A 70722-nucleotide genomic window follows, 5' to 3' on the forward strand; every position below is an offset into this window, starting at 1 on the left:
AATAAAACAGGAGTGAAAAAAACAAAAAACTATTTAGTGTATTCAGTGTTAGGATCATTGTCTACCACACGAACAGGAACAACTGGAATGGAGTCCCACCATTCCTTCAACCTTCTATTCCCTGGTCCAGAAGACTTGCCCATTTTGAGTGACATGGTGAAGCTTTGCACAATCAGACCCATAATGAAGATTTTGAACGGAACCACGGCCAATAAGACCGCCAATACGCCCAGTGCCACCATCACTATATTTGCATGCTGCAGTATGAACAAGGAGTTGCGTTTATTAGAATCAAGTTGACCAAGAAGCATCTTCAACTAAAAGAAAGCAACCCACCACCAAAAGGATTGAAAAAAGAAGGAAGTGTATTAATTTTATTTCTTTGAAGATCTATATCTATGTCATCTCATAGATTATTGACCAAAAGTGCATTAATTCTAATCATTTAAATAGCTTTATCCAAAATGTTCTGTCCCCAAAGGAAAGAGCTAGAAAAGGCTTTTAATCCATAGAACACATTTAGGCCGCGTTTGGAGGAGCTTACCTGAGTTTATCAGGTATACGTTAAGCACTTATGTGATTGCTAGCATTAGCTTATAAATAAGAACTTATACCTACATATATAAGTTATTTTAAGCTTAATATTTCAATAAATTTCTCAAAGGAAGGGTGTGTATCCGAAAATCATACCAAGTACTACAAGATACAATGTCTAAACTCTAAACCTCTTTTAACTTTTGCTACATCATCATCCTAAAAAGGTGTTTCTATAAGCTAGAATAAATCGTCACCAATATCTTGATAACTGAGGGAAAAACATCTTAGAAGAAATTTACCTTATCAGCTTTTGAAATAAGGATTGACCATATCTTCAGCATTGCTATGTTTGCTATCTGCATCATCTCATGAACAGTGTACAGTCCTTGCTGCGCTGAGACGATGCTATCCACTGTAGACTGATCAGAAGCCATACTTGATCTGCTGATTACTATCTCGTTGCATTTCTCATTGATCTTTTGTTCTCTTGCCTTAAGCATCTTTACTATTACCCAAATCAAGAAAGCTGCAGCTGCTTTTCCAACCCACTCCCTGCATTATCTACCTGATGTTACATACTTTCATGTCTAGCAAAACTCACTCATGTCATTGACAAAATTTTAAGCATATAACACAATAGACAGGTATATAAGCTAAAAAAGAGAGCAATGAACTAAGAAATAAGAACTTACATGTAGGTGATTATCAAGGATGCAGCAAGAACAGCAAGAGTATCTATTGGCCTTTCCCATGTGAAGATTTTTTTAACCCAGGGAACCACATTTTTAAGTGGCTTTAGCAGTTCCTACACCCAAAAAAACAAACACAAAAATTAGCAAATGCTTTCTTTTCATTTTAGGATAACCCTGTTTTCTGATTCTCAACAGAAGACTGAATTAAAAACATCTTACGGCCCTTTTTCAGGAAAACCATAACCTACAGCATTAATTATTTTGTAATGTTGACCTCAATCTTCTCATTTTCCCAAATTAAATAGGAAATAGATAGAAATGTATAATAGTATACTCTCTGCTACAAGGAAACAACACCATTTTATATAATATGTATCAGTGTTCTATTGAGATCATCAATTGAGGATATTTGTAAGCCTTGTTTAGGTTATAATACTCACCGTTAGAACAAGAACACTGTCAGTGACTCCTTCCTCCTTTAACTCTTCAGTGGTAGCTTTAGCAATGAGAACTTGCTTTTCTTCCTCCCTTGATTGTTTGATAGCAGACACCAAGGAGGGACTCTCCTCTAAAACATTAAAATTGCTGTCTGCTTGACTTACATCTTCTACTACTAAATCAGAAATCGCGGGCCTAGATATGTTCATACTCTTGAGGATAGAACTTGCACTACATGTCTGTCCACTATCGACATTTTTTAGGCTTCGAGCAAGCTCTTCTAGAACATAGTCTCCTTTTGGTATCTCATTATATAAGGAAAATATTAAGAATTTAGTTGGGACAGGAGGTGATATTCTTAGCATTTCTCTTGCTGCATGCAGCCTTACGATTCCCAAAATTGTCCTTGCATGCATCTCCCATGATTGTACTGGGCATTTTATATTGTACCTTGATAAAAACTGGTGGAGAAACATTATTTCCCTTATCAATGCAAGCCAATGGTCACGTCTTGTGGAACTTGTAAGCTCTGGAAACTCCAGTACAATACCCTCTGATCTAGAAAATTCAGAAGAAAAATGTATACATATTAGTTATAAAATCTAAAATTGGATATTTAACATAGGGCAATTCTATGGTGAACCATGTTAAAAACTGGTCCACGCCTGAACCAAGTGTTTACATTTAGTACATGTTCTTTACAATATGTTTCTTATATGTTAAAATTAATTTGCAGAGAAACTCTTTTAAGTTTTAACTTGTGAACCAGACTTTTCTGGTAGACAAAGCCTTTATCATAACTCAAAAATAGATATCAATAATGGTAAAAATTGCTATCCTAGTGTCCTTACAAATCAGTTGAATCATAGACTATGGCCTTGTCAAACAGTTGAGCTCCCCATGGACCTGTAGCAACTGGTTTAACACTATGTTCAACGTCTTTGGAGAGGTCTATTTTGAGAGCATCATCATACTTTATTACTCCCGAAGCCTCAAAGTACAGAGCATAATTGGTCAGTGTAAGCCTACCTGGAAAATTTAGATGAAAGGAACATTTAAATTTTCATGTGAATAGATTAGTTTAATGGATTCTAATGCACTATAAAAAAATTAATCAGATAGACTGAAGTGCAGACCAGGCCAACTTGTTGTTCCAATATGGCGAACTACCCTCTGAGCACTGGCGATTCCATCTACATGTAATATAAATTCATCATCAGCCAGTTCCACACCATTTGGTGTTGCCTGTTTCTGCAAATGTCCTATGCACCTATGGAATCATGAAATTGAAAATAAAGCGTAATAAGAATTTGGACTTCTTTTACTGCATACATATTTTAATTTATATCTAGAGGCATGTTGTTTTTGTAGTATTGAAGTCAACCTCATGTGAAAGGATTCTAAGTAATAACTACCCTTTAATAGACTTAAAAATTTAGTTCAATCATCAGGAAGTTCTATATCAATTCATACTTAAATGAACATCTACATGAACATATATGGTTACAGTCAACATTTTCAGCATTTCAACATGTTCTTTATCACAGACAGCTTGGATAATTTATATCCTGCATAACTGACATGCTCAGGAACTAAATAAGCCAAGATAGCCATCATCTACTAAAGCATGTATATTTTTCAAACAGCCTTCCAAAAACATGACTAGCTATAAAACAGAAAAGAGGATTTCCTAGCTATTAGACATTTGAACTCCAGATGCATGCAAGTGTACCAGAAAATTATCTTTCATCAGTTCAATGAATTACTTGTCCATTTCTTTCAAGAACATGTCATATGCTGGAAAGTGTAGTCGGAGGCCGGTTGGTGCTGTTAGAGTTTCAAACGTAAACCTTCCATTTGCTACATCTGCTACCAATGGAACTAATGATCCCAACCATACAAAAGCATCTTCTCCAACATTGGGATCATTATTCACCTGGCCAAATAGTTTATGAAACTAGATTAGAAAACAAAATGTGCTATGCAAAGAGTATCCAGTGTCATCTATGCCTAAAATTATACATGTTGTGTGCACTCATATCAAATAGAGGGAGGAGGGCTAGCAACACTCATTTGAACCTTCTCTACTCAACACATTGATTGGTTGAAATTCATGTGTCTCATTAAATTGAAGCAGAACCCACATGAATTACAACAAATCAATGAGTGTTAAAGTTTTGCATTTTTTTATCAAATAAGCTTGGTTTCACTCTACTCCAAATTTCCAATGCAAGAAACATGTTTCAAACAACAAAGAAAGGAGTGAATTAGGGGAAAATCATAATCCATCATCTGCATTATGCAATAACAAGATAAATAAAAGGGGGGAAATGATGCTCTTACAAGGAGGGGCATGATGTCTGAATAAAACAGAGGTATATCATCCTGTTCTTGAGTGGCCTTAAGAGTTATCTTCCTTTCTTCTTTTTCCTTTGCTGCAGCCTCCTGCAAACCTCAAAAAGCCTCATCACATTAGACCATCTAATTAACTTGATTAAATCATTCACCATGATCAAGATATTCATCATATATCTCAAACATTTCCAATTCCCCCTAAAGTACATTAATCAATTCTACTCGTTAAAATCAATTCTAACCAGTTGAAATCATGTTTGGCTGTGCCAGTAAAGCAGAATCAATTCTATAGAATTAATTCTAATTGACACAACAAATAGTTGCTTCTGCGTTAAATATAATCAATCAATTATGAGATTTTACTAACGGAATTTCATTATATTACTCTAGAACCCGCGACTTTTTTCATAAAGTATATGAACTAAATGACATAATTTTAACTCATTCGCCATACGCAATTTTAGTAGAATCAATTCTGTCCAGAATCAATTCTGCTTATGCTAATTAACGTTGATCTAAACACACGCTTAATTACCCATGTTGCACCAAAATAGTAAATTAACATAATGAGAGTTTTTATGCGCACCGCTGGATCATCGTCATCATAGTAGCTAGGTTTCTCCCATGCAAGCATCATGTCATAGGTCAACCTGCTAAATTCACCATTGTTGATCTCTTCCTCTACGTTCTTGCAAATTTCACTCAGAGCATTCCCACTGCAAAATTCAACTAAATCCTTGCAGTAATTTCCTGTATCAGCAGCGTTCCAACCCCTTTCAAATTCTCCCACCAATGTCTCTTCCGAAATGTCCAGTTTCCTAAGCAATGTGACAAAAGCATTTGTTAGTATATTGTTTCAATGAAGAAAAAATTATGTTGGTTCGCCTCCAATCACCGCCACGGGTCAGGACATGCCTCTGAAACCACGAGTCGCACTTATTTTTTCAGGATTACTTACTGTGCACATCTCTTGACGACGTCCTCGGCAATGGAAGAGAGATACTTGAGCTTCATCGCCATTACTGAACCGTGCGATTGCGGTCTCTTCTTCTTCTTTTTCTTCTTCTATGCGGTTCACGCTCAGTGAGTAATGCAATGAGAGAATTGAGGAAACTTGAATCGAAAGGTTCATTTCATGATGATGGTGATGTAAGAGAAGAGGTTGGTTATACGTGGGGAAGTTAGCTAGTTGCCACGTGGTGATTGACATGAAATGCAAGCATGCAACACTTGGTTCACCACTCTGCTTCATCGTTATCTACATGCAATTGCATTCTCCATAGCGGTGCGTGCAACTTAGGACTATTTTTCGGTGACCTCTTGGATACCGTCTCATTTGAGACAATTTCAAAACAGTCCCAAATACAATCAATAAATTCATGACACGTGTTCAATATTTTTATTTGAGTAAAGTACACTCACCCCCCTTAAGGTTTGTTAGAATTACACTCCACCCCATTCTTATCTAAAATCTACATCCCACCCCATTTTATATAGAGGCAAATTTAGTGACGAAAAATATTTTTCATTAATAATTAATAATTATTTAAATTGTTAATCAATAATTTCAAAAAAAAAATCAATATAATCCAATAAATTTAAAAATGAAAACATCACAATCCTCCTCATTCTCTCAATCGCGTTTTTCCTCCGTAAATTCATAATGCAAATTATGCAATAGCACACCTGCCCGATTTACAAACCATATCTCGAACATAGTGAAACATGCTTGTGTTTTCATATTTGGTAATAATTCAATTTTAATCAAAATAATCTCTTTATACCTCCAATTTTCAAAATTGGGTTGTGGGCCAAAAAAACAACACAAATGGGTGAAGAAAATAGAGAAACAAAATTATGAAAATATGAAGTGGATCTGAGGTTATTAGAGCCCAACGAGGCGGTGGAGCATCGTTTTTAACAAAATCCAACAATATCTAAGACCAACAGAGCGTTCGCTCACAACTTAAAGGGGTGAAATTCACAAGAAGTAGTTGAACAAGTGGCTTTAGGGATGTGCGATTCACGTTCTGGGGTTCAGGTCGCAACAAAACTTTGAGGCATGAAGGTGCCATGGGGTTTCACATTGTGGGACAGTGGAGCCGTGTTAAAGGGAGTAAAGGCTTGGTGGTGGCCGTTTGTGGTGAGAAATATGATTTGGAGATAGATGGGACGTGGACTTAACAGACAGAGTGGATGGTTTTTTTAAATTTAATTCAGTAAAATTATTTTCATAAATTAATGTATGATAGTGTATATGCATTAAATTTATTTAAATTTTTACTAATTAGTAATTAGTTTTTAGTAGTGAGGAATTTGTTTTCGTCACTAAAATTTGCCTTTATAAAAAATGGGGTGGAGTGTAGATTTTTAAAAAGAATGGGGTGGAGTGTCATTCTTGCAAATCTTGAGGGGGGTGAGTGTATTTTACTCTTTTTATTTTTATTTTTATTTTTTTACAATCATTCAATCTCTTAACATCAATATTTTACTAAATTAAATTTTAGTCCCAATTAATCTATATTATTATACTTTCTTCTCAAAATATCAAATTATAATTTAACTCATAATATTTATCAAATTACATTTTTAATCTTCATCAATGATTTATGAAGATTAAAAATGTAATTTGATAAATGTTATGGGTTAAATTTATAATTTATTACATATTTTGAGAAAAAAATATAATAATTTAGATTAATTGAGACTAAAATTTAGTATAGTAAAATGTTGGGATTGAAAGATTGAATATCTGGTAACTATTAAAAATAAAAAATAAAAATATAATGAATACTTGTCATACATTTATTCGTTGAATTTGAGACTATTTTGAAACTGTTTCATTTGAGACAGTACCAAAAAATTCCCCCTATTTTTCTTACATAAATAGTTCATCCACATCTATTCCACCTACAATTCAATGAGATAGGAAGTGAGAAAAAACAAATATGATAGAAAAAGAAAGTGATAGATAAAAATAGAAAGTTTGTGAAAATAATTAAGAATAGAGACTTGAGCATGAATGAATCGTAAGAATTTTTCATTACTAAACATTTTCATTTTGTCTAACTCATTACAAAAAAAGTATGACTTAATATCAAAATTTAGCACGGAGGCTCCGACACCGAACTTAATTTTTGCTATTTAGTATTGGTCAAATGGGGTTGTTTAAGTAACTCTATCTAAAATTTGGGTTAAATCACTCTAATAATATTGTAACATGTGTTTTTATGAATTCCAACATTTTCATAATATTCATTTTATAAAATAATCTATTTGCACAATAAACCAATTACTTATGATATTCACACAACTCTTTTTCCAAATAAAAATTAAGAACCCTAATCCCCAATTTCTTCCAAGCTTTATGGGTCTGCTACTCTAATTTGTTCTCCCAAAAAGCAAAGTTGTATCACTCTCATTGGTAATCACCTTTCATGCATCTTCCTAGTTGCTTTTATTCTTGATACAAAAATTATGGCAAACATTTCTTGAAGGGGGTGATTAGGGATTTATTGATTTGATCACATCAAAAGCATATGGTATTTGAAGATAATTCGTGCAATGATAATGAAATATGGTGCAGAAATTAATTTTTTTTATCATTTGAATGGAAACGTAATTGACGAAGAAGAGTTTGTTTGTTTACTACAATCAATTGATAATACAGAAGTCTCATATTAAGAGATTTTACTAGTTATGCACGTCGTAGAGCATGGAAGAAATTGAGATTAGGGTTCTCACCTTTCTTTTTGAAAAAGGAGTTATGTGTTATTATTTCTAATTGAGTGGTTTATTATGCAAATAAATTATTTTATAAAAGGAATATTACGAAAATATAAATAAAAGAAATGCTGAAATAAGTTAGAACATATAAAAACACATATTACAATATTATTGGTACACCTCATCAAAGGGGTGATTTAACCCAATTTTTACCTTAGGTCATTTAAACAACCCCTGATCAAATTGATACAAAGCCAATGCAAATCGGCAAAACGATTTTGTTACTAAAAAGTCAGTCTCAACCCAATCGAAGCTAAATAGTGTTGGATAAGCCCAATTTACACAGTCCATAGAGACCGACACTATCTTTTGTGACCTAGCAATGGCTAGAGCCGAGGGATGAGTTGATGCTAAATTTGAATGTTAGGAACATTTTATTTGGTATTTAAAAATGTAAACGGTTAGAAATATATATATATATATATATATTATGTTGGAAATGATTTTCTTTATTAAAAATCCCCAATTTTATTCTCAGAACTATGATTGAATCAAATTAGTATATATTAAAAAAATCCTACGATTGATTGTTTTTTTAATAATTAAATTAGGGTTGATTGTTTTTTTTTTGGTTGAAGACTCATTGTTCTTCCTTTCAGTTTATTTGACTTATTAAAAAAATGTGAAAGCATATAAATAAAAATGAGTCGATTATCTCAATTATCTTGTTAAATAGTAAAAAAAAATTATGTATATTTTTATGTGTATTAATAAAAGTGAAAGCATATAAATAAATATTTTTATGCTTTTAAAAATTAAATTGAAAAAAAAATAAATCAAGTGAGGAAGTGCGAGAAGGATGAAAAATCAGAGAAGTTGAAGTTGAAAAAAGCCATCGAGATGGGCAACATTGGATGACGTTGAGAATGCTGTCCAAAAGTGCACCTAGCAGATGAACTACCTATGCCTCTCCTCGTGCGTCGACATTGTCGTGGGGGGAAAATGATACACTAGATCTAGAGGAAGCAATGAAAGAGGAAAAGTCGAAGGATGTGGTTGAGAGGCATAGCCTTTGGTGCGATGGTGAGGCTAGATAGTGGCGGTGACAACATGGCCTTTGGCGCGGCAACAACGGCACAATGCAATGGCTCTTGTGAGATCACAAAGGAGAATGAGAGGGATACTTTTTGTCTTTGAAGAAATTTTAGTACTTTAACTAAATTAACTAAATGGTCCATAGGTGGACTACTATTTTAGCTAGGCCACTCTAGATTGCGCCCACTTGAATTCAAATATATAATTTTATCAAATACATTTTTGAAAAAATAATTACAATTTTTATGAGATTTATATGATTAAAATTTCTTAAAGCAAAAAGCATTTATTATATTTATAATGACAAATTTTCATTATTTATTTATGTAACAAAAAAAACATAAATAAATTTTTGCTTTTAAAAAAAAGCTTAAAATAAAATTCTTATAGCTTAATTGCAACTTTGGTCCCCGACGTTTATCAATACCACGATTTTGGTCCCCCACCTAATTTAATTACATGGATGGTCCCCGACGTTGTAGGCCGTGTGCAACGTTAGTCCTACCGTTTATTTCTTAATAGAGGAGGCTTACGTGGACGTCCAATTGGAGAGAGAAAGAAGGTATGAGGAGAGAGGGAAGCACGTGAGTATCACGTGACCCTTATCTGAACCCATTATACCCAAACCCCTGACCTTCCTAGAACGAAGAAGGTAACACGATTTAAATCCCTAGGGTTTCAGATTTGGGTATAATGGGTTCATATAAGGTTCACGTGAATTCACGTGATACTCACGTGCTTCCCTCTCTTCTCATATCTCATTTTTCTCTCCAACTAGACGTCCACGTAAGTCTCCTTCATTAAGAAATAAATGGTAGGACTAACGTTGCACATGACCTACAACGTCGGGGACCATTCATGTAATTAAATTAGGTGAGGAACCAAAATCGTGGCATTGGTAAACGTTGGGGACCAAAGTTGCAATTAAGCCAATTCTTATTTCTACTGAGAGTCTCAGAGTCACTCGAAGCTAAATCTGGGTTTAAGGTTTATAGGCGAAGGAGTGAGTGTCTCCGTCCCTGAACACGCAAATCTCAGTCTCGCTCGATCGAAGCTAAGGTATCGTTTCTTCTTTCTTCCTTATAGCGTTTCGCTTCTTTGGTTTTCTCTGCAACTCCTTGTTTTCATTTTCTTCATTTCCTTTGAAATTAGGTTACGAATTTCTGCTTTGTGTGTAAACCCTTTTGCTTTTTCTGCTTGCGAAACCATTTTCACTTTCCCCCGTGTACCAAACCAAGTAAACCCTAATTACTTTCCACCCAAAATCCCTTGCATTCATAGATTCATTTCATGTTTGGACTAAACTCAGTTGAATCACGAAGAAACAAAACCATTTAGAACTGGTTGCTTTTCATCCAGTTTTGTAGTGCCCCAAATGGATATGTTTTGTTTATTTCTTGTGTAGTTCGATGATCCCCTAATAAACGATTTGATTTGAATTTTTTTTAAGAATTCAGTACTTTTACCTTCATCTATTGTGCTAGGACCCCAACCATAGTAGCACAACCTTCAAATGTGATAGGGAGAGACCTTCAATTGAGAAGGATAGCAGAGGATTATGACTCCCTCACTGGTGTTTGTTAGCTGTTTCCTATATAGGGAAGAGTTAGGGAGGGAAAGTCTGTTAGGAAATTACTTGGCTCATTTTGGGGGAGTGAACCTGGACACTCGAAGTTCCAGTTATCATTGTAACTTTTTTCTCCCTGATTCTTTCAGACTGTGAGAGCAGAGTTCATCAATTCCAGTTCTTCTTCAGAAACATTTTTCCTTTTCTATCTACGTTCTATCAATTTGGTTAACCAAGAATCCTCTATTAACTTTGGTTTTCATACTTTAATGGACGTTCGTAATTTATGAATCGTCTTCTGGTTATGTCTTATTTAAAACTCATAGCGTAAATAAATGAAATCATGCAAAACACCGAAGTAGTTTTGACTTCGCTTCCAATTTAAACTAGTTCTGTGTGTAAGTGTAACCACAATCAATGGTGAATTGGTGAGTCCTGGTAGGATGCATGGTGGACTTGCAAATTTGTCTCTTTCCAAAGAAGGTAGTAGAGACCAAAGAATTGTATAAACAAAAAGAAGCTTCAACCCAATATTTGGATGATATTCTTTCAATTAGTTCTGCTAAAAAACTTTTGTTGTTCATGACGCGATCAAGAAAGTAGAAAGTAGGAAGAGGAAATATTTACAGGAGAGGGAACTAGAGTATCAGTCATAGAGCGGTGGTATATTCGCTCTGGTGCAAGTTTCAGTATACCTGTTAACTAATCTGGAAAAATCCATCTGTTCACGTGATTTTGTCGTTTCCTTGCAAGACAATAACAATTATAGTTCAGTCCAGCTCAATTTATTTTTCTCTGCAACTGAATGGTGCCGAACCCTGTCATCCATTACCTGTTCAGCTCAATTACCTGTTTTTTAAGATGAACATCTTATATCCTCTAGATCAGCTAAAAGCTAGGTTTCCTCTTCTCTGTAGCTTGGGTGAATTGACATCAGATTATGAGAATTTAATGCATGTCACTAATATACAATGAATTTCTCTTTCTGTGGACTGCTTTGAGGGGCAAGTGTCCTTGAAATGAAAAACTGATGAGTGATTCAGAACTGACCCTTATTTATACTTGTTGCTTCCTTTTTCTTCATTACATAGGTTGGTCTACATCCAGGATCGGTTTTGGTTATAATTTTGTTGAGTAGTTAATGGACAGTTCCTTCATTTTTATGATATTTTATCTTGTTTGCTTGATCAGATGGTAATTTATAATTTTATCCTTTTCGTTGTTTTCATTTTGGAGGATTTTTTTTGGGTGGGGTTTAGAGGTCATCATTTTCTAGTCCTATTATTAGTGGCAAAGGTAGATGCAAACCTATGGAATTATGTTAAATGACCAGGACTATCAAGGCGACTGCTGTTATTTAGTTTCTGTAGTCTTTTTTAGATCTTGCTGCTAATTTTTCTGATTCTATTTCAGTGTTGGAGTCTTGAGCTTATAGAAACTCAAGTAATCAAGTTTGTCTAATTTCAATTCTCTAAAAGGTCAACATGCAAGCTTTTCCTGGTGAAGGTGGAAGTGCTTTGTCAGTTGTCGGTCCAAGGCCTATGGAATGGTCTACTGTTCCATATAGTGGTCCTCAGGGTCCTGGGTCAAATGGAAAGCAGCGGACCTCAAGTTTGGAATCGCCAATCATGTTGCTGACAGGTCACCAGAGCGTTATATATACCATGAAGTTCAACCCAGCAGGAACAGTCATTGCATCTGGTTCGCATGACAGAGAAATTTTCCTCTGGAATGTGCATGGGGAATGCAAGAACTTCATGGTTCTAAAAGGTCACAAGAATGCAGTTTTAGATCTTCACTGGACTACAGATGGGACACAGATAGTCTCTGCCAGCCCTGATAAAACAGTGAGGGTATGGGATGTGGAAACAGGAAAACAAGTCAAGAAGATGGTAGAGCATCTCTCATACGTGAATTCTTGTTGTCCTTCCAGGAGGGGGCCACCTCTTGTTGTCAGCGGCTCTGATGATGGAACTGCAAAATTGTGGGACATGCGTCAAAGGGGTTCCATCCAAACATTCCCAGATAAATACCAGATCACGGCTGTCGGCTTCGCTGATGCTTCAGATAAGATCTTCACCGGTGGTATTGATAATGATGTCAAGGTATGGGATTTGCGCAAAGGTGAGGTTATCATGACACTTCAAGGTCACCAAGACATGATTACTGGAATGCAACTGAGTCCTGATGGTTCCTATCTTCTAACAAATGCCATGGACTGCAAGCTTTGCATTTGGGATATGCGCCCATACGCTCCCCAGAACCGCTGTGTGAAGGTGTTTGAAGGGCACCAACACAATTTTGAGAAGAACTTGTTGAAATGTAGCTGGTCACCTGATGGAAGCAAGGTCACAGCTGGTAGTTCTGATAGAATGGTTTACATCTGGGACACCACTTCTAGGCGCATCTTGTATAAGCTCCCTGGGCATAACGGATCTGTTAATGAGTGTGCTTTTCATCCCAATGAACCTATTGTTGGATCTTGCAGTAGTGACAAGCAGATTTATCTGGGGGAGATATGAAGCTTGATGTTTAGAACCTTGCCTAATGATATGAGCATGCTGATGCTTTTCACAATTATGAGGAAGTGGTAAGGCTTAGAGATACCTCATTCCTTCTATTTTCTGGTCTACCAATTCAGTGACTGTATAATGTGGCAGAATCGTTGTGTCCTCCATTTGTTACTAATTGATATTTTCTGGGATTTGACATTGTCCACTGTTTCATACTGAATTTCTGGGCCTTTTGTTTTATCTTTCAATGGTAGTTGACAATTAATCCTCTTTGGTGGAAAGTTACTTTTATCAAAAGTAAAAAATGACTTGTTCCTCTTATGTAGTTTACATTTGAGTTGGATTTGACTCGTTTTTTTGGTCTTTGATGGATTTAACTCATTTAAAGTAATGAGAAACATGTTTTCAGAGAAAAAAAAGTTTATTGATTGTATAAAAAAATTTAAAGTTGGTGTTGCAAATTTTAGTTTATTAAGTGTGTAATTGTGTATAGATGTATCATAATTTTACCGGAAATTATTCAATCAATAAGTAATAGTTATAATTTTTCTCCTTTTTTTGAAATTATAATCCTTTCAAAAAAAAAAAAGAATTATGACACTCCCTCTGTTCTAAAGCCTATTTCATGGGTATGACATGTTACTATTACGGTTGGTAAGACATTCAATATTTGATAATTTTGTGGTTCCCATTAAATATTAGATAATATAGATTTATTTTCTCTTTAGTGTTTATTTGCAAAATGTTTTCATATTGTGAATATATATATATATGTATAATTATAAATATTTACTATTTTTTTTACTTTATTTTTTTTTCACAAAGAAAAAAACATTCGCAAAAAACAAACTAGATTTGAAAATTTCATCTTTTATATGATTTTATTCTAGAAAATGACTTTGTTTATTGTTATGTAGGATTAAAATTATTTTGTCTTCTCTGGGAGAGGGATGAAGAGTCTTGGTTGTGACTAAATCCTAAATATGACAGCATCCAAAGGGTGACTGGGTACGAGATGTATATACCAAATGTTGTTTTGTCTTTACTCTTTTCCAAAAAAACACAAAATCTTTTGTCAGCCCTACAAATTAGATACAAGAGTATTGACTCATTTACACTTTCACTTCTATCTAATTTTCACTAGTTTTCTCTTCTTATGTGTAAATTTCTCTTATATCAAATACACGGATACACATTTCCTCTTGTAAAAAAAAAACACGAATACACAATATAACATCTACATTTTGCATAACCTTAGTGGAGCAAAGTGATGCAACAATTGAATCTCAATTAGTTTCAGGAATAGATTCGTACCCTATAATTGAAGGCCCATTGGAGCATTTGTTTCAACTTTCAAATAAGCCTTAGTCAAAACTCATTTCATCCGTTAAAACCTAATTATTAAGGGGTAAGTTATGTATAAATAAGAGTTATGATACAATAATGATATATACACACCTATTTTTTAAAACTCAATTTTCACCCATTTTTATTTCTATCTCTCTCATCTTATCATTTATCACATCTCATACTTTCTCTATCTTAACTTTTATTTTATTTTTATATCTCTCTTCATTCCACCTCTTTCCCCTTAACATTGTGTTTGGTATTGAAGAGATTGAGGGAAGAGAGAGATAGGGTGGAGAAACCCAAAGCACCCTTGTTTGGTTGGTGAAGAGATGAGAGAAGATAAAGTTTAAATGGTGGGCCCCATACTTTTATTTGGTCTCCCCAAATTGGAGAGAAAAGGAACAGGGAACGGGGGAGGCCAATTTTTATATTTTTTTTTCAAGTCTGTCATACTTAGTGGCGGTTATAAACCGCCAATATTTGCTTTCTTTGACTTTTTTGTTTTTAAAAATGCTTTTTTAATTAATAGTTAATATTTTCTCTCTCTTCCACTTCATTATTTCTTATCTCTCCCTTCTTTATCTCTACCATACCAAACAATTTCTAAATCTACTATATTTCTCACATATTCCTCTTTACTCAACTTCTCTCTTCTATACTCTCTCTTCTATATCTCTCTCTTCCCTACCAAACAAAGCATTAAAAGAGAGGTGTGGAGGAAACATTATTCGTTATAATATATACACATCTCTTCACTTCTTTTCCACTTTCATTTCTATTTATTTCTCTTTTCTCTATCAATCAAATCACATATCACATCTTTACTTTCTCTCTCCTTTCTTTCTATCTCTTTCTTCATCCACATCTCTACCCCTCATTTTTAAGGTGTGAAGATATAATTTTCATATAAATAATAATAATAATAGGCTTAATATTGTTTAAGATAAATAAGTTAGTGACTTAAAAAGCTTGTTTTTCAATCTAAAAATTAACTTAAAATTAATGAGTAATGGCAAACACTGTACTCTTATGAGTCATGACATAACTCAACTTTATTTTGACTAGTTTCATTCAAGTGTCAGTAACTTTGCTACCATCATCATCACCCTCGTCACGTGACATAAACGTATGTATATGTCACTCCACTCCCTCCCACATTTCCTCTCACCAAATTCTCAGAAACCAAAACACTGATTAACGAGCGAAAGAGAGTTCCCAATTTCCCCATCAACCACCACCACCAATGTTGCAAAAACCCTAACCCTAACAACCGTTCCACCACCATGAGCCACGACGGCAGCGTCGATCATCACCTGGCGGAGCTTTCCACCTCCTCACACCGCATTCCCTCCAACGACGACTTCCACTTCTACTACAAATTCAACGAATTCAAACGCCCGCTTGAAGAAATCGCGATGCGGACGCAGTCGATGCTGACCAGAATCGGCTCCTCCGAGCACATATGGGGCAGAGGCTCTGCGTTTCCCGGCGACATTGACGACGCTTACGAGTGGGTTGTCAACGCCAACGACGACGTTTTGGAGCTTGTTGAGGAGATTCTGGATGAGTTTCGGAGGATTAAGAAGGAGGAGGCGGAGGCTGAGATTTGGGAAAATGGGGTTGGGAGGAAGAAGAAGAGTAAAGGGGCGAGTTGTTTGGAATTGGAGGGTCTTGACCTGGAAAATGGAACTGGGTTGGAGTTGAAGGATAAGGCGTCGAAGGTGTCGTTTCACGAACCGACGATAAGTAAGCCCCAGTATAGATACAACCTTGAAGTTGATAATGCAAACAAGCCTTTTCAGCATGTTTTGTTGGAGAAGAGTGATGATGGCCAGAGGTTTATTCATCCACTGGTTTGTTCTATGCTCTGAATTTGTTCATACATGCATGCAAATGCCAAATATATTCCAGTAATATTTGCTATTCATGATGTTTTTGAAAAGAATGATGTGGTTTATGTGTTCTGTCTGTATGCTGTTCATCCTTGAATATATTGTCCAATTTTGCTTCTGTGTTGCACTATACTATAGTCTTTGTAACGTTACCAAATCCGCCCACTCCCCTTGCGAATTGTGAACTGGGATGCACATTCCATTCAAAGTGCATCCAAGTCTCAGTTCAGTTGGGAAAGCATATTGGGACACTCTACTAAGAAATGGTTAAGATAATGGAGAAATAGAAGTATTGAAGGGGAGAATGGAGACTTTTTCTGAGTAAATAATGAATTTGAAAATGTTTTATTATGCATTGTTCATAAATCATAATATTGTGAATGACTACTTGAAAGGTGCAGTATAAAAACTCTAGGGGGGGGGGGGGGAATACCACATTTATATTCTATTCTATTAAGTACTTTTTTTTCTTGGGGGCGACTGCTCTCCTCTGAAGTGAAGGAGTTGATAAAGTATGTCATCACAACTGTTGGTTAAAAAATCAACCGTTGAGATTTAAAGCATACTGCATACCATAATTTCTTATACATATGCAAGTATAAGATTACAATCTTAACCGTTGATTTCAACTGTTGTGACGGCTTACTTCACTCTCTAAAGTGATTCTCTCACTTTAGAAAAGCTAAATCCATACATACATAATATTGGTTGAACGGAATCCCTGAACATTAGGGATTGAAAAGATCAAAACTATACCTGATAACTATATAAGGTAAGTCTTTCAAGAATACAAGGAAAGAATCAGATCTAAAATCATAATCAACATTCTGCTCTGCTGAGAAAAGGTGAAGAGTGATAACGAAGGGAAGAGGTAGAGACACGGGAAGATATGGAAGGTTAAGGGAGATGGGACAATGCACTTGATAATGGGAAGGAAAAACAATTTAAAATGTTCAATAGCAAATTTAGTGTGGGGAAGAGGGCTTTTTGGAGGTCAATCTGATTCCAGTTTTGTTAATCACGAAAAATAGTCTATGTCGTATAGCGGAAGATGCATAATGGTAGAAATAAGAAAAAAATTATATAACCTTAGCGGGTACAATCTCGCCGATAGTTATTTCCGCTACTCGACAACACTGCCTTATTGGGAAGGGAAAAAATGTTAAACTAACAATAAAGGAGAGTACGTAAAAAAAGAGTAAGAGATAAGTTGTACTATTTCAGTTATTCATAAATTTTAAAGTATATTATTAATTTAAAATGAACATATTTGCGTGTATTACATAACTTTTTCAATTTTTAAGAAAATGTATATTAATAGTACATTAAATAGTATTATAAAATATATTACGAACCAAAATAATGTATCAACTATGCATAGCCCCATGTATTATATTTACCAAGAATGTTCTGCATACCCATATCCATATGGCCATACCTGTACCGAAGATTACTACTTACTAGGTAACGGTTGAAATTATAGGATTTACTCTTTTAGTTTATGAAGAGAGGAATTGGAAGTATTCTAGATATCTGTTGACAATTTGGGTGGCAAGAACTTCGCACCATAACATGATTCTTAATTCTATTGTTATGTTAGTTTATTGTTTAATGATTAATTGATAATATTTCAGGAGAAACTCTCGGTTTTGGATTTTGTAGACAAAGATCTTGAGAATCTTGTACCAGTAAAGCCTCCCCCACTTGAATGCACCCCTTTCAAGCTTGTGGAGGATGTCAAAGGGTTGAAGGAGTTGGCTACTAAGCTGTATTCAGTTAATGAATTTGCGGTATAACATGAAAGCTATCTGTTATCTATTGTATTTTACAAAAAAAAACTCTTCCATTAATTCTTATACCACCAGGTTCTAGTTTCTGTGGCCTGATTTGCACTTCCCATTTAGAGCTTGTTTTCCCTTCCATAAACAGGACCATGTTAATACCTAATTCTTGTATCTGATGTGTGCAATTGCAATAGTTCATACTACAAAATCCAATTTCCTCATCCACTTAACTCTCATTCTTAAGCAATATGAGTCCTGGTGCATTTCTTGGTATTGAGATAGCCGCTTTGGTTATGTTTCTGTTCATATTAAAGAAAACAAATACAATTAATAGAATCTCAATCCTTTTGCCTATTGCAACAAACCTTTCACTTTGAAACTTCAATGAGATCAAATGTAAATTGGAAGTTAAGCTACGCCCTCATTCCTTATATGTTAATATACAGTAACACTTAATGTTGTATTTGATTATTTACTGTGTGCATCTTCCCTTTGTTTTTACGGTTATATTCTTCTATATAATGTAGGAAGCTGATGGATTATTTTAAAAATAAGTGTTGCATCCTTTAGCAGTTAATGAAATATATGATATTTTATTTTGTAGTAGACATTGTTCAGGCTGTGCTCAATAAATCAGAGACATCATTTATGTTAGTTGACTAATTTCATTTGAGAATGTCTACTGATCTTTATTCTATACTGAAAACCTTAAGCTCGGGTATTTCATGTTTATTGGAATGTGTCATACATGAACATATATGTTACTTTCTGATGTTTTGCTTTTTGCAGATGAGTTATTGAAGTCAAGACAGCAATATGCTCAACTTGTATCACAAATATGATTGCTTCATTTTTTCGTTTAAATATGTTATCTTCTGATTATATTTATAACCTGTGCAGGTTAAATTGTTTTTTGTCTGATTGTTAGGATTTAGTTTTCTTGATATATCATTTTTTGATCTTGTTTTGTACTATGGAGTCCTTTTCTTTTTTTATTTTTCTCTTAATAATGCTTGTTTTCAAAACACTTAATTTTATTATTGGACCACTGTTCTCCTTTTCCAGAAGTAAGCTCTTTCTTTCACTGTATTCTTTTTGACATTTTTATCTCGGCCTGGAAAATATTTAGGTGGATTTGGAACATAATCAATATCGGTCTTTCCAAGGATTGACCTGCTTGATGCAAATCTCAACCAGAACTGAAGATTTTATCGTAGATACTCTGAAGCTCCGCAATCATGTTGGGCCGTATCTGAGGGAAGTCTTCAAGGACCCCAAGAAGAAAAAGGTCAGATGTAAAAGATTAATGTTTCTTTAATTCAATAGACTTGCTTCTTTCTGATGACAAGATATATGGTTAATTAGGTCCTGCATGGAGCAAATCGAGACATTGTGTGGCTGCAACGGGACTTTGGCATCTATGTTTGTAATATGTTTGATACTGGCCAGGTTTGTTTGAAAAGCTCAGGATATTCAATATTGAAATTACTTCCATTATTGATTATCATGGGAAAAAATGTATAGTGAGTTATATATCTGTTCTTGTATTGTATCTTATGTAACATAGTTTCTTTGATCAGTTGATACTGGTTCTTCTTGTAGAGGGTGTGCAAGAAATATTTTCCAAAATAGTTTTTGGATTACACCGTACCGTAGTTCCTCAGCATTTTATTTAAGATGGGTGATTTTGGCTTCCTTAGGGTAATGTGTTATGGAGTGTGTTTGGGTAGCCATTTAAGCTAGCGTATAGTTTTACTGGCTTATAAACTTGTATTACCATAATAAAGGTATTTGTTGTTAATTTTTTTTTTCATTTTTACCCTTGATACTTAAATAAAATTCCACTTTTACTGCTAATTTATTGTGGTATGCTAGATGATAGGCTTGTTTTATTATTATTTTGGGGATACCATAATAAAATGTAATTAAAAGAACCCTAAATATTTATCTTAATTATTGTACTACTTTTACTTTGTGCTACTTTTTAGTATTGATTCATTTTTTAAATTTTTACACTAATTTTTAACAAAAAATATTTGATCAAAAATAAAATAAAATTATAAGAATTCGAAATTAACTAAAAATCCTAAAACTATTATTATAAAAGAATACACTTTTGTTTGCAAAGCAAAAATACACACACACACACACACATATAAATAAAGATGTTCTTTTAAGTTTTAGTTCAGTGTGCACTTATCAGCTAATTCAAAACCTTATTTTACTGAATACTTTAAATTTGCTAAGCTTGCATACTAGCTATTTTTGTCAAACAGAGCCATGATTATTGTGATTGTTCCTTTCACTTGGTTGTTGGATCTAATTACTATGAGTTTCTGCATCTAGATTATACAAGTCAAAATGACAGTTTTTTTCTTTATAATATTTTGAGACATTTTTTCAGGATTTTGTATTCCTCATATATTTACGAGATCTAATATTGAGACATTGTTCCTGATATATTTACAAGATCTAATAACCTGGAAAATATTTCAGTTTTCAGCTTTTCATGCATTTATAATATATTCATCTGTCCTGCAAGTCTGCAACATTAAGAAATGGCGAAACAAGCTTTGTTGCTTCTGATTATCCTCGGCATAATCCATGTTTCCTTGATTGCGTGTTAGGAATTCATACCATACTCTTCTCTTTTTATCAAACAGGACTAATATATACTTTGATTGAATTGCTCAGGCTTCTCGAGTGTTAAAATTGGAGAGATATAGTCTGCAACATCTTTTACAGCACTATTGTGGGGTTACTGCAAACAAAGAGTATGCCGTCTTTACTTTTTGATATTACCCCTTTCTTGTCCTTCCATTGCGTTAACATAAAAGTTTTATCATTTTCTATGGCATGACTGTTCCTTTTATTCTTCACCTACATTATGAAAGGTTGACCAGTCAACTCCTTGCAGATACCAGAATGCAGATTGGAGAGTGCGCCCTCTTCCTGATGTTATGCTTAGGTGAAACTGTGTTTTGAACTTGTTTGATCAGTTCTTTCTTCCTGTGGTTGTTTTCCATTTTTGCTTGTCTTCTAGTCTATCCATATTGTTCGCTTTTGGATGTGCATCTTTGCATTGAAAAGTAAACACTAGCTGTAGCAATCCAGGTTTCTGAGGATGGGTTTGATCAAAACCATTTTCCTCACTTCCTTGTACTAAGGTGGGACTTATCTACAGTTTACTTGAAGACCAAGATTTATGTATTTTAAGCAGAATTTTTCTTGATCATACATGCTTAAGTTCCATAATGAAGCTTCTACTTTATAGTTCGAATCCCTACCACTCTAGGATTAGCAGAGGATGAGTTTCATCAGTTCGATATTCCTTGTACTAAGCTGGTACTTATCTACAATTTACTTAAGGCTAGGAATCTACCATATATTTTAAGCAGTTTTTTTTTTTGACGTTATAAGCTGAATTGTCATTCAGGCTTAAGTTTCATAATGAAGCTTTTTTTTAGTTACAACCCCTGCCACTCTAGGACCACTCTAGGATTCAGTGAGCTAGTAACTTAGACTTGAGCATCATTACTGGAGGTGTCATTCATTTGAGGTTCGGCTTCTGAAAAGTCGTGATTAGAAGTGTTATACTTATGAGATTCATTTTCTAGAAAGTTACTCTATATATTTTCCTTATAGCTACTTGGGGTTTGCTAACAATGAAGGCATCATGGTAAAGTAAAGACATTTACATGAAAGGAAATTAGTTGTAAGTAGAGTATTCTTGGTAGCTTGGTGACTCTTTAGGGGTTTCTAGTGATCTAGGATTCTCATTGAATGAGAGTATCTATTTGACATTGTGATTACTTGGATATCAAGTTTGGTATTTGTTAGTGATAGTAGGGTTTCACTGTTATAAGTTGCTATGTTTTGGAACTGAGATTACTAATTAGTTGTATTACTTGTATCCACAGCTTACAATGGATTATTTACAGTTTACCTGCAGTTTGAGCAAAATTAGCTTGTCAGTGTCACAAGCATTGTGAGTCTGTTTGATTCTGCTTAAAAAAAAGTGATTTTAGAGTTTAATAAAAAAAAGGCTTAAATGCACTTTTGGACCCCCAAGTTTATATTTTTTGCGATTGTTGACCCTGATCTTATTTTTCTACGAATGGAGACCCTAATCTTTCAAAATGTTGCACCGTTTACCCTTCCGTCCAAATCCGTCAAAAACTTGACGGAACCCACTTACCTGGCCTTCCGACGGAAAGGTAAACGGTGCAACGTTTTGAAAGATTAAGGTCTCAATTCAAACTAAAAATAAGATCAGGGTCAACAATCGCAAAAAAATGTAAACTTGTGGGTCCAAAAGTGCATTTAAGTCATTTTTTTTAAATCCCCCTTTTATCATGTGGAAGGCCATATCAGCGTGTTCCGTCAAGTTTTTGACGGATTTGGACGGAAGGGTAAACGGTGCAGCGTTTTGAAAGAATAGGGTTCCCATTCGTAGAAAAAAAAATAAGGGTTGACAATCGCAAATAGTTAAAACATGAGGGTCCAAAAGTGCATTTAAGCCTAAACAAAATGATTTTATTTTAATTGGTGTTTTGAAACAGCAGAAATTAACTTTTGTTTGCTAACAATTATGAAAATTTCTTTTCACTTCAAAAAGTTACTAGAACTAATTGATTATTCCAAAAGCTACTACAAATAGCTTAAAGAAATAATCAGATTTTTTTTAATTCTGCTTTTTATCAAAAGCGTATACAAACAGTACAGAAATACGTAAGTGATTAATTTTTTGAAAATAAGTGATTGTTTCACAAAATAAGCAGAGACAAACGGGCCCTTTTTATTGTTCTTCCTTCTCCCTCATCTTCTTCCCGAAGAAAATAAATAGAAAGGAAAATGAAGTAAGTGTTGAGCTTGAATTTGATTTATTACTCACTTCTGATTATAAAGTCTTGGGTTTCAACTTTCATGTGATAAAGACTTGCTTACTGTGCCAGCGATTTTAATTACTACAATCTAATAAACTGTTTTTCTTATGATAGATATGGAAGAGAAGATACACACTATCTGCTTTATATATATGATTTAATGAGGATTGAGCTATATGCATTGCCTAAGGATTCTGAAAGTTCTGATAATCCTCTGTTGGAGGTAAGTTGAGATCAAACTAGCTAAATGAGCTAGTGCTGTATCAGTCATTTACTCAGGTCACCTGATGCTCCTTTGTTCCCTTAGACTGTTTTGTCCCACCTGTTTTAACTTCTAAGCATACTGCAATTAGACCTTGGTTGATCAAGCCTGTTTCACATTTCCTTGCTAATTTGTGTTTGATTTATGAATATTTAATCAAATATAAGAACAGTATAAGTGCATAACTGAATTACTGGTTTAATGAATATTTTTTTAGCCTTTTTCAACTAGATTTCCTATTACTGACAGGTATACAAGCGCAGTTATGATATCAGCATGCAGCTATATGAGAAAGAGCTTTTGACAGAAGACTCGTACCTTCGTATAAAAGGGTTTGTTGTCACCTTATTATTGTCAATCAATCATTACTTCAGGACTCTGTATAAGTAGCAAGTTTCCCAAACTACATTTTTTAAAAACTTTTCTGCCTCTTCTGTGCAGAGTTGTTTGTGTTTTGAAGTTTCTCCTTTGCATTTAATACCACAAATAATCAATTAGCATTTTATATACAGGTTGCTAGGGGCTGGTTTTAATGCTCAGCAGCTTGCCATTGTTTCAGTAAGTTAATTCATGTCTCATTTCTATCACCTCTCTTTGATTGCTTAAGCTAGGAATGAAAGTGTGTCAGATTTTTTCTGTTGAACAATATTTCTGCTGTGCATATGGGTAGTCCTCAGAGATAAGTTTTGGTATTAGATTTTGAATTGTTTTGAATTGGTGCACAAGTATTGGTATTATATTGGTACGCCCAACATTTTATATGTTTCCCTGCTCAGCTCTATATTACTTAAAGTACCTGCTACATCCCAGCCAAAATTTACATTGGGGCCGTCATTTTTGTCATTGCTCAATATTGTTACCTTCGCATCAAAATCTTCTATGACACTACGTCATTTTTCATTACTCTGCTATTATCTCTATTACTCAATCGTCACTAGAACTCTTGCTGAATTTATTAGTTTTTATCATGATACACAGTTTTGGTTGGACACTCAGAAACTAGCCTTCCAGGCATGATGATGCAAATTATCTTAGAAACAGAATCCTTTGTAGCATTAAATATTAGAAAAACTAGTCATACTGTCAGTACTTTAGTAAAAAGGAATGTCCAACTTGTAAGCTGATAAAATAATGGCATGCTTTGCTTCCACTTTGGATTTCTGTACTTAACATCTTTTAATGTTTCATACTCTATGTAATTACTGGCAGGGCCTTTGTGAATGGCGCGACACTGTTGCTCGTGCAGATGATGAGAGTACTGGGTATATATTGCCAAACAAAATTATTCTTGAAATTGGTAAATGAAATGCAGACTTCTGTATTATCTTTTGTATTAAAGGTAGCAGTTTTAATGGCAGATGTCAACTTAATTTGCGTTTACCATTTAAAAGCTAAGCAGATGCCTGTCATTACAAGCAATCTAAGGCGATTGGTAGGAAAGTCAAGGCTCCCATATGCTGAGCGCAATCTTGATATAATTGTCAACATTGTCAGACATTCTATGCAAAATGCTACTGCCTTTGAAGAAGCTGCGCAACGTTTAAAAGAAGAACATGCAGCGAATGTAAGTAATGTGTTTAACAGTTGTCACTTACTAGATTTTTTTTAGGCATATTCGATTGGTACTTTTGGGGGACTTGCATTGTTTTGAATTACTCTAAACAATCTATGTGATTTTATCCTTGGTGCTTACTCTAAATTATTGAGTGATCTTGATTAACTGTGCTAATGTGATTTACCACGTCTAGATGTGAGCTGCAGTTTATTTTGTTCAGTATGCAACTAGGACTGAGGTGGAAATTGCAAATATTTGACCATTATCCTTAATGCTCATATCTTTATGAGACTGATCAAATCAATGAATGCTGAGTTTTGTTATAATTTTAAAATGGTTGAATTTAAAATTTAGTCCTCAAGAGTCAAGACCTCTAACTGTAAGCTTTGTTTTGTGTCCAGCATAATGAAAATCTTACGGAGAGCTTTTTGGGGAAAAAATTTCCTTTAAGTTGAGCAAATCTAAAACTCAAACTATGATTAGCTGGTTTTAAAATATTCTAAAATTGTCTACTCCTAATTGATTGATTAGGAATTAATCTGTTGATGTCTAACCAGCTCTTTCGTAGGTAGATATTTTATGATTTTTATTCGCTTTTAATTTCTGGTTTTCGTTTAATGATAAATAGTATACAATTATAATATAGGTGGCAAAAGCAGCAGCAGCAGCAGCAGCAGAAGCAGCTGTTAAGGATGGAACTGAAGCTCCTGGATCTCATACGCCAAACTTGGAGGTTGAATGTGCAGAAAAAGGATGCAGTGGAAATGAAAATGCCATCAGTGTTGATATCTCAGAGATGTCTCTGATTTCTTCTGACTTGGAAGAATATTTTGAGGATGAAGATCTACAGGGACAAGAATTAATTAAATCTGATTTTCTCACTTCAGAGCTCCCATGCAGTAGTCTCACTGTTCTAAAGAAGAATGGGAAGGATGCAAATGTTGGTGCACCCTCTACAGCAAAGGTTGTAAAATTAAAAAAATTCACTTCTTTCAATGCTATTCCAACATGGCCAAAACAAAAAGAAAATTAAAAAGAAAAGAAAAGACGATATTTCAATGCTTTGGCCTTGAAGTGAGAAGTATCAATCTAATCGTAGGTAATTTGTTGATAGGGTAATGGAGCAAATGGTCAGGTGCTAAAAAAGCCTATGGGTGCTTTTGATGCAACACTAATGGGAAATTCAGCTTCAGAAAGGAAGCTTGATAAAAAGGTGAGCCTTTGTTATTAATATTTCCAAGGATGTCTGTTACATTCGAGATGTAAACTGATTGCTTTTCCTTTTGGGTCTCATTCATTTTTAGCATGTTTTGTAACCGCTTATTTTCGAGGGTTATTATTTTTACAAAAGCTCTCATGGAAAGCTACTAAAAGTCAATTTTGACCCAAAATAAGCTAATTTGAAGTTTGAACACGCTTCACCTTTTGGTTGGACCATAGCGCATATTAGTTTGGTGTTCTGAATTATCTATTATGACATGCATGGAACTAGCTTCTGAATTTATATGTTTGAACCACTATTTCTTTGTCTACTTATTTCAAAACTGGGATTGGTTCTTCAGGGCAAGAAAATCAAGCTAGAACAGATTAGATCATCAGCCAATCTTCCTTCCGGTTCATTTTTGGGCAACAGTGATAAGTCCACCTCCACCCGGAATGGGACTGTAACCGTAGACTCCGATTCAGACTTGGAGGATATGATGCAGAATAACCTATAAAGCTCCGATGATCATCACTCGGGTAAAATTTTGGTATGTCCACTTCAGTAAATGTGGATGAAGATGTGCTAATGTCGGTGTCAGAACCGCCATTAAGCTTTTGAAAATGCTGAGTCATACAGTCACAATAACAAAACTAGACAGAACAAGACAACTGAAGAGCACGACTTATTGCAGCTGTCATGTGATTTTGAAGTGTCAAGGAAGGAACCAATGTTAGCGTTGGAGAAGATACAGAAAATGCATCTTCCCAGGTTGATGGTCTTCCTAAGCCACATGACTCATTTGCAAGAAGAAAAGTTCATCTGTAAAGCGTGAGGGACAGAGAACTGCCTTCACTGAAAAATTGCAGCATGGTAGCAGGATATGTCAGGCATTTCCAGCTTGTGGAAAATGATGTGCAACTATCCGGTAAAAATGAAAATAGATTAGATTTTGTGCTTTGTAAAATATTGTTAGAACACCTGATGTAGCCTTTATTAGTGTCTTTGAATCCAAGTTAAGTGAAATGAAGATCTTCTATGCTCCTTTTCTGCTCAAATCTTTTGATTGAAATTTTGCCTGAGCAGGATTTTTTCCTGATCACCTGACATCCAACTTATGGGTTGGAATAAACTCTAGAAATTACCTTTAAATGGAGAAAAAGTAACAAGAGCCTTACTTTGTAGAATAATATTGATATGAGACTTTAGTTTTGAGATGCGCTAAGTGCAGAGTATAAGCAAAGTTATGGGCTATGTGCAAAGTCGTTATCTTGTCTTGAGGTTGCAAAATGCGTTAACTTTTCAAAAAAAAAAACAAATCAATCACAATGGTGAGTTGGAATTTATCCAAGATAGATTATGCGGTTGCTTTATACTGGATAGGATTCAAATCCAATAAGAAATTTTACACTCAATGAAAAAGTAAAGTATAGTAGATTTTTAATGTTTAAATTTACAGCAATTTTTTTATGAAAATCATTTTTATTTTTCAATTAGAGAATGGCATTAACTTAATTTTAACATGTTTATACAAATATTCAAATCGAACCTCAAAATAAAATAAGTCTTCTGAATTAATTTTTATTTTATATAAGCCTGGTTTAAAATCTCTAGTGCTTGTTTCAGGCAAAGAATTCTAGAAAACAAAATAGGAAAAGAATGAGAAAGTTAATTTGTTTACAACTATAAAATAATCAGGAGAAATGAGTGTTTCACACTCAATTGTTTTAGCACGCATATTTTTATTGTTTATGTTAACAATTTTTTTTTTTAAGAATACTGCTATTGTATATCATCCTACATTTTGTTTGGTTTAGAAAAAAGAATGAAAAGAGAGAATATGAGCAGATTAATTATGAGTATAAGGAAAAATATGAGAAAAAGAATAGATTTTATTTTAACACCTATAGGTTGGCTATGCCCACATTTTTATACTGTTTTGCAGGTTCGTGATGTTCGGGAGATGACTCGTGGTCCTTGGAGACCTTAGCGACTCCCATCCCTACTGGTTTGTAGCCGCAACTCTTCATTCTCCCCGGTCCTCGCTCATGGATGTGGAGGATGGCTGGTCATGAAAGTGCATTGTTACTAGTTTATATATTTCTCGCTCAACTTGTGATTGGACTCTCCATGAGAGAAGTGGTACCACTACGGACCCGACGTTTATGCAAATTTCATATCTTAAAATACCACAGAAAATGAAGTTCTTCATCTAGGTTCTTCTACATGATTTCCTCCACACGAATCCTCTTCGTCTTGCAAGGGGATTGGCTCTTTCTGATAATCGTCCTCGCTGCTCTAACATTGCACAATCTACTACACACTGCTTGCTTTATTGCGTTCAAGCACGAGACATTTGGACAAGACATGGTGAGCCGTCAGGTCCAGCTTTCTTCCAACCCTACTCGCGGACTTAGGTTGGGTTTCTTATCCATCGTAGGGACCAACACAGGTTTTTCATTATTATATGGTGGCTTCAGCGTTGGCGTGCTACAATGTCGTGTTTCAGGATTCTCCTTAGACTGTGGAGTATGTCCTGCAGCATATCATGATTTCAATTACGAAGTGTGATGAGTTTCCGAGTCCTCCTTCCATCTCGGTTTCTTCCCCTTTTAGCAAACTTCTTTGGTCTTTGCATTAGTGGTTCTGCAGTTACGCTTAACGCTGGTGGCAACTGTGATTTGCAAAAGCAGCTGATTGGTTTTGGTGGTCTTGTTCTTAATGCTTCTGCTTCTTGGCTAGGTGATTTTTCAGACTCCTCTAATGGGTCTCGTGTGCTTTTGGTTGAGTTGGTGACCATCAAGCATGACCTTCTCTTAGAATGATAGTTAGGTTTTTGACATATCATTTGTGAGAGTAACTCACTTGATGATATTCAAATGTTGAATTCTCCCCCTTTGATGTTGCACTTGGGACCTTTGCTTGTGGAGATTGTTGATATTTCTACCGTCTGTGGCGTGTTAGTTTTCGACATGTCTCGCATGAGGCTAATGTGTGTCATGTCAGGCTTGCTTCCTTGGGTTTGAACATTCAGTTTGGTCTCCGAAATTAGTCCTTGTCCCCCAGGCTAAGTTGAGTCTGTTTCTTGCTTCATACCAGCACTCGTGTTTAGTTTGTTACTCTTTGTCTTTAGTTTCATTTATTAAAAACAATGACTCAACCTAATGATTCTCCAATCTTAATGTTATTATTTTTATTGTCCATGTTAACAATGTTTTTTAAGAAATGTGCTAATATATACCAATTTACACTTTGTTTTTGTTTGGTTTAAGGAAGAAAGGGAAAAGAGATGATATCAGTAGAGAAATTATGTGTACATGATAAGGAGTGAGAAAAGAGTAGATTTTGTTGGTTGTTCATGATGATAGAAATGAATTGTCTAACTTGCCCAATGAAGTTATTTAACCTCATCCTAGTGCATCAATAAGCTTATTCATAATAAATTAAGTAAATGTGAAAATTTTAACCTATTTATATGAAATATCATCGATCCCTAATAGTTCCATGAGGTAAGATAGGAATGATGTGATCTCTCCCTTTCTTTGGTTAAATAGATAAAGAAAATAAAAAATAAAATACTTTTGTATGAAATGACATCTTTATTGTATATATAAAATATTAATTTCTTTTTGTTGTAAATAAGCTATTGCATATTGAAAGGGTTAAATTAAAGTGAGATAAAGAAAAAAACTCTCTTATAGATGAGAAGACCAAAAATAATTGTGAGAATCAAGTGTCTCATTCATCTTCTATACACTATAATACTAAATAAGATTACCTCTTTTCTATTTTCATCTTTATCTTTATCTTTACGAGAAGTTATCGCAACTAAATGAACTCAAAGTTAATTTACGTTTGCGTCAACTTGACAAAATTTGATGTTAGAATATGTGTTTTTCTATGTGTGTTCATGATTATGTCATCACCAAAACAAACTGACATTTAGTCTAGCTACGAAGTCCAAATCAATGTGCCTTAAAAGCTTGTTTGGTGCTTAATAACATTTGATTTCCTTGAAGTCTTAATAGTGTCAGTAATTACATCTTAATACAAGTTCACATATGATAATCAAATTTAATAGTAATTAACAGCATTGTCAGTTTATTATGGGAAATTATCTATAATATATTTGTCTTGATCAAATTTAATTTGTCAATTTTTAACAGCCAGTGATTAACAACACTTGATATTATAATATTTCTTATATATGCATCCTGCAGTAGAAACGAGAGGAATTAATGTGTCTGTGTACCGTGTACGGATTTTATTACAATTACAGTATCATGAACAGATATTTACTTGCAAAGTCTATATCCATAAAATAGTGGTTTTAAGATAAGATGTGTCAGTGTCCATATCCAGAAAGCTTCCTGTTGTGTAAAAATTGGACAATTAAAAACTGTGAAAGAAAGTGAAATAGTTTGCCAAAACCAGAGTCTTCAAAGCAAAAGACCTTGCTCTCCTTCTGAGAATCCAAGGTTCAACGTGAATTTCAAGTTGAGATAAGAGGAAAAAAATATATATAAGAAAAAGAGAGAAAAAATTACGTATATTTTAGTTTTTATTGAATTAATTAAACATGAATCCATGTTAAACTCAACGTAGTAAAATCATATTTTTCCAATTCACGTTAAATTAAACATTGCAAATTTTAACTTATCTATTATATTGAGATGCGTGAAATCACATCCACATTTGCGTTAATATCAAACCAAAAATATATACACCAAATTCATGTCAATGTTTTATCCAAATAAATTATAAATAAGGAGAAATAAAGAGAGGGTAAACTATGTTGAGTTTAATTTTGATAAACAAATTTAATTTTGATACACAAAAGTAATTTTGTTTATCATCAAACCAATCATAAATGTATATCATGCGCGGCAATAGATTAACTTAAATAATTTTTTCTAGTAGTGTAAATAATTTTTGCACTCTCAATGCGTTACCTTGATAAAAAAACTTGATACATTTTATTTTTGAATAAATAAACAACTAAATAATTTTTTCTAATAGTGTAAATAATTTTTACACTCTCAATGCGTTACCTTGATAAAAAAAAAACTTGATACATTTTATTTTTTGAATAAATAAACAACAAACTATATTTATTCACACTCGACTTTTAATTATTTCATCTATTTTTACTTTTTTTTCTATCTTTTCCTAGATCATATTTTTGATTTAACTTTCTTTCCTTCTCTTCCTTATTTATTCACACTCGACTTTTGATTTCATCTATTTTTACTCTCTTTTTTCTATCTTTTCCCTAGATCATATTTTTTATTTAACTTTATTTTCTTCTCTTCCTTATAACAAAACGCAACAAAGAGAGATAAGAGAGAGAAACGTGTTTGTTAGAAGATTTGAACATGCATAATTTCATTAATCTCATCACATATTTATAAAGTTTACGAGGAAAAATAAATATTCTCCAAATTTCAATCAACTACAATTACTAATATTATATCTATACTAAGGAAGAAATCTCCTACATATTTTTTTAGGGAAAGGTCGTTATTTCATTTAAGTAAGAGAACTGTCTACAAAGAGAACATGAGGTAGATTTTCTGGGGGAGAGTCCCACCATTCATGTGAAGGAAAATCATTTGCAAAACTTAATAAATGAGAAAGAAAACAAGGAGACACTTGAGGGCATAACCAATTCAGCATGTGTAGATGACAGCTCAGAGTCCACCTCAGCATACAGCTAGCAAGTTGTTAGACAGTTACAACAATCTAACTGATTGAGGAGTAGAGTATACCCTGTAGTTTAGATACACAGTAGTTATAGTGCTCCTACAGCAAGTAGTATAAATAGCAAAGAATAAACACACAGTGTATTGTATTGAATCATTTTGTTCATTCAATAGAATTTTCTCAGTTTTCTTCTTCTTCTATCTGGTTTCTGTTATGGTATCAGAGCTCTCTTGTAGAGCTCTGCTGCGTTTACTCTGATTCAATGGCAAGGAAGAACAACAATGGACAACCAGAAGCTTCTGGATCCAACAATGGCGTACTCGATCCTTCTCTTGATCCTCTCAGTCCCTATTTCGTTCATCCAGGTGATGGACCTTCCACAGTTACCGTTTCGCCGAAGCTGACAAGTGCGAATTTCCAGACATGGACGCGTTCGATGTGAAGAGCTCTGAGCGCGAAGAACAAATTCCGATTCGTTGATGGAAGCATTCCAGTTCCAGAATCAGATCATCCACTCTATTTCGCATGGGAAAGGTGCAATAATCTCATTCATACTTGGATCATGAACTATGTTTCTGCTTCAATTGCACAAAACCTAGTTTACATTGAAAATGTTATTGACATTTGGAATGAATTGAGGGAGCGATTTTCACAAGTAGATTTAATTCGAATTTCTGAATTGCAAAGTGAGATCTCAAATTTGAAGCAAGGATCATCTTCTGTGACTGATTTTTTTACTGAATTGAAAACTCTATGGGAGGAGATTGATGGTTTTAGGCCACTACCTATATGCATTTGTAATGCTAGATGTCCATGCCAGGGTAATGCTAAGATCTATAAGGATCAAGACTATATAATTCGTTTCTTGACTGGACTCAATGAGGAGTTTGCTACTGTTAGATCACAAATCTTGCTTATGAAGCCTTTACCATCACTGAATGAAGTGTTTTCTATGGTGATTCAACAAGAAAGACAATCTAGTTCAATTTCTAGTAATTTTGGTCAGAATTTAGGTGATACAAGGTCTATGTTGAATGCAGTTGATAATAGGCAAGGATTTGGTAGAGGTAGAGGTTATCCTCAAGGAAATCAGTATAATGGTGGAAGAAATTCCACATCAAGCAGCAATGGAAGAGGATTCTACTCAGGATCTGGTAGAGGAAATAGAATTTGCACACATTGTGGAAAAATAGGGCACACGATTGATACATGTTACAAGATCTATGGTTTGCCACCTTCTTTTAGGTCTAACAACACAGGAACTGTGAACAATCTACAGTCAGAAGATAGTTATATCAGTGATAATTCTTATAATGAAGAAGGACAGAATCTGGATGTTCCACAATCTTCTCATGCTTTGAATGGTTCCAGCATTAATTCTACAACTTCATTGCCAGTTTCAGTTCCAAGTTTCACAGTAGAACAATATCAGAAGTTGCTTACATTGATACAAGGAAATTCAGAAGCACAAGCTGCTAGTGCATCTCATATCAATCAATTAAGGATCCATGAAGGATCACATCAAGTCAATCAGATACATACTCAGCAACACAAGTCTCTTGATGGTAATAATTCCAAAGGAAAAGGTACAGCTATTGTATTGTCTTATTATCCTCCTTCATCCAAAGCTAGTAGTTCTTGGATATTGGATTCAGGAGCTACTATCCATGTGTGTTCTAGTCTTAATCTTTTTCATTCCTTTTCTAAAATAAAACCTATGAGTGTTCAGTTGCCAAATGGTAACACAGTGAGAGCTCAATTGGCTGGTACTGTGATTTTCACATCCTCACTTTCTTTGAAAGATGTTTTATATGTCCCTGAATTTAGTTTCAACATTATTTCCACTTCCAAGCTTTGTGAACATTTGTTCTGTGTAGTACATTCCTATTCCTCACATTCTTTGATACAGGACATCATTACTCAGAAGATGATTGGTTTGGCTAAACAAGAGGAAGGACTCTATTACTTGGTGGTTGATGGTCTAGTGGAGCAATCAGCAATGGAAACCGCACAAGCAGGAGCGAAGATTAGCACAGTGAGCACAACTGGTTCTCTAGTCATACCTAGTTTTGTAATTTGGCATTTTAGATTAGGACATTTGTCTAAAGACAAATTACTAGCCATGTCTAAGGAATACCCTTATATTCATGTAAATAAGGCTCTTGTTAGTGATTTGGTTTGTGATGTATGCCATATGGCTAGACAAAAACGATTGTCCTATTCTTTAAGTTCTAATAAAGCTGTGCAACCTTTTGAATTGCTACATTTTGACATCTGGGGTCCTTTCTCAACTGCAACAGTCCATGGTCATAAATATTTTTTGACTGTAGTAGATGATAATACTAGATACTTGTGGATTGTCATGTTAAAACAGAAGTCAGAAGTCCCAAGTAAGGTCCAAAATTTTATAGCTTATGCTAAAACACAGTTTGGAGCTATAGTAAAAACTGTTAGAACTGATAATGGACCAGAATTTACCCTTCAAGCTTTTTATGCAACTCATGGCATTGTGCATGAAACTTCTTGTGTTGAGTGTCCTCAGCAAAATGGAAGGGTAGAGAGGAAACATCAGGACATTTTGAATGTAGGAAGAGCATTGTTGTTTCAGTCCAAATTGCCAAAACAGTATTGGAATTATGCTGTTCAACATGCAGTGTACTTGATCAATCGAGTTCCAACTATAGTTTTACAGAACAAATCACCTTATGAACTCTTGCATCATAAACCTCCAGATTTGACAGACCTGAAAGTTTTTGGTTCTCTATGCTATGTGTCCACATTGCAGAATAATAGACACAAGTTAGACCCTAGAGCTAAGAAGTGTGTGTTCATGGGTTATCCAAATGGGACTAAGGGATACATAGTTTTGGATATGACAAGCAGGTCTTTGAGTGTTTCTAGGAATGTGGTCTTCTATGATCATGTTTTGCCCTATCAACACACAGGGGCTCTACCTTGGGAGGTTCTGACATCTGGTGCTCCTAATCTTGACAATGCCACTACACATGAAGAAGGTGTGTTTTCTCCACAAGATGTTCTGACTTCTCAGCTTGAAGAGAGTTTGCTTCCTGCACAAGCTATCTCTCCAGGTGTCTTGTCATCACAGCCTATGACAGATTCTCCTGCAGCACCAGCACAGCCCAGAAGCTCCAAGAGAACTAGACATCAACCATCACATCTCAAGGACTACATTTGTCCTTCTTCCTCTTGTGTAGTCACTTCCACATCTTCAGGTAGTAAATATCCTATATCTAGTTATATGTCTTTTTCCCATTTATCTCCTCCTCATCATAAATATGTGCTGTCTTTATCTCTTGACTTTGAGCCTACATGCTACACTGAAGCTGCCCAACATAAATGCTGGATTGATGCTATGAATTTAGAAATTGCAGCCTTAGAAGCTAATGGAACTTGGAGTTTGGTTCATTTACCTCCTAACACTGTTCCTATTGGAAATAAATGGGTGTATAAAATCAAGAGGAAGGCTGATGGAACAGTAGAAAGGTATAAAGCACGATTGGTAGCCAAGGGATACAATCAAATTGAAGGCTTGGATTATTTTGATACTTTTTCTCCGGTGGCTAAATTAACCACAATGAGAATGGTATTGGCTCTTGCTTCTATACATGGTTGGCATTTACATCAGTTAGATGTAAACAATGCTTTTCTCCATGGAGATTTGTTTGAAGATGTGTATATGCAAGTGCCAGAAGGGGTAATTTGTACAGATTCTAGCAAAGTTTGCAAATTACACAAGTCCTTGTATGGTCTTAAACAAGCCAGTCGACAATGGTATGCCAAGCTGACTAGTTTGCTAGTGTCTTGTGGTTATCAACAAGCACATTCAGACCATTCCCTCTTTACTAAATATCAAGGAGACAAGTTCACAGTCCTTCTCATTTATGTAGATGATATCATATTGGCTGGAAATTCACTCCTAGAGTTTGACGAGATAAAGAGAGTCTTAGATAATGCCTTCAAAATCAAAGATCTGGGAATTCTCAAGTTTTTCCTAGGCCTTGAGGTTGCTCATTCTGCACAAGGGATTTCTTTATGTCAAAGAAAGTACTGCCTAGATTTGCTTACTGATTCAGGAGTTTTAGGCAGTAAACCAGTTAGTACTCCTCTTGATCCATCTGTTCGATTGTCACAAGATGAGGGGGAGTTATATGATGATGTGTTTTCATATAGAAGGCTTGTGGGGAGATTGTTATATTTAACTACAACAAGGCCTGACATCACATATGCAGTTCAGCAACTCAGTCAATATTTGTCCAAGCCAACAATGGCACACTATACAGCAGCACAAAGGGTCCTTAAATATCTTAAAAGAAATCCTGGTAAAGGGTTATTTTTCCCTAGAGATTCTGTAATTCAGTTGCTTGGTTTTAGTGATGCAGATTGGGGAGGATGCATAGACACAAGAAGATCAGTGACAGGATATTGTTTCTTTGTTGGAAAATCTCTTGTTAGTTGGAAATCAAAGAAACAACAAACTGTGTCTAAATCTTCTTCTGAAGCAGAGTATAGAGCTTTAGCCTCAGCTACTTGTGAACTGCAATGGCTTTCTTACTTGCTAAAGGATCTAAGGATAGAGCCAACTAAACCTTCAGTTATCTACTGTGATAATCAGAGTGCTCTCCACATTGTAGCTAATCCAGTATTCCATGAGAGGACTAAGCACTTGGAGATTGACTGCCATATAGTAAGAGAAAAGTCAGAGGCTGGTCTTATGAAATTACTACCTATCTCTTCAAAGCTTCAAGTGGCAGACTTCTTCACCAAAGCACTGTCAGTTGGTCCTTTCTCTTTCTTATTAAGCAAGCTGAACATGTTAGATATTTACCATGGTCCAGCTTGTGGGAGGCTAATAAATGAGAAAGAAAACAAGGAGACACTTGAGGGCATAACCAATTCAGCATGTGTAGATGACAGCTCAAAGTCCACCTCAGCATACAGCTAGCAAGTTGTTAGACAGTTACAACAATCTAACTGATTGAGGAGTAGAGTATACCCTGTAGTTTAGATACACAGTAGTTATAGTGCTCCTACAGCAAGTAGTATAAATAGCAAAGAATAAACACACAATGTATTGTATTGAATCATTTTGTTCATTCAATAGAATTTTCTCAGTTTTCTTCTTCTTCTATCTGGTTTCTGTTAAAACTAAATAAAATAAATGAATGAAGAGGAAATATCGTAAATAAGGACCTAAAATATGAAAAACTAAATAAGGAGACATGTACAATTATTAATTACCATCGGCAATACCTTTTGTATAAATGTGGGGTGGGGTGGTGTGAGTGAATATTAGTGACATTACCTAACTGTAAACTGACGAATGTGTTATCAAGATGTCTAAAAATATCTCATATACACTGCATAGAATAGAGCCACTTGGCAATGGCATGATTACTTTTTGTAGCTTGAAATAAATTCTGTGACACATGTTACATTTTATTATTTCCAATTGTGGAATTTTATAAACCCCAGTCAGCATATGGTTTTATGGCCATACATAGACATTATACTCACACCACCTTTGATTTTTATAAACCACAAGCACCATTATCTTTGTGGCCAAACGCATCATACGCCAAATTGATTAATTCACATAATGCAATATAACATGGATCTAATTAGCAATTTTATTATGAAACCAGCAGCATAAGATCAAGGAAAGAAAGTGAACAGATGACACATTTGACTCAATCAGTAAATTCAGATCATTTTTCTTCAGAAAATTATGTGTTTGATTCTCACTGCCAATATAAAAAATTTATTAGTGGGAAATGAGTGTCTCTATAAGCAACTTTAATCTCGAACGCCAGACTAATTCTTAATATAGTGACCAGAGTCAAAATCATCGCACTTTTTCCTGGGAAAGAAAAAATGAAAGAAAGTGAGCAAGTGATCCCACTCACACTCCACCAGTGGATTTTTATGTAAATTCTCCGTTGCCTCTCACCGCCTCAACCCACAAAACAGGGGTCGCATTAACCGCCAGTTTACCAACAATCTATGGGGGCGGGAACTACACAAAAAATACTGCTTTTGCATTTTCCTTTTTCTTTGGTCTAACTTCACCACACCACTGTTTCAGACAATGCAATAGAATAGAACAACTACTATACCATCTTTTTTGGCCCCTAGTTTTCAACCTTTAATATTATCTCTTTCTCTGTCTTCATCTTTATATACAAAACAAGTATCATCTCCAACATTCATCATATATAGCTAGCTATATAGCCTTCATATATTGTCCTTTATAACTCTCATCCTCTAATGTACTTTTGCACTATATGGCTGTAAATATCAATCATCTTCTTACCTACCCTTTGACTCAACCATAGCTATTTCATTTCAAGACTACAGAAAGTTCATTTTTTGACAGTTTTTGGATTCTGGGGTGTTGAGTTTTCTTTGTCAATTCAAAAGTTGAAAGCAAAACTGTACTTGGGAATCCTAGCACACTTTTGTGTTTGTGTTTTTGGTGTGGAAGAGTTTTTGTGAAAGGACTGAGTCCTATTTGAGTATTCAGTTAAGGAGATTTGGTTTTTGGTGTGTGTTGATGGGAATGGAAGCAAGTTTGGTTGATCCGGGTAGAGACAGAGTTGGACATGTTAACAAGGTTGGTTATGTGAGAAGGATCATTGCCAAGAGGAGGAAACCTTGTCGCAGCAGGGTTAAGAGGCCAGTGCTGGCAGTACCAAAGGCTCTTAAGGATCTGTTTGATTCATGCAGAGAAACATTCAAAGGCCCTGACACTGTTCCTTCACCACAAGATGTTCAGAAAATGTGCCACATCCTTGGTATGATTTCTTTGCATTAACTTGATGTGATGAGTTTGGATAAGAAAATTGAGTTTCTCTTGATCTGTCTTGTTACATAATTTCCACGTTTTGGGGTCAGGAATCTTAGTTTTGGATGGAATTTTAGGTGATTTCAATTACTTAGAACTACAAACTAGAAATCCCCCCCACTAATTGTCTTTTGGAGATGATGACTTAGTTTTGCATCATGTTACTAGATCAATTCTTTTCCCAATTGAAGGAATTGATAATGTAACTTCACTTTTAATTAATGAATGCATATATTATGTTGTCATGTAGAGATATAGAAATTAAGTCAATGTAGGATCATCTCTTAGGATTAATGGTTGATTTGAAGGTATAGGTTTCATTTTTTCATACCAGTTTGAATGAAAAACAATAGACTAATTTTTGCTTCCTTCTACAAGTTGATTGATTTATTTTTTCTTACAATTTAGATGTTTATTTTTATCTCCTAGTTTCCTTTTTTCATGTGTTCTAATTAATTCTTCAATCATCAGATGACATTAGGCCAGGCGATTTTGGGCTAAGTAGAGATCTGCAGTTCTTCAAGCCTGGAAATATCATCAAAGAGAACCAAAGGGTCACCTATACAACCGTGTACAAGTGTGCCAATTTCTCAGTAAGTGTTGCAAATTCTAGTTTTTTTGTTTTCATCACTCATTAGTCCCTACTAGCATGTTTGGATCAACTTCTCTATCCTCATGAACAATTATGGTACACAGAAAGCTTCTACTACCCAGAATTGATTTTGTTTCAGACTGAATTGTAGAAGAATTTTCAAATATACATATTCAAACCACTGCAATTACTAGTGTGTACTTAATTTATGGGTACTTTCTTCTTGTGTTCTTGCAGCTTTGCATATTTTTCATACCTGAAAAAGGAGTCATTCCACTCCATAACCATCCGGGTATGACCGTTTTCAGCAAACTTCTATTAGGACAAATGCACATTAAATCTTATGACTGGGTTGTTCCTGAGGCCTCTGACAACTTGTTAGAGCAAACAACTAAATGTAGGTTCTCCATTCTCTCACTTTTATTATTTCTTGTGCTTTGACCATAAGCTAAAGGGGTGTGTTAGGATTGGAAAATTGACCCCCACAGTTTCTGATTTTTTGCAGTGAGATTAGCAAAGTTAAAAGCTGATAATGTCTTCACAGCACCCTGTGATACTTCAGTGTTGTATCCAACAACAGGAGGGAATATCCATGAATTCACAGCCATAACTCCATGTGCTGTGCTTGATGTCATTGGTCCTCCTTATTCCAAAGAAGATGGAAGGGACTGTTCTTATTACAGAGATCACCCTTATGCTGCTTTTCCCAGTGAGTACCAACACTTTGAGCATGTTTGGATCATGTTTGATCAATTTCTCTTCATCAGAATTGAATTTGATCGACTTCAGAACCAATTGTAAAAGAGTTTCCAAACATATTTACCAAAAGTCCAATTCACATCTATATTAGTATTTATGATACTTCTTTTTCCTATTTCCATAACAGGAAATTTTGCATTGAAAATTTGAACATAGGGTCAAATGTTTCTATAAATTTTCCTTGGTCAAGTTTTAATATATGGACTGTGTTAACATCATCTTAAAAGCTGCCATCTGATGTAGCTCAATATTGAATTTGAAAAAGAAAAAAAAAAGAGCCAGGTTATGTGCATAAAAGGTATAACAGATAATAGTATGTACTATTGTGTTTGTACATCATTAATTAGTCCTATTTGCATAAGATGGCACCTTCACCTGCCCCCATTATTGTAGTGTCTGACTATGTATGTATAATTGTACATTCTTGCTTTGTCTTTGACCATTAATGATTCTATCTTGCAGATGAAGAGATTTCTGAGGTGAAAGACAAAAATGATAGCTACGCGTGGTTGGAAGAAATTGAGATGCCAGAGAATTCTCAAATGGATGGGATTGAGTATCTGGGTCCTCCCATCACTGAGACAGCATTTTAGTTATAACACGTAGCATGTTTCGATCAGCTTCTCTTTTTTCTGAATCGGTTCCTGCGGGCAGAAGTTTACAAAAGTTTCTCTTCATAATTGATTTTGAATTTGAAATCAATTATAGAAAGATTACTATGTATGTACTTAGCATGTCACCTTGTGTTTCCACTACAGGCATACACACATAGGACCCCTTCCTTTTCCTTTTCTGTCCATACTTGAGAATCAATGCAAGTGTGTTGGTATTTTGTTCTTCAGTGCTTAAATTTTACTTTGAAAAGTATTAACTACAGTTCATTCATTTTAGCTAGTTGGTGACTGACTTGGTGTACATACATAATTACATATGAATATGATAACATTATGAAACTAGCTGCCAATTAAGTAAAGAAAAACCATGGGCTTGAGTTTGTTCATCTGTCAATATTTTCACTTGAGTTTTGATATGACATTTGGGTTGGTTCCAGAGTGTAAAGGGTAGATTCGTGTCAACTTCATCGTGCAACAAGTGGTGAATATGACCGAGAGTTATGTAAAGTCTTCCACATGGGCAACCATTTCCAAAGAACAGTCAAATTTGTGCTTTTCTTTCGATATTTATGGGACGCTAATATTATCATTATTATTCTTCTTAATTAAATTAAATAAGAAAGGAAATTTCTTCTGCTTATTAATAAGGTAAGCAAGACGAAAATACAAGAACACGGCGGTTATTTGTTGACTCTTTCATGCCGAATAATGTTATCTTGAATCTCATTTCTACCTTCACTCTTCGCTTTAGGTAAATGAGAAGATAAAAAAAGAGAAATAACTCAAATAAGTGAAATGATTTGTTTTGTGACAAGAAATACAAATAAAGATAGGAAGAAAAATGTGTTGAAATGAGATGAGAGAAAAAGTGAAGTATATATGAATCATCATTCCTTTCATGTCCAAGTGTTTTTTATCAAAGTGATGTGATTGGTTGGGGGAAGTTTTCGAAGGTTTGTTTATCGTACCAAATAGCCATGCTCGTCGACATATGTTTTGTTCGAACGTAGCCAAATCTTAATAAAATGACTGTCGTTAAGGTGATAGACATAAACGTAAGAGCGTATGATACATTTAGAATTTCAATTTAAATAATATAAGTTGTGTACCTATTGAAGACATAATGATAATAGGGTAGTCTCATAAATCTACGTAGAATGAGATGTCATACATAATATGCACTATCAGATCAATATCGTCATATCCTTCTTCTTTTCTATGATTGAGCGCTTGATAGAAAGACTATGCTGCTAGAGTTTAAGATATTAAAAGGATTATGTTCATCTATATAATATAAAAGTAACTCTAGTTTCCATCTATTATGGTTTTTGAGTTACTTGAGTTTTCTCGGATTTGAGAATCACTATATACATATTTATAGTGTGAGAAGAGTTGTGACTTGTTAAAGAATGTTCGTTTGGTAGGCTGGCAGTTACATGTGTCTCTTCAACTAATGAAGATTGATTCGGTGTGGTAACTTAAAGTTCAGTAATGATAAATGTAGAGTGCGAAATGTCGCCATTACCCACACTTTGGAGTTGAAAAGTCGCATTTGCCCCAATCCATGTCTTTAAATTTGGAAAAAAAAGTGATATCCCTGTAATTGCACAGTTCTTTCGTAGTAACAAAATATGGATTTCCCACAGGAACTAACTAACTACTAATTGTTTCACGTTATTTATCATTTACACTTCGCTTCAATTGAGTTTACTATGTGAATTATTAGGAAGAGTAAGTTGCTTTATAAAGTAAATAAAACACCGAGTAAGACAATGGTAATGTGAAATATGAAGCGAGTACGAAATAAACAAAGATAAAAAAAGAGGTATGGTAATTTTTCAGGTATCTACAATCCTCGGTTGTTACTTGCAAAATCGAATGGAGCTCGATACATCCGTCATCGCTTATTCAAAAACTGGCAAATGTCATGTTGTCATTCCCTTCAATTAATATTCTATGTAGCCATCTTGTTTGAATCTCAATGAACAATGAACATGAACATGTTTAATGAAAATTAATGTTTCACCTCATATGAACCAAAAAAGATAATTTGCATTAGTCAATGATAGAAAGACTTGATTTGCAACAATTAAAAAAGGGAAAAAGATGTTATTAGTCCCTGAACTATGGGCGAATATTGGTATGTATCCCTAAACAGTTTTTGATTTGTGATGAAAAAAGTCCCTTAACTTGATAAATTTGGGTAAATAGCCAAGTTGGTCCCTGAATGTGTCAACCGCCTTCAAGTTGATTCCTAAATTTCTAAAATGTCTCCCGCAGTCCCTGAATGTGGCAAAAGTCATTCACGTTAGTCCCTCCGTCAATTTTGGTCAACTAACGGAGATGATGTGACTGTAAAATGCTGACATGGAAGGTTAAATGTTAACGTGGATAATGTTAAGCAATTTAGTCCCTGAATATGGCAAATATAGACAATTTAGTCCCCGAGTTAAATTCACCATTTTTCAAAAAAGGGTGTGGGTGGGATTCGAAACTGTGACTTGGGAGTGGCAAAACAACTCCTTTGCCAGCTGACCTATACAACATAATGTTAGTAATCTGCACTCTGTTATATTTATTTAACTTCTTAATTCTTATAATGGTTTCAATCTGATTAAATTACAGTACAAGAAGCGATAGACGAGAGACATGATTTTTATCCACCACCTTGACAACCTTGAAGGAGGACCCATAGGATTTTATCTGTGATATGGTGAATATGTTTTCAGTCTTCTATTGAAGTCATTAACCAAAACAAGACAAACCATAATGCTAATTTGCATAACCTTACAAAAGAACCACGAGCAAAATGACAAAACCTAACAAATACAAGTGTTCAAATCAAAACACAGGCATATTCAAGGAAAATTCTAATAAGGTTCATACTGGGTGAGTATTCTAATTCCCAACAAGTGCGATTTTCAAAATACAAGCTTTTATCTCCATAAATCATAATTACCCCCAAATGGTCAAAATGAAGTCACAAAATCAGAGGGGTAGGAAGAACAGTTGGGGTTTATCCACCAAAGCAAAAGGTTCCAACTTTGATCTCTTCAAAGGAGCCCAGATCGAGAAAAAACACTGAAGGAAGATGAATGAAGTAACAAAATCAGACAATGTTAACAACATAGAAGAACAACAAAGGGTCTAGTAACATGCATGTTCGAACAAGATGATAAATTCAAAGAAGTGGGTATTCACTATTCAATACATTGGGAACCAAAGAAAAGAAGACTTTGTATTTTCTTCATCTAATATGGTGATTGCAACCAGTTTGGATAGCAAAATAGTTCCCAACTAGATTTCTGGGTTAATTTTCTAGGCTTAGTTGTTAAATTTCTAGGATAATTAGGAGAGTGAAGGAGAAGAAGAAGAATGGTGAAGATTAAGACGAAGAATAGTTTAGATTTTAATTGAAGATTATGTTTTGGAAATTAGGGGTGAATTGAATGTTTCAATTTAATAGCTAACTAGAAGTTAAATAAATAAAACATAGTGCTAATTATAAGCATTACATTGTATAGCTCTGCTGGTAAAGGACTTGTTTTGCCGCTCTTATGTCTCTGTTTCGAATCTCACCCACACCCTTTTTTGAAAAATGGTGAATTTAACACGGGGACTAAATTGTCTACATTTTCCATATTCAGGGACTAAATTGTTTAATGTTATCCACGTCAACATTTAACCGTCCATGTCAGCATTTAACAACCACATCATCTCCGTTAGTTGACTAAAATTGATGGAGGGACTAACGTGAATGACTTATGCCACATTCAAGGAGTGCGGGAGGCATTTTAGAAGTTTAGGGACCAACTTGAAGTCGGTTGACACATTCAGGGACCAATTTGGCTATTTACCCAAACTTAGAGCTTTTCATCCCTCCAGCCAGTCAAAAGTCTAGGTGGCACGCTGACCTGTCGGTTTGAGCTTAAATGTAATTTTTATTTTCAATTTCCTTTTTTTATTTTTTACTTCTCCTGAATAGTAAAGTCTGAAATCCCCAAATTGATTTCACTTGTTCAACCTTCCTATCACCTTACGCTCACAGCGCCGCCGTTCGCCGCCGTTCGTGAATCGGGGGAGACCATCAAAGGATTTGCAAAACCTGAAGTGGAGACCCTTCTCTGGAAGCAGGATTCGTGACCTAATTCTCTCCAATTATCAGCTGCTGCTGCTGCCACCAACGATGAAGGTGGTTGCACTCGTTAGCGGCGGCAAAGACAGTTGCTATGCCATGATGAAAGCTATTCACTATGGCCACCAAGTTTGTTCTCTTCTTTTCCTTTTCCCATTTCTCTATATCAAAATTGATTATCGTTTTCACCTTCAAATCCCTTTTTCTAATTATAGATTGTTGCATTGGCCAATTTGCTTCCGCTTGATGATTCTGTGGATGAGCTCGACAGCTACATGTACCAAACTGTATGCCCCCATTTCTCTTTTCCTCTTTCCAATCTCCATTTTGTTCTTGCTGGCTCAATTTTGAAAAAAAAATTTGCATTTTTGTATCTGGTAAAAAAAAGTATTTTTTAGATAAATGATGATATTAGAATGGTGACAGGCCTGATAATACAGCAGGGTTTATGAATAAAGTCAGAAAGTTTAATCTTTTGCTGGTATATTTAGGCATTGCAAGATGTCTATAAGAGCTAGTGCAATTATACTCATTGATGGTTTTAGGCTTTTATTAGCTTCAGAGAATGATGGGGAGTTAGGGACACTGTTATCTCTACTTAAAATTTGTGTGGCTTCTACTTTTTTGTTGCTGAAGTTTGATTATGAGATATTTTCTGTTGCTTTTTTCATTGCACTTTAAACATCCCTAATCAAAGGTGGGGGGTGGGGGGTTTTCCTGAAATGTTGGTGTGCTGTGTCTTCTGATTTGATGATTGCAGGGTACACTAAGAGTGTAGTTTTAGTGTGTTTAGGGATATTGGGGGAGGTAGAATGGCTAATTCTTTGGATTAAACTGAAACTTTGGGAGGAAAGCTTTTGTTTGGTGTAAAATGAAATTTGGATGAGATGAATATGTAAAGGTAGAGGGAGAGATGGCAGGTTCTATCCTTTGTGTTTTAGTTGCCAATTTGACTATCTCGCTCTTAGCTGAAACTTTGCCAATTTGACTATCTTGCTTTTGGTTATTTCATTCTTTGCCATAATAATATTAAAAACATTGAACTAAACTGTTATATGGGTCACCTTTACTTCTGCTTGTATTTATTGTACATCTGTATTTTTCGTTCATGTTTGGAAATGAAAATGGTCTACTCTATGCTTTCCTCAGGTTGGGCATCAAATTGTCGTCAGTTATGCTGAATGTATGGGATTGCCATTGTTCAGGAGGCGAATACAAGGATCAACAAGGTAAGCCCTCTAAACATAATCTTTGGATAAACCAAATACTTTGTTTTAAAGATATCACTGGGTTAGGTTAGCATAGTTAGTTTAAGGGAAATTATTGCAATTGAAGTCACGTTGACAGGCGATATAGATTATGAAAGTTCAGAAGACGTTGGTAATTGGCATATTTAAAAATAGATGTTGGAAATCATGTATTATTGCTTATAAAAAGGCTTGTTATATCATGAGATCGAGATAAATCATATATTTTTGTCGTCAATATTATTTCACTTGTATCAAATAATATTTCTGCCTAGTGGGTGATTCATCCTGTGATGAATGTATGACTGGGTTGTTGGGTAACTTTTGAAGTGATGGCCTGTAACTAAATTTAAAGCATCTTAATTTTTCAAATATACTATGCTCTTCACATTGTATTCTCCAAGTCTCCACAATATATGAAGTTATTTAATATTTTGTTTTAACCTTGAAATGATATTTTTCTTGACAGGCATCAGGAGCTTGGTTACAAAACAACTCAAGGTGATGAAGTCGAGGATATGTATATCTTGTTACGGGAAGTGAAAAGGCAGATACCCTCAGTTACCGCAGTATCTTCTGGAGCCATTGCATCTGACTATCAGAGACTGCGGGTGGAAAGTATTTGTTCAAGGTTAGGACTTGTTTCTTTGGCATACTTATGGAAACAAGATCAGTCCTTGCTTCTCCAGGAAATGGTAATTTGTCTTTTCAATGCAGTATAATTGATAGTAATGGATGTCTGCATTTACCTGTTAGGATTTTAATCTTTCCCCATTGTTTATATTCTAACTCTATTTTGGTCCTGTCCAGATTGCAAATGGAATTCTAGCTGTAACTGTGAAGGTATAACTTGTTTAACTTTGCTTTTAATGTTCACCGCTCTTTCTAGTTTTTGTTATTCATTTGTAAATGAGAGGTAATCTTTATCTTCTTATCTCATGATTCATCTTACTTATCATCTGTGTAGAGATCTTACTGTTGCTTTGATCATATTGAGTTTGTTGTCTGATATCAGTTAACAACATTCAAAGGTTCCATGATGCTAATGCTTCCATGTAATCTTAAAAAATACTTGAGGGTTGCTTTGAATGTATGGTAGTGAGTATATGAGTGATATGCAGCCCAAGCAAAATGAAAGAGCTAAACAAGTGAAACCATTTCCTTCTACCTAGGAGTTATGTTCAACTTGTTTTGTATGTACCTGGATAACTATTAGTTTGAATTTAATGTTTTATCCATGTTACAAGGTAGCTGCCATGGGTTTGGATCCTGCAAAGCACTTGGGTAAAGAATTAGCCTTCTTAAATTCTTATTTGCACAAATTGAAAGAGTATGTTTTTCACCCTTCCTTTTTCTTGTGTAATAGCTTTATAAATTCTTCCAAGTCTATAGAGTAACACAATAATATATACATATATTTTATATTTGCTTTACTCTATACTTTCTTGTAACTCTTTTTTGCAGGCTATATGGAATCAATGTCTGTGGTGAAGGAGGGGAGTATGAAACATTAACACTTGATTGCCCACTGTTCACTGTAAGTTCATAACATCGTTGGTGTGGCTAACTGAAAATTCTTTCCTTTTGTTTTTGGATCTACTGTTGCTTTATTCAGTTTACAGTTTAGTGGTCCACTGCACATTGTTAATTAGCTATTGTTCATCTGATCTTTAGTTATTGTCCATAAAATTGGTCTCAGTTTACATTATTCATTTTTTATTTCAGTTTTCTGATCCTACTGTTCTTGACAATTCAATCTTGTAAACTATTACTTGTATTGTTTAAAATTATAATCAATATTTTTCTTTAATTTTCTCCTGTTATATATATGTTCCTTAAATATTTCAGAATGCTCGCATTGTGCTTGATGACTATCAAGTTGTGATGCACTCTTCAGATTCCATAGCTCCTGTTGGTATCCTTCATCCCTTGGCGTTTCATTTGGAAAGTAAGACAGATGTCCCGTCTTTAAAGTCACAAGACACAATACATGATATTTGTATGCCGAAACTGGGATCTGTGTTTGAAGTGCACAGCAGTCTAGAAATATGTGAAGCTACGTGCAAGCCTGTAGATTATAGTGCTGATCCAATTGATGGTGTAAAACATAAATTTAACATCTCAAAAACGAATAACAAGAGCACATTCTCCATATGTTGCTGGTTGCAAGATTCAGGCAATGGTCATAATTCTTCTTTAGTGGTTTTATTTTTTTAACGATTTATGTTTCCTCTTACTCTTCCACATTATTTTGTTCTTTGACACAGATTTTTACTTATTTCTTTACAGCAGGTTTGCAGGAAGATTTGACGATTGTTTTAGGGAAAATTGAATCACAATTAGCTGGCTTTGGTTTTGGTTGGGAGAATGTCCTCTATATTCACCTTTACATTGATGATATGAATAAGTTCTCTGAGGCAAATGAGACATATGTGAAGTTTATAACACAGGAGAAGTGCTCATTTGGTGTCCCATCCCGTAGTACAGTTGAAATGCCTTTAGCAGAAATGGGTTTAAGCAAAGCCTACATTGAAGTTTTGGTAGCAAATAATAAAGATAAAAGAGTTTTGCATGTGCAAAGTATTTCCAGTTGGGCACCTAGTTGCATTGGGCCATACAGCCAGGTAAACTCCATGGCTTTCAGCAGTTAATTATTTATCAATGGAACATCAAGATTGCATGTGGTATCTGTATCCTGTTTCATTATATCTTTGTGAAAATTTACTTGGGACTAGTTTATCAATGATGATTTATAAATATCTCCTTATGTTGTATATTGATCGAAGAAATTTACATATTGATTGAAGAAATAAGGTAAATGGAAACCCCTTTAACATAAATTAAATAGGAAATTAACATTGATTTGATTTGATTCAATATAGTAAGATATGTCAGACTGTGAGGTAGACATGTGACTTCAAGAGAATGAGATTATGTAATATGGTGATTATCCAATTTCAAATGCTTTTACTTTCAGGCTACCTTGCATGACTGTATACTTCACATGGCTGGCCAATTGGGGCTCGACCCTCCTACAATGAATCTTTGCAGTGGAGGCCCTGGTGTTGAACTGGAACAAGCACTCAAAAACAGTGAAGCAGTGGCAAAATGTTTTAATTGTTCAATATCAACATCTGCAATCTCTTTTGTGACATACTGTTCAAAACATGTCTCATCATCAGAGAGACTTGATATACAGACGAAACAAGAAACAAACCTTAGGAAGATGAAGATCTCTGAGTTACAGGAGGGAAAAACACGCAAAACATTAGAACCCATGTTTCTTTATATCCTCGTTCCTGATCTACCTAAAAGGTAATATGTTGTAATCTAATTTTTAACTCTGCATTTTGTTTGATCAACGATATTCTCACTTTCATAGGTCCATTTATATATTTTTAGAAATTATCATCTGCAATCTGTTTATTAATTTTGAAAATGTCTTTCCTTTGGTATCTATTTACATTTGGTTTCACTGTTTTAAGATTCTGGACCTTAAGTTCAGTTTTCTCAACATAACTACAAATTAAGCTTCTCTGAAGGGGAAAGAAAATCAACAAAATACAAACAAATATCTATTTGGTTCCATTGATATGTGATATTACAAGACCTGTTATCTGGATTCTTATTTTTGTTTTCCATTCTTTGTGTTGGGGTAAGGGGGTTTTATTGAGTCCTTGCATCTTTTTTTGGTTTTTGTTCTGTATAAATGCTCACAGTATTAATGTCGTTGATGTTCTAACATTTGTTGTTTTTCCAGAGCTTGTGTAGAAGTGAAGCCTGTTCTTTATGTTGAGGATGGAACAGATGTTAAGATTGAGACCATAACAGAAAAGTCTTGCGCCAAGACATCATCTTGTTGGGGTTTCAAGCAGGAAAGTTGGCATGATTCTTGCATTCAGAAATGTGTGATTTCTGGAAAGATATGTTCTGTTATATTGTCTATTTCAAGTGAGCTGGCTGCAAAGATATGTTCCGATTCTCTTCCTGCTGATTATGTCAATAATGGTCAACATCCTCTACCCAAGGCATCAATGGAGAAGCTATTGAAGTTCTGCGTTTATCTTCTTGACACAGTTATAACAGATAATGACTTTGCCTGGGATGATATAATGGTTCGTATACTTCTATAATATCATTACCGGATTTATTTCATTCCTTCATTTCATTCTTTATGGGTGTAGTGATCATAATCTTTCTGACGGTAAAACTTTTTCAAATTATCTTATCATCCCATGCAGTGTTTGAGGTTCTACATCCCAGTGAGTCTTCAAATGTCAGTGGAGCTATTACAACCAATGTTCAACAATGCACTTTCTGAACTTTCTGAGATGAGTCAGAAGAGAGTTAACAATGGCAAGGAGCCAATCTTCAACATAGTTCCTGTCATAGGTGCTGGTAGGTCTGCTTCATCCATGGATGATCTAGTAACCTGTGAATTACTGGCTCGGAAATTGTAAGTACACATGTTTCTGAAAATGTTCTGAAGTGATTAAGGGCAAGGAGTGGTTTAGTTATTGTGTAGTTTACTAGCTGATCTTCTAGGATTTTTAAATGGATTCACTTTTTTCCAAAACCAACACACAGACGGATTCACAGGGATAGCTTGGTGATTAGGATGGAATGGGAATTTACTCATTTAGGTTCTGTCAAGGACTTGGCATATAAAGAAAGAGTTGGGAAAACTAGACTTCCCAAAGATTTGATAAAATTTCAGAGCTACCCCTTTAATTTCATAAATTGCATAAAACTGCATTTTTCATCTGTACGAAAGGTTGTGTGAAGACTGAAGTGTAATTTGATCACAATTTTATTACATTTGACAGAGATGTCAGTGCAATTTTTTCAAAATGTATTTACTATTTAGGCAGTGAAAACCTTAATTGTTGGGAAACGGCATACAAATAGAGAAACAAGTCACTAAGCCACTAACTATGAAGATAACAATAAAAGGAGAAAAGTAATATAAAAGTGCATAACGAATTTAACATGAAAAATCTCAATATGAAGTGAAATTCATGAGATTAACCCAATAACAATCTTCCACTATTAAGTAAGAACACTAATACAACAAATTTCCATATGGTGCTGACAAAATAACTCAAGAAAAACAACCGCAGCTCTTATTCTTTAAAAGGATTTCTACTATCTCTTTTAAACTATAGAAGATTTGTGTTTTTGTGTAAATTGCTTTCAATCTCAACTCTTCATTTTATAAGAGAGATAATAACGAATGTCTCTACACAACCGGATGTGGGACTTCTCTGATAAACCCCTAATATTTGTTGAGTTTCTCCTTAATTTAGGTTTCCCTAAGAAGTGCAACTATCTAGTGGATATAAATAATTTGTGAACTAATTTACTTATGAAAAAGTAAAGTCTCACATTGAGTAGTGTAGAGACCTTTGCTATCCAAGTCTCCTATAAAATTGAAAGTTGAGTTGAAAACAAATCATACGAAAACACAAATTCAGTATAATAGAGAAATAGTATAAATCCTCCAAGGGAATAAGGTAACATAAGATCTTCAGGCAAATATTAGCTTCAGTCGCTTTTCTTGTTATTTTGTGAGCGTGTGAGAGTTCATTGAATTTTTTCTTGTTAAAACCGTTTATACACTTTTCTATTACTTTTCTCCTTTTATTACCACATTTATAATAGTTAGTGTCCATTTTAAGCTACCCGGATGATAGAAAGAGTATCCATTATTATCCACCACATTTCCTTGGAACCTACTTGGTACATAATCCTGTGCGATAGAGAGATCAACCTCTGGTTGTATGATGAAAAAGTGGTAGGATGGCTCCCCCAACATTTTCTTAAAAAATATATATAGTAAGTAGATAAAGATAATTTATCTAATACATGTTTTACGGGTATAGCTTAAAGGGTCATCAAAACCAATTTGTGAACAATCAACCAATGGCATATTGCCATATTCTAAAGTGCTTATTGCAGCGAGGATTCTAAACTAAGTCACAACTAAGGTTCAGGCTAGAAGTAAGCTAGCCATTCCCCTCTTGTTCATTTCCCCCCTTTTTAAGCTGTATACTAATACTAGCATAGGAAAAGTGGTACAAGGTTGGTCAGGATAGGTATGTATTTCAAAATAAATTTCTGAAAATTGTTTAGGTTCTCCTTCATTCCTTTGGGGTTAAATAGGGAAAGAATAAGTTAGCAACCCAAATTCACCCACACTTAAAGTAGGAAAAGAAAAAATAAAAATAAGTGTTATGATAAATGACGTGAATTGATATTTGTATTAAATTTTTATACATAAAACTATTGATTCATTTAGGATGAGTTATAGCCAATGTGGTAAGTTAGACAATCCAAAAAATTCCTACAATATTTTCAAGTATTTATTGTAGGTAATTTCTTATAAATTCTTAAAATTATTTTTGTGAACAATTTTATATCAATATTAAATTTTGAATCCTAAATATATAATATAAGAATACATTTTTAAGTCATGTACCAAAAAATTATTTTGGCTTCCCCATAATTTTTGTTCAAAATCCATCCACCACTGGATAAAGGCGATATAGTAAAATGAGAAAATTAATAGAAAAGTAATAGAGTTGGATAGTAAAAGTGTCTACACTACTTGACGTGGACCTCAAATTTTATAACAAGTAGATTTTAAACTATTTTCATCCACAAGATGTGAGAATTGGAGTTTTCTTAAGAAGTCTCACATCTATTAGTAAACCATTTTATAAAAGTTGAAGTTTCAGATAGGGTAGTGTAAAAATCTTTTAAATCCAAATCTATTATAAGCTTAAAAAAAATCTATTATAAAATGAAGAGTTAAGATTCAAAGCAATCACACCAAAACAAAAATTCTTTTGAGTATCAAAGAGAGATAGAAGAAAGGATCGTATAGAGTAAGAGGAACATATGATTTCCAGGCACTAGTTAATTCAGCCGTTTATCTTTAGTTATAAGTGTCTGAGAGATTATTGTATTTGTGGTATCGTGATTTTTACACCTCACGTTGAAAACATTCTCAATGTGAGAAGTAAAAAACCACGAGAGCATGTTGGTGAAAATCTTCCACTATAAAGTAGGATAACAAATACAGTAAATGTTCGTACGCTCACAAATAACTCAAGCAAAGCGATTGGATTTAACTTTTAAAGATAACCTAATAGCTTGAAGTAAAAAACCTTTGAGTCCAAGCCCAGAAATATAGTCTTCATATGCATGAAGATCTTCCCCTTATTGTTAAGAGGATTTCTACTATCTCTCTTTTATGCTAAAGAGGATTTGTGTTTTGGTGTAAATTACTTTAAATCTCAACTTTTCATTATATTTTGCATAGTAAATGTGTCTATACCTGATGTGGGATTTTATAAGAAGTTGATTTTTAAACTACTTTCATCCAAGAGACGTGAGACTTGTTAGGAAAACCCCGACTGATTTGTTAATTTTGTCTTTAATTGGGGTTAACTTTAGAAGACCCACATCTAGTGGATTAAAATAATTTGTAAACCAACTTATAAAAGTTGAAGTTTCACATAAGATAGTGTAAAAACCCTTTCAATGCAAATCTCTTATAAAATGAAGAGTTGAGATTGAAACCAAATCATAGCAAACAAAAATTCTTTTTAGTGTTAAAGAGAGATAGAAGATATCATACAATAGTTTAAGAGGAACATAAGATCTCTAGGCACAAGTTAAATTTAGTAGTTTTTCTTTATGTATTTGTGGTATTAAGGTTTTTACTCCTCACGTTGAAAACCTTCTCAATGTGAAAAGTAAAAATCCCAAGAGTATGTCGGTAAAAATCTTCCACATAAAGTAGGTTTAAAATACAATGAACTTTCATACGCTCCCTAAAAACTCAAGTAAAGTGGTTGAATTCAACTTTTCAAGATAACTTAATAGCTTGAAGTACAAAACCTTCGAGTCCAAGCTTAGATTACAGTCTTCATATGCATGGAGATCTTACCTTCCCCTTATTCGCCAAGAGGATTTCTGTTTTGTGCTAAAGAAGATTTATGTTTACGTGTAGTTTACTTTCAATCTCAACTCTTCATTTTATAAGAGAGTTGGATAGTAAATATTTCTACACTGCCTGATGAGGGACTTCAGATTTTATAAGAAGTTTATTGTTAAACTACTTTCATCCACAAAATGTGAGAGTTGTTAGGGAAACCCCAATTAATTTGTTGGTTTTGCCTTTAATTGGGGTTTCCTTTAGAAGTAACATATTAGTGGATTGAAATAATTTGTAAACTAATTTATAAAAGTTGAAGTTTCACATACGATAGTGTAAAAACCTTTAATATCTAAATCTATTGTAAAATAAAGAGTTAAGATTAAAAGCAAATCACACCAAAACTAAAATTCTTTTGATAATTAAAGAGAGATAGAAGAAAACATCCTATAGAGTAAGAGTAACATAAGATCTCCATACACTATAAAACATGATATAATACAATAAATTTTAGATGTTTACAAAACAAGACAAGAAAAATGATTGAATCACACCTTTCAAACTGATCTGGCTACCTGAAGCTAAAGACCTTCAAGCTCGAGTCCTCATCTAAAACCTTCATATTCTCGGAGATCTTATCTTCCCCTTATTCTCAAGGAAGAATTCCTATCTCTCTATTTTGTAATAAAGAGGAGAGGATTTGTGCCTTAGTGTGAGAAGGAAAATCCACAAGACCAAGCCCCTGATAAACACATACATTAAATCATGATAAAATACAATAACTATCAGACGCTTACAAAATAAGACAAGAAAAAGGTTGAATCAGACCTCTCAAGCTAATATGGCATTCTAAAGCTAAAGATCTTCAAGCCCGAGTCCAGAGCTACAACCTTCATATTATTTGATATCTTCTTTTCCCCTTATTCTCAAGTACGAATTCCAACCTCCCTTTTATAATAATGAGAATCTATATTTTATTTTGAGAAGTAAAATACACGAGACCAAACCACTAATAAACTTACACGATAAGGCATAGTGAAATGTAACTACTTTTAGACGCTTACAAAATAAGATCAGAGAAACGATTGAGTCAAACCTTTCAAGTTAATATGATAGCGTGAAGCTAAAAATCTTCATGCCCGAGTCCAGATCTACAACCTATGCTTGGAGATATTCTCATCCTCTTATTCTCACTCTTTTATAATAAAGAGGATTTGTGTTTAAGTGTGAGAAGTAAAATCCACGAGACCACGCTACTAACAAACGAATACTATAAAGAATGATAAAATGCAATAATTATTAGATGCTTACAAAATAACACAAGAAAAACAATTGAATCAAACCTTTAAAGTGAATCTGATAGCTTGAAGCTAAAGACCCTCAACCCCGAGTCCAGATCTACGACTTTCATGTACCTAGAGATCTTTTCTTCCTGTTTTCCTCAAGGACGAATTTCTATCTCCCTTTTATAATAAAGAGGATTTACGTTTTAGTGTGAGAACTAAAATTTATGAGGCTAAACAACTGATAAACATACATTATAAAGCATGATAAAATGTAATAACCTTCCTACACTTACAAAATAAGACAAGATAAACGATTGAATCATACCTTTCAAGCTAATATGACAACCTAAAGCTAAAAAGACCTTCAAGCCTGACTCCTGATCTACAACCTTCATGTGCCTCGAGATCTTCTCTTCCCTTTATTCTCAAGGACGAATTCTATCTCTCTTTTATAATAAAGAGGATTTGTGTTTTAGGGCGATATGCTTTCAATCCAAATTCCTTATTTTATAAGCGAATTGAATAACGAATGTCTTTGCACTGACCGATGTGAGACTTCAAATTTTTTAAGGAAGTTGGTTTACAAGTAATTTTCATCTACTCGATGTGATACTTCTAAGCGAAATTTCAATAAATTTGTTGAGTTTCTCCTTAAAACTCTCAACTTTGCAAAATGTCATATTACGTAGGCCACGGGTGGTTGAGAGAAAGCGAGCAACACTTAATGAATTGTAATTATATTATAAAGGTAAATATGTTTATGGTCTCTGACCTATACACACGAATCTAAAATGGTCATTAAAAAAATCAACTTTCTTTGTCCTAAAAATTATTGTGTGATTTAAAGTAGCCTTTATGATGTCATAAGGCTCATGTGACAATTTTTTTACCCAATCATTAACGTAAGCAGTCCACATATACTTTTCATATCCAATTCAGTCACTCGAATATTTCTTTCTTCAAATTTAGTCCGTCTCCCCTCTTCTTCCTCTTCTTCTCCCTCCCGCTCCCACCCACCATTGTTTCCGGCCGCCACCGTGACCACTCATCCCGCAACCACCATTAACCACCACACCCCTCCTCTCTCACAAATCTCTCCTCCCCTTTTCCTAGTACACTTAACGTGGCTTCTTAGAAGAAGGTTTCATATTCATCATTCGCAGTGCCACTCCACATAAAGCAGGAGTTGGCCACTTATTAGTCCTACGAGAGGGGAGAGAACTCCTTTTCCTCAACAACAACAACATTATCAAACCTCATAGTCGTAGCTTTGGTGTGAGAAGAGAATTGTCAAATTAGGAGGAAAGACAACAAAATCAAAGAACAAAGATTATGCAAACTTCGTTCAAAAAAAAAAAATATATAGGTAGAAAACAACAATTCAATTAGGGTGAATTGTTCAAACCCTATTAGCAAGAAAACAAAAACCGAGAGCTTCTATTGGGCCAGAAATTGCTAGTTTCATTATATTGCTCTTTTATGAATATTAGTTTAATAGTTCCAGCTTTTTATTATACTTATGATCTAGAATATTCTATTTCCTAGGATGATGTCACATGTAATTAAAGGTCACCTTTCATTCCTTAAGAAGGTAGATAATATAAGTTGTATTGCTTTCATTGTGAAATGTTAACAAGAAAATTGATCAAAGTCTTTCTTTTCTATCTTTTTCTTATCTTTTCTTAGTTTAGATTTTAGGGTTTCTAATGTTCTTCCTTGATAGGAATTAGATTCCTAAGGCTCCTTAGATTTAGAATTAGTGGATCGACCACAAATTCTTGTAACGTTTATATATGGCTTTTTTTTTTCTTTTTAATTTATTTGTATCTTTCACGAGGGAATATTTATTTGGTTCTTGAGAATTCAAATTCATAGTTCTTGCTGACAACACCAGTGTCAAGTTTTTTATTTCTTCAGAATCACACAGCTCCGATTTCTCCATTATGAAAGGTTTGAATTGAACGTTGAACCTCTGAAATTCCTGGGAAAATAATTCTCTTTTCTTTTGAAAGAAAAAGAAAAAAGCAAGAAAAAGTGAAACATTAACTCCGGGAGCAAGTGGGTTTGCAAATATTCCCACATTTTTAATAGTCCTATGTCTCATGATAAAGTAATGAGTTACACTTACACATAATTATAGGTTACTTTGTTGCTTGATTCTTTGGATTCGTGTGGAAGGTCATGACATCAATTGAACCCTCCAAACTACATATTATTATGATTTCTATGTTTTCTTTTACCTAAAACCAGTGGCGGACCCACACTATGGTGAGGGGGTTCAACTGAACCCCCTGAAAAAGAAAATAATTTCACTTACCCCCTTGTATAGGTTTTTTTTGAACCCCCTGAGATTTTTATTTTGCACCTTGAACCCCACTTACTCGAGAGCTGGATTTGGCACCCCAACCCTTAGATTTCACACCCCCAATTTTCGGATTTTCGGGTTCCGAATTATTTCGGAATCTTATATTCCGAAATTAATTCATGATTTGTAGTGCAAAATACGTGTAACACCCCACTTTTGAGTGAAAAATACTTCGGAAACCTTATTTCCGAAATATTTCGGAAACTAAGTTTCCGAAAGTGGGGTGACATTTCTAATGAGTGGGGTGCCAAATCTAGCTATCCACTTACTCCTCTCTCTCTCACACGTACTCACAGCCTCACCCTCTTTCTCACAGTCTGGCATGTCGTCACCATTTGAAATCTGCGAACCCTAGAAATCCAAGATGAACCAGTACCACATCTACGAAGCCATTGGTCGCGGAAGATACTCGGTAACTTCACCTCCTCCTTCGATTTCCATTTTTCAATCTGGTTTCTCCTCCATGCCATTTTCGAACTTCAATCCCTCTTTTCTATGTTTTTCTTTATGTATCTGCAGACCGTGTACAAAGGAAGGAAGAAGAAGACAATCGAGTATTTCGCCATCAAAAGCGTCGACAAATCGCATAACAACAAGGTTCTTCAAGAAGTAAGCCCCTCATTCTCGGAAATTCCATAACCGGAGCTTCATAGTTCATTTAATTTGCCACTATTATTGTTAATTATCATCATCAATCGCGACGTCGATGACGATAATGTAGTTTTCGTAGTTTTGTAGCAGGTCCCTTAGCTGTATCATGTACGCACTAACACTGTGAATTCACCGATTTTGAATTCTGCAGGTTAGGATTATTCATTCCTTAGATCACCAAAATGTGCTCAAGTTTTATTCCTGGTAAGTATTGATTTTAGAGAAACAGACGCGGGGGATCTAATGAAGAAATCACATTGACTATGCTTACCATGAAGAAATTAATAAAAATTCTACTATAAATAGGGACAGTTATAATAAATTGAATTCCTAGTATAAGTTCTAAATTTTGTATTATGATATTGAAGTGGTTCTTGGTATTGAGATTTCTTGAATTGTTAACATACCACTTGTACAAGAGATATGCTGAATTGTTGATGGACTTGGTATTGAGATTTCTTGAATTGTTAACACACCACTTGGACTTGGTATTGGGAAGGCAGAGGCACTAAATCTGTTGGGAGCTTCTTTGACATCCCCTTGCTTTTTGACCTAGGATTCAAAAACTTGCTTTTTTATCTCCCTTGGTATAAGCTTGAAGCAAACTGTTTATGTGAATGTGATTGTGCTATGTAAGTGCTGTTAGGACAGCACAATCTTGACCTTAATCGTTGGCCATGAGATATATTAAGATGTTTATGAATGATTGTTTAGTTACTTACATTTCAATAACATTGACTCTGAGCTTATTGTTCAATGATTTCAGAATATGAAATCGCGTAGAAGACAACTATGACTTGTATAATTTATGATGTATAAATAAATTACAGTTGTTTTTAATTATATTTGTATCGATGTACTCATTTGAAAAATTTGAACCCCCTGACCCCGGGGTCCTGAATCCGCCACTGCCTAAAACGCTTTTTCTGTTTGAAGATCTATCTTATAGTAGTTGGCATGTGTTGCTGTGTTGTCACACTTCTTTTTTCCAACCAGCACCGACAAAATAATTCAAATATTTTTAATAAAAATAGACTTCATAACTTTGGTCAGTTTAGTCCCACACTAAAGTATATTATGTTATTTTTCCTAATGAAAATAATAAATTGATTGTTCAAAACATTTGAAGAATCAAAGTTAAGAGATTTGAATCTTTATGTAATTACCAAAAAGGAGATCTTAATTCATTTCTATACTTGCGTCCTTGATGGCTCTGGATTTCATCACATGCATTATGGCAGAGGTGGTAAACAAATAATAGGAAAAGAAACAATTTCACGAATTTTTTGACAAAGTATTTTTTATATAAAGCACCTGTACATTCATTCCGGACAAAATTCCAACTCACACTTCCAACATGGAACAAAATAATTTTCTTTTTTAACCTTCGGATATCCAAATAGAAAAATCACAATGAAGACGTGCACCCATACTAGCTAGACAATCAACAGAGACATTAGTTTCTCTAGGGACATGGTGCATATGCACTTTCCAATTCTGCTTCAGAAGTTGTCGAATAACAAAGAATTACTGGGCATATAAATGGAACATGGAACTCTCATTTGATAATGGCTCAACAATCTTCACAGAGTCAGTTTCATAAATCGCTTTTATAACCGATTTACCGTGGGATTGATGTTAAAATGCTTGAAGCTAACACTTTGGCCAACGCTACAATTTAGCGTCGGTTAAACTGACTCTGAGTCGAGCAGCACACTGATTCTCATGGCCGACGCTAATACGCATATCTTAGCGTGGCTCACATAGTCTGGTGACACTTTAACACTGTTAGCATCGCCCATAGCGAACAAAATGATTAAGTGGTCAAACTATATGATTGAATTCAAAGCCTACAATTGAGACATGATACTCAGTGACAATTTTTTTTTATATAATTCAATGTCAAAACTATTCATCTTGCGAAACAATTGGAAAGCAAACATGAGATGAAATTGAATAATTATGAATCTCAACGTGAATTTTGTGTTGCATTGGTGAAAATAATTTTAACATATCTATTACAATTAGAAGACATTTGCAATAACAATCATAATATTATATTATCATTTAATTATCTTATTACAAATATTATTTTATTTCATCACATGACCCAACACTTTCATTCTTTTTGCAGCTTTAACTCTTTCAATCTTCAAAATCCGTTTCTCAAGAGAAGAGACATATTCTTTTGGTTGTCTCATTCGACCTTCATTGTCGCTAGCTACTCCCCCAACAATAGTTTCCTTTTTAGGTCGCCCATGACTCTACAACTAATCTAAGGTGCCCTTTCTTAGTGTCCTTTACAAATTCTAAGCTAATAGTAACGAAAACAAAATATTTATTTCACTAAATCATTCCATTCTAGAAATGTTATCACAAATACAAATATATAAATAGGTTGTCGTGAATAGAGATTGACCGTGCCCTTATTATTTTAGTTTTTCTTTTATTGACCGCCATAACCTAATAAAATAAAACTCATACCAATCACTATTCAGAATCTTTTAAGCAAAATAAAAGTCACAAATAAGAACAACATACCAGTACCTATGCTAAGTCAATATGGGGTAGTGGGGTGGCGGTGCGACAATGGGATCGGGTGGTGGAGCGAGGCATATCTGGTGGCGTTGGCAGAGGGATTAAGAAGAGGTCGGGCGAGAAGGTGAGGGTGGGTGGATGAGGATGGAAGGGCTGAGGGTGAGTGTGAGGGTGGAGTTGCCTAAAGAAGGAGGAAGAGACCGAACGAAAGAGTGAGAGTGAGTTAGTGTAGTGGTTCAACACTTCGTCTTTTAAGCAAGTGATATAAATTTGATTCTTAACTCTTATAATTGGAAAAATCTTATATCAAACCCCTTTCACAGGACAAGAGATTAGTTTCATTCCTATCGATTATGATAATACATGAGTAAGAATAAAAGAATGCAAACATAATTTTAGCAGAACATAATTGAAATCTTTTTCATTTAATCGAGTTAGGTACAAGCAAAAGTACACGTATCGTTAAACTCAATTCCAGTGCCCAACGCCCCAACCAACACGTGAGATGTACTTATTATGAACTCATAATTACTTGAATGAAGTCTTTTTACTTTTCAGATAGACAACGCATTTAACGAAAGAATGTTTTGAGAACAAATTTTGAGGATCATTCCAATAATAGATTGAAGACAGTTCAATGTAGTTGAGGAATGAACTTTTTGCCCCGATTATTATAAAAAAAATGCAGTTGAGGAATAAATTTGAATGCAACTCATTATAAAGTTATGCATAATAGTTTTCCTTTTGTAAAATACACACCGCTTGAAGCGAAACTCAATTTGTAACTAGGATTATTTTTCCTAGATGTGAATTTGATTTATTTTCTCTATAAAAATTTCATAATGTTTAATCTCCAATATTAATCAAATACATAAAATCAGTCTTTGTTATTCATTTGTAGCCATTATTGTTCATTAATGACCATTTTTTAGCTGTCACACAATAAATTAGTGGTGATTTAAACCGTTAATGTGTCATAACTAACTACTCCCTCCGTTCCTTATTAACTGTCCACTTTAAAGAAAAAATTGTGTTCCTATATATATGTCCACTTAAAGTTTCAAGAGAGCATTTATTGATGTTTTTCCAAGAAATGCCCTTACAGAAACAATAAATGAAGAAAGATAAAATACATTATAAAGGGTTATATAGGAAAACAAATAATACTTTTATGAAAATCAACACAATTAATTGTTTTCCTTAATTTGTGTGAACCTTCTCTTTCTGGACAGATAAATAAGAACGGAGGGAGTAACTTCATATATTTTATCAATGTTGGGGACTAAAAGTAAAAGTTATGAATTTTTTTATATCAAATCCAATTTAACCCTATTTTAGAGGTCTAAACACATATTTAACCCTTGTAAGTTGTAACTAATACACTCTTGACTAAAAAAACCTTCATGAAATAACTAAATTGAAATTCGAAAAACAAAATTACATGAAATCTTAGCTAGCATCTGCTTTAGAAGATCCAATATAAAAATATTTGTGTCTGTTTCCTTTTCCTTTTAGAGGCTGTATTGTTTTCTGACGTGGATTTCTCAACCTTTTAGCTTTCATATGACTCTGAGCACAAATGAAGCAATGATGTCACTACAAATCTTACCTTCAATGGTTCATTGATTGATTCCAACCTACCATTCTCACAGAAATGAAAGATCATCAACTATAGTTGGTTTGTGTTGTGTCATGTGTGTATAGTGCCAAAAGGTAACAACAGAGATATCAAAGTGAGGGACCATGGAACCATGTTGGAAGTGAGAGAAAGCAGAAGGGTCACCTGTATTTGAAAGTGAAAGCTCATGTTACTGACCTATCAGCCAAAGCTACCTTTAGCATAATTTCCATTCAAAATTGTGAGAAAAAAGTACAAAACTTGCTCCTTAAACCAAATCTACTCAGGTTTAAAGGTTAGGAATAAAGGGTCCCCTTCTCTGCAAGAATCTTTCTTTTTGCTTTTCCTTATGTAGCTACAGCTTATCAGCTTTCCCTTTAGACCCTCCCAAACAAAGGAAAAATAAAATTGTCATTTCATTTATGACTGAAAATGATGAAATGTCAGACTCAGCTTGTGGGAGAGGAGAGCCCTGTGTGAGCTGTGGTGTTTTCATTTGCTTTCAAGTTTCAACCCTTATCACCACCAGACTGTGTAAACCAAATGGCACAGAGTTGTTTTAGCTAAAGAAGATATTTCGGATTTGAGTCCTTGTGAATGCAGCTGTTACATAATTGATAGGGAGAACTTTTTGCTCATAGAGGTTTCACCAGTTCCAACAAGATTGACTCAGTGGAGGATACCTGTAATTAAAAAAAAAAAATAGTTCCAACCTTTATCACCACCAGCTTGTCTTAGCATGCTCTGAGAAAAGCTGATACCTGGGGAAATGGTTTCTATGCTTCACTGGGATTTGGAGACTTACTGTTGTCTGGTTTCTAAATGTATGATTGATTATTTGGATTTTTTTCAGTTGGGTGGCCTGTGCTAGTTCTGAAGGTAATTTAAGCTTTTGTTTTCTTCCCTTTTCTTATGTTTAAATTTTGTTTTCTTCCCTCCATCCTTTTCCCCCTTTTGTTTTCAGTTTTTTGTTTTAACTTTGAAAGAACCATATGTGATGTCATGAATTTCAGTTCATACAATCTGGGTTGGTTCTTTGGTTTTGATGACCATGGGAGCAACTGGTGAATATCTGCTACTAAAACATTCAGTGATTTTTTATCCAATTTTTTTGGGGAAGTTTTTCATTCTTTATGATATTGAGTTATGGCTAAACTTTTCTCAAGTTGTTATACTTTTTTTGTTGATTTTCTGTGAGATGATGAATTTCTTTGGGACATCATTAGCCTCTTTGGCCATGGCTTAACTAAAAAAATTGAGTTTATTCAGTCAGTAGATCTTAATGCTTGATTGTTTTAGTTCTTAGATTCTCATTCTTGCACTTCTTTTGTCAATTAAAATTAACATTTCTTATTATTGTTGCAGGGTTTCTGCTTGTGCTTCCAACTTCCAAGCTTCAATTTTGAGAGAATTTTAATCATTTTGAGAATATAATGACAACTAAAGGCCATGCTTCTCTGTTTCTGGTATTGGTTACCGTTTTACTTTCTATCTATCACTCAGAGCAACTTCAATCCTCCAACTCTCATACCCTTCTAAGAATTCAACAGCTATTGGACTTTCCTACTGCTTTAAGCAAGTGGAACAACAAGACAGACTTTTGCAGCACAGATTCAAACCCTTCCCTCACTGTAGTGTGCTATGAAAACACCATAACACAACTTCACATTATAGGTGAAAGAAGAGCTCCAATTCAAAATTTCTCAATAGACACCTTTGTCACAACACTGGTGAAACTTCCTAGTTTGAAAGTTCTTACATTGGTTTATCTTGGCATATGGGGTCCATTGCCTGGTAAAATCGCTCGTCTTTCGTCGCTGGAAATAGTTAATGTGAGTTCAAATTATCTCCATGGTTCAATCCCTCAGGAAATTTCATTGATGTCAAATCTTCAAACACTGATCCTTGACAACAACAGGTTTTCTGGACAGATTCCTGATTGGTTTGATTCACTTCAGGCCTTATCTGTGTTGAGTTTGAAACACAATCTGTTCAATGGAACTCTACCAAAATCTCTTGGTAGTTTGGAGAGTTTGAGAATTCTTTCACTTTCACACAATCACTTCTATGGAGAAGTACCTGATTTGAGCCTTTTGACAAATCTTCAAGTGCTGGAATTGGATGGAAATGCATTTGGACCTGAGTTTCCTAACCTTGGTCACAAGCTGGTTGCTCTAGTGCTAAGAGATAACAGGTTTAGATCTGGTATCCCTGCTGAATTGAGCTCATATTTTCAGCTTCAGAGATTGGATATCTCAGCAAACACATTTGTGGGGCCATTTCAGACATCACTGTTGTCTCTTCCTTCTATCACTTACCTGAACATTTCTGGGAACAAATTAACTGGGATGCTCTTCGAGAATCTGTCTTGCAATTCTGAGCTTCAAGTAGTTGACTTGTCTTCAAATCTTTTAACTGGGAGCATACCTAGATGTTTAGTGTCAAATTTTTCCAGTGATAGGATTGTTCTGTATGCTAGAAATTGTTTAGAGGAAATGAACCAAGATCAGCAACCACCACCCTTTTGCCACACTGAAGCCTTAGCTGTGGGAGTGTTACCTGAGAGAAAGAGTCAACACAAACAAGTATCCAAGGTAGTTCTTTCCCTTGGCATAGTAGGTGGGGTTCTTGGAGGAATAGCACTTGTTTTGCTGATTTTCTTTGTTGTTAGAAGAGGAAATGCCAGAAGCAAAATGAAGAATCCTCCAACAAGATTAATATCCGAGAATGCAGCTTCTGGATACACCTCTAAGTTGCTTTCTGATGCCAGTAACTCTCTCTCTCTCTCTCTCTCTCTCTCTCTCTCTCTCTCTCTCTGTATCACACACACACACACACACACACACACATGCAGGTACTACTATCTCATGCTTGTCTGAATTTTATAAAAGAAACAACAGATGTTTATTTGCAGTTGATTTTTTTAGTCATTGAAGCCCAAAAAATGATCTGTAATGATGTTTCCGAGAAGATATGGAAGAATCATAACTCATTTATACATTTTCTTTAAATATTTCAATTTTATATATAGGTTGACAAACATATCTTTTCCTTCTATATAAAGGGTATATATCTCAAACAAAAAAGATGGGAGCAGTTGGTCTGCCAAATTATAGAAGTTTCTCATTGGAAGAGATTGAGGCAGCTACAAACTACTTTGACTCAAATTCTTTAATGGTTGAAGATTCTTATGGGCAGGTATGCCACATTTTCTCAACTTATATGTTTCTAAATCTTTGAATCATGAGTTTTTTATTGAATGATTCAATAAAATAGAAACTGAAGCAGCTAAGACATTTCACTAGTATAAGCAACCAACCTTTGGTTCATTCTGTCTAGTACTTCATCACAGAGAATGAAGGTTTTGCTAGAAATTCTCACTTTATCTTTTTACATTTGTTCTCAGATGTACAGAGGTCAGCTGAAGAATGGCTCACTCGTGACTATTAGGCGTATACAAATCAAGAAACGATATAGCACTCAAAACTTCATGCACCACATAGAGCTGATATCAAAACTTAGGCATCGTCATCTAGTCAGCGCTCTTGGACACTGCTTTGAATGTTCTTTAGATGATTCAAGTGTCAGCAAAATATTTCTTGTCTTTGAATATGTGCCGAATGGCACTCTCAGGAGCTGGATCTCAGGTAACTCAACAGAAAAAATATTTTCTCATGTTGAAGGTTGTAAAAATGGTATTATTCTAGCAACCAATAGAAAGAAAAGATAGGGAAAGTTCAGTACCAGAGGGTATTTCCTAGATACAAATTCATTTCTCTCCTATTTGAGGAGCAAGTGTCATTGCACTAGTATTTTCTGTAACTTCCATGTCATGAACCAACTATCTCAAAAGGCACAGAAGTTCTGATACCATGTCTTGAACCGACAATCCCAAAATCATTAGTCGATGTTAGGTGAAGACGCATTAATAGTTTTATAGTATATTTCTAACATTTCATCTCGGTATCAAGTTGTAATCTGGGAAGCACGGACACTTCAAAACAGAGGCGTGTCCGCGTGTCCGACACGCGGACGACACGGACACGCCACCGACACGTGACCGACACGTGTCGGACACGTCTGAGGCGTGTTTGAATAAAAAAACATTATTTCTTGGCTCGGACACGGCTTGGACACGGCTTGTATATTGAGCCGACACACCTTTGTGGCTGGACACACATATGGGACACTTATCTAATTAAACATCAAACAAACGTAATAAAAAACAATGATTCAGTGGGCTCATAACGCACAAACACGACGCTTCTCCTCTCCTCTTCTCTTGCGTGTTTCATCTCCTTCCTCCGCCAGCGGCGGCGCTCCTCCTTCTCCACCAGCGGTGACGTTTCCTCCTACTTCTTGGTCTTCTCTCTTGCTTCCCTTCTCTGTTACTTGAAATAGGTAAGACCTTTATTTTGTTTTCACTCTGATTTTGCAGTTTTTACTTGATAGAGAGAGTGAGCATGGTTAGATTATTTGTGTTTATGAGTATTGGATATTGATATTCTGGTTTTTGCTTCCTTCTTTGATGTACTGTGAAGGCTTTCTTCCCTTGCTTTTATTGGTTCTTTGTTTTTCCTGTTTGTAATAGGGTTTGCACCCCTTAAGTGCAATTCATTTATTCAATCTCATTTTACTGCACATCATTGTACTTCAGAATTGTAAGATCAATCTGATTAGGTATCAATAGTGTTAATTACAAATATACAGATATACTATCCTAAATTAGTTTCTTAAGGTTTCTCCTAATCGATTATATTATATGTACATATACACTACCATAAATATGTAAGACTTTCTGAAATTTTTGATTACCATACAGTCAGACTAATGGTTGAATGATGTTTTAGTTCAAACTCTCCTAATCTTTGGTAAAATGTAGCCTGATATTGATAAATAGTACAATTTTCAAGCTTCTTTTGCTTCTATTAAGAAGCATTGTTACTGACTTAATTGTGTGTGTTATTGTATTGAATTGATCAACATATTATAGTACAATGTTCTCTTAATTTTGTGAACATATTATCATGTTTTTTAATATATATATATATATATATATATATATAAGCCGTGTCCCCGTATCCTATTTTTTAGAGTTTAGCCGTGTCGGCGTTCCCGCCCGTGTCCGTGTCCGAGTCCGTGCTTCATAGGTTGTAATGGAAGATTAAAACAATAATGCCATTTCTTCTCTCCTCCATCTGACTAGTATTTTTTTTACTTTTACAATTATGGTATTGATGCCTCATCTATTTTCTGGCAGATGGGCATGTTAGAAAATCCCTGAATTGGACCCAACGCATAGGAGCTGCAATTGGAGTAGCAAAGGGAATCCAATTTTTGCATACAGGGATTGTTCCTGGTTTATATTCCAACAACATCACAATAGAAAATGTTTTGTTGGACCAAAATCTTGTTGTGAAAATCAGCAGTTATAACCTGCCTTTGCTATCTAACATGGGAAAGGTATGTTTTATAATATGAGATTAACTTTGTTCTTTAATTTTCCTTCAAAATAATGCTTCGTGACATTTGGTACTCATTCACCTTAGCTTAACGTTGCAGGTTCGGCATGGAAATTCTTCGAACGGATTAAAACATTCTAGCATCAATAAAAGGTGCGCGGTAGAAATTGTCCATTTCTGTCAATCAGTCCTAACATGCACACAGTCTCTGTTAATGAAAAACAGAACTCACCCACATTGTCATTTACATACCATATTATAGGAGTGGTAAGGTGTCATGTAGAAAAATACCTAGGATCATGATTACTAGTGTTTGAGCAAGCTTTTTGAAAAAAAAGCAAGCTTTTTGAAATGATTTCTGCTGTTTTGTAGTGTAAAGCATGAAGATAAGTCTGATATATATGACTTTGGAGTAATACTACTGGAACTCATTCTGGGAAGGACAATAAAGGCAACCAAGGATGCAGATGCTTTTAAGGATCTGGTAATAACATGAACTCTGAATCATTTTCCATGTGACAGTTCCTTTGCCAATATTGCTTTCTTTAAATCTTTCAAATTTATTAACCATCAAATTAATAAAATTTTCTGATGTTTAAATCAGATTTTAACTCTCATCACTTATGCATAGCAACTCATTATAAATCATTTGCAATTCTATGACCCTGATTCTGTCAATTGTATCATGATCATGCAGCTGCAAGCAAGCATAGGAGCTGATGATGAAGCTCGAAGAAGCGTTGTTGATCCGGAAGTTCGCAAGTTAAGCTTGGATCAATCATTGAGGACAATGATGGAGATTTGTGTGAGGTGCTTGGCTAAAGAGCCAGCAAATAGGCCTTCTGTAGAGGATGTTTTGTGGAATTTACAGTTTGCTGCTCAAGTTCAAGATGCATGGAGAGGGGATTCTCAGAGTAGTGAGGGTTCACCCAGCTCGCCTTTAGAGCCTCGAAAACTAGCCTTCCATTAGTGTCAATCAAGATATTTTTACCTTTGTTTTTTGTATATTTCACTGTAAGCTTATTAGATTAATGTTTGAAGAATATAAACTTTATAGCTTAAAGCATTAGAGAGTAGTACAAGTTCTCAATGTTGTAACACCTTGGCATAAAGAGCCAGTTTGAGTAAAGTTTGAAAGGAGCACTTGAGTTTTTGGGCTGAGAGTTTAAGACATTATTGAGGTTTTCTTCTTTTCATCTTGATGAATAGTTTGTTTATATGATTTGTTCATAATACCCAAGATGTCTAATTTCTCCTCGGGCCAACTTTATGTTAGTTTTGTTTTATGGTCTAAACGTAAAAGCACCCTTGTAGGTTGTTTTTTTGAGTTGTCTTTGCTCATGAGATTAGTTCAGTTGAAAAAGTTGTTCATTTTTTCATAGCCAAAACCACCTAAAGTTTCTTGCCTTATAGGACTCTTCTTCCCTCACCTCTTCTATTCTTTACTGCTTTGGAGTATAACAAAAGTACTTGTTACCTTCAAATCATCACTTGTTGCATTGAGTGAAAGAGGACGTATTGGCATCAGCATTGGGAGTATTGGCACCAGCATTGAAAGATGACCTGTTGGCATCAGCATTTGAACATCATATCCCTCTTCTTCACTAGCACCACCTTCTCCAACAACCACCCACAAGTCATCAGGCCTTTTTCTGGCTTTGGTGACGCGCTCAAATGAGTCCACCTCCATGAAAGCGAAGCGTGTCGCGCTCTCCGGTTTGAGCTCCGAGATGTCGCAGTTAGCCTTTTGAGCTCCGAGATGTCGCAGTTAGCCTCCCTCCTTCTCTTTAATCGCAACTGCCACCTTCTTGCTTTTCTGAAAAATTCCTTCTTGTTAAGTTGTTGTAACTTGTGATATGGTGAAATTGAATTCAATGCTTGTGTTGTGAGTAAATTTGGTTATTATTGTTATTACTTAAGATGAGCTTGAGGCACTCTTAAAATTGCTATCAGTTTGCCATGTAAATGGTATTGAAATTTTATTACTTTTTGTTGTTGTGCTGTGCACATTGTTGTTGTTCTGGCTATTCTGGCTGTTTTGGTTATAATTAATACCAACAAGGCAAGTTGTATACTCCAATCTGAGGATTTGTGCCTTTGATTTGCATGCTTGGCTTGATTTTCTTACTTGGTTACTTTCTTCCCTAAATATGTTGCAGTTTTATAAATGGTTTATGGATCTTGAAAACTGCCATGAAATCAGGGGGTTTGTGATGTCTTGTTGTGACATTGCTTCACTCTAAGTTTGTTGTATCTTCAACACCATTAAAGATTTTCAAAATTTCATCACTCCCCCTTTTCTGAAAATGACTATCAATAAGTTTTCATTGTCTGGAAAGAACCAGAAAAATTCAGGAACAAAAGACAATTTTACTCTGAAAAATTGTTCATAGCATCCTCTATATTATAGATACACAAGCACAACAAACAAATTTAACTCATAAAATTGAGGTACAAGCTCACTTTATTAGTCCAACATCAACATCACACTATATGCAACTCATCAACCCAGCATATGAACAAAAAGGAAAGAAGCAACAACAACATCTTGTTGTCAACACATGACATCACATTTCAGCCTTGGTAGCTTTGATATCCTCCCCATGGACATTTCCCTGGTGAGCAGCAATATCAATAACCTTAGCCTGCCTCTTCTTATCCTCACCCACCTTAGCCACCGTGATCCTCAACACCCCATCTTCCAAACTCGCCTTAACACCATCCAAGTCCACATTCCCCGGCAACCTGAACTGCCTCCAGAACTTTCCATTCACCCTCTCCGCCCTGTGCCACTTCTCATTACCCTCCTCCTCCTCCGTCTTCCTCTCGCCGCTTATCCGCAGCACACGGTTGTCCTCCACCTCAATCTTCACGTCATCTTTCTTCAACCCTGGAAGGTCTAAAGAGATCACGTGTGCGGTGGAGGTTTCCTTCCAGTCTGCACGTGCCAGAGCAAGGGTCTCAAGGCCTTTAGGAATGTTGAATGGTGTTTGTTCAAGGATTCTGAAAGGGTCATCAGAAGGGAACATCATGTCCAAGAGGGAGGTCCTTGAGTATGGCATCAATGCATGGGTTCTGATGCTGCCTATGGTCAA

General features: G+C 34.9%; 7 protein-coding genes and 1 long non-coding RNA gene across 15 annotated transcripts in view; 5 read left to right on the forward strand and 3 right to left on the reverse strand.

Moving 5' to 3' along the window:
• The window catches only part of LOC130732555 (uncharacterized), a 5212-nt gene extending 93 nt beyond the window's left edge, over window positions 1–5119 (reverse strand). The window contains exons 1-10 of the mRNA XM_057584578.1: window positions 4981–5119; window positions 4609–4840; window positions 4011–4112; window positions 3434–3603; window positions 2804–2937; window positions 2519–2696; window positions 1670–2225; window positions 1230–1342; window positions 837–1089; window positions 1–257 (exon numbers count right to left, since the gene is read on the reverse strand). The exon at window positions 1–257 is cut by the window's left edge and continues 93 nt beyond it. Coding sequence (XP_057440561.1) covers window positions 30–257; window positions 837–1089; window positions 1230–1342; window positions 1670–2225; window positions 2519–2696; window positions 2804–2937; window positions 3434–3603; window positions 4011–4112; window positions 4609–4840; window positions 4981–5042 — 2028 coding nt within the window. The 5' untranslated portion in view covers window positions 5043–5119 and the 3' untranslated portion in view covers window positions 1–29. The remainder of the gene's footprint in view (window positions 258–836; window positions 1090–1229; window positions 1343–1669; window positions 2226–2518; window positions 2697–2803; window positions 2938–3433; window positions 3604–4010; window positions 4113–4608; window positions 4841–4980) is intronic.
• A 4661-nt stretch (window positions 5120–9780) lies between these two features.
• LOC130729915 (uncharacterized) lies at window positions 9781–13163 on the forward strand. The gene is made up of 2 exons (XM_057581766.1): window positions 9781–9902; window positions 11824–13163. Exon 2 carries the CDS (start codon window positions 11895–11897, stop codon window positions 12930–12932), a length of 1038 nt encoding a protein of 345 aa, XP_057437749.1. The 5' UTR covers window positions 9781–9902; window positions 11824–11894; the 3' UTR covers window positions 12933–13163.
• Window positions 13164–15393: 2230 nt separating this feature from the next.
• On the forward strand, window positions 15394–26911 carry LOC130729916 (protein RRP6-like 2). Its single transcript, XM_057581767.1, has 14 exons — window positions 15394–16126; window positions 17800–17955; window positions 19079–19237; window positions 19315–19398; window positions 20644–20723; window positions 20867–20917; window positions 22950–23058; window positions 23347–23429; window positions 23610–23655; window positions 24307–24394; window positions 24489–24661; window positions 25299–25616; window positions 25767–25865; window positions 26215–26911. Exons 1-14 carry the CDS (start codon window positions 15557–15559, stop codon window positions 26368–26370), a joined length of 2172 nt encoding a protein of 723 aa, XP_057437750.1. The 5' UTR covers window positions 15394–15556; the 3' UTR covers window positions 26371–26911.
• Window positions 26912–37778: 10867 nt separating this feature from the next.
• On the forward strand, window positions 37779–40654 carry LOC130729917 (plant cysteine oxidase 2-like). The gene is made up of 5 exons (XM_057581768.1): window positions 37779–38368; window positions 38890–39011; window positions 39248–39407; window positions 39516–39719; window positions 40232–40654. Exons 1-5 carry the CDS (start codon window positions 38128–38130, stop codon window positions 40360–40362), a joined length of 858 nt encoding a protein of 285 aa, XP_057437751.1. The 5' UTR covers window positions 37779–38127; the 3' UTR covers window positions 40363–40654.
• A 2465-nt stretch (window positions 40655–43119) lies between these two features.
• Window positions 43120–55662, reverse strand: LOC130729920 (uncharacterized). 5 transcript variants are annotated; one of them, XR_009016168.1, is made up of 3 exons: window positions 55319–55658; window positions 54262–55170; window positions 43120–43464 (listed from the first exon to the last, which is right to left on the reverse strand). It is a non-coding gene; the product is annotated as an uncharacterized LOC130729920 (long non-coding RNA). The 5 variants fall into 5 exon arrangements; XR_009016167.1 differs by lacking the exon at window positions 43120–43464 and having other exon boundaries at window positions 53544–54449; window positions 54536–55170; window positions 55319–55660; XR_009016170.1 differs by lacking the exon at window positions 43120–43464 and having other exon boundaries at window positions 53544–54655; window positions 54804–55170; window positions 55319–55659.
• Window positions 44355–50616, forward strand: LOC130729918 (diphthine--ammonia ligase). 4 transcript variants are annotated; one of them, XM_057581771.1, is made up of 12 exons: window positions 44355–44647; window positions 44734–44805; window positions 45668–45747; window positions 46235–46460; window positions 46576–46608; window positions 47013–47095; window positions 47230–47302; window positions 47614–47941; window positions 48055–48389; window positions 48743–49080; window positions 49526–49880; window positions 50007–50616. In XM_057581771.1, the coding sequence occupies exons 1-12, from the start codon at window positions 44570–44572 to the stop codon at window positions 50223–50225; spliced, it is 2220 nt and encodes a 739-aa protein (XP_057437754.1). In that variant the 5' UTR covers window positions 44355–44569; the 3' UTR covers window positions 50226–50616. The 4 variants fall into 4 exon arrangements, with proteins under 4 accessions (XP_057437754.1, XP_057437755.1, XP_057437753.1 ...); XM_057581772.1 differs by having other exon boundaries at window positions 48058–48389; XM_057581770.1 differs by having other exon boundaries at window positions 44356–44647; window positions 47614–47947; window positions 48058–48389.
• Window positions 55663–62265: 6603 nt separating the features above from the next.
• Window positions 62266–68820, forward strand: LOC130729921 (probable inactive leucine-rich repeat receptor-like protein kinase At3g03770). Its single transcript, XM_057581773.1, has 8 exons — window positions 62266–63044; window positions 63531–64934; window positions 65230–65363; window positions 65572–65812; window positions 67426–67628; window positions 67728–67780; window positions 68000–68111; window positions 68325–68820. The coding sequence occupies exons 2-8, from the start codon at window positions 63599–63601 to the stop codon at window positions 68595–68597; spliced, it is 2352 nt and encodes a 783-aa protein (XP_057437756.1). The 5' UTR covers window positions 62266–63044; window positions 63531–63598; the 3' UTR covers window positions 68598–68820.
• A 1157-nt stretch (window positions 68821–69977) lies between these two features.
• The window catches only part of LOC130729922 (16.9 kDa class I heat shock protein 1-like), a 903-nt gene continuing 158 nt past the window's right edge, over window positions 69978–70722 (reverse strand). The window contains exon 1 of the mRNA XM_057581774.1: window positions 69978–70722. This exon is cut by the window's right edge and continues 158 nt beyond it. Within this exon, the coding sequence (XP_057437757.1) occupies window positions 70195–70722 (528 nt within the window). The 3' untranslated portion in view covers window positions 69978–70194.

The sequence above is a fragment of the Lotus japonicus genome, chromosome 1 (genome assembly GCF_012489685.1).
Source record: "Lotus japonicus ecotype B-129 chromosome 1, LjGifu_v1.2".
Taxonomy (NCBI): Eukaryota; Viridiplantae; Streptophyta; class Magnoliopsida; order Fabales; family Fabaceae; genus Lotus; species Lotus japonicus.

Coding starts and splice junctions, on each gene's coding strand:
- LOC130729915 (XM_057581766.1), top strand. CDS start 11,895: ATGCAAGCTTTTCCTGGTGAAGGTGGAAGTGCTTTGTCAGTTGTCGGT.
- LOC130729916 (XM_057581767.1), top strand. CDS start 15,557: ATGAGCCACGACGGCAGCGTCGATCATCACCTGGCGGAGCTTTCCACC. Junction 23,656..24,306: donor AGCAGCTTGCCATTGTTTCA/GTAAGTTAATTC, acceptor AATTACTGGCAG/GGCCTTTGTGAATGGCGCGA. Junction 24,662..25,298: donor AAGAAGAACATGCAGCGAAT/GTAAGTAATGTG, acceptor ATTATAATATAG/GTGGCAAAAGCAGCAGCAGC.
- LOC130729918 (XM_057581769.1), top strand. CDS start 44,570: ATGAAGGTGGTTGCACTCGTTAGCGGCGGCAAAGACAGTTGCTATGCC. Junction 46,461..46,575: donor CCTTGCTTCTCCAGGAAATG/GTAATTTGTCTT, acceptor GGTCCTGTCCAG/ATTGCAAATGGAATTCTAGC. Junction 47,096..47,229: donor TATTTGCACAAATTGAAAGA/GTATGTTTTTCA, acceptor TCTTTTTTGCAG/GCTATATGGAATCAATGTCT.
- LOC130729921 (XM_057581773.1), top strand. CDS start 63,599: ATGACAACTAAAGGCCATGCTTCTCTGTTTCTGGTATTGGTTACCGTT. Junction 65,813..67,425: donor TCTCAGGAGCTGGATCTCAG/GTAACTCAACAG, acceptor ATTTTCTGGCAG/ATGGGCATGTTAGAAAATCC. Junction 68,112..68,324: donor CAGATGCTTTTAAGGATCTG/GTAATAACATGA, acceptor ATGATCATGCAG/CTGCAAGCAAGCATAGGAGC.
- LOC130729917 (XM_057581768.1), top strand. CDS start 38,128: ATGGGAATGGAAGCAAGTTTGGTTGATCCGGGTAGAGACAGAGTTGGA. Junction 38,369..38,889: donor GAAAATGTGCCACATCCTTG/GTATGATTTCTT, acceptor TTCAATCATCAG/ATGACATTAGGCCAGGCGAT. Junction 39,012..39,247: donor ACAAGTGTGCCAATTTCTCA/GTAAGTGTTGCA, acceptor GTGTTCTTGCAG/CTTTGCATATTTTTCATACC.